The sequence below is a fragment of the Anopheles merus genome, chromosome X, assembly GCF_017562075.2.
Source record: "Anopheles merus strain MAF chromosome X, AmerM5.1, whole genome shotgun sequence".
Classification (NCBI taxonomy): domain Eukaryota; kingdom Metazoa; phylum Arthropoda; class Insecta; order Diptera; family Culicidae; genus Anopheles; species Anopheles merus.
Genome location: NC_054081.1, coordinates 20,907,562 through 20,979,650, shown reverse-complemented (window position 1 = coordinate 20,979,650; position 72,089 = coordinate 20,907,562). Strand labels below are relative to the sequence as shown.

General features: G+C 43.0%; 4 protein-coding genes across 4 annotated transcripts; 2 read left to right on the top strand and 2 right to left on the bottom strand.

The window, feature by feature from the left end:
* The first annotated feature begins 24,413 nt into the window (after positions 1–24,413).
* LOC121590657 lies at positions 24,414–28,625 on the top strand. Its single transcript, XM_041910514.1, has 3 exons — positions 24,414–26,813; positions 26,859–27,318; positions 28,216–28,625. Exons 1-3 carry the CDS (start codon positions 24,414–24,416, stop codon positions 28,623–28,625), a joined length of 3,270 nt encoding a protein of 1,089 aa, XP_041766448.1.
* A 20,710-nt stretch (positions 28,626–49,335) lies between these two features.
* On the top strand, positions 49,336–52,605 carry LOC121590641. The gene has a single exon (XM_041910481.1). The coding sequence runs from the start codon at positions 49,336–49,338 to the stop codon at positions 52,603–52,605; it is 3,270 nt and encodes a 1,089-aa protein (XP_041766415.1).
* Positions 52,606–66,084: 13,479 nt separating this feature from the next.
* On the bottom strand, positions 66,085–69,234 carry LOC121590634. Its single transcript, XM_041910470.1, has 3 exons — positions 68,883–69,234; positions 68,200–68,806; positions 66,085–66,093 (listed from the first exon to the last, which is right to left on the bottom strand). The coding sequence occupies exons 1-3, from the start codon at positions 68,921–68,923 to the stop codon at positions 66,085–66,087; spliced, it is 657 nt and encodes a 218-aa protein (XP_041766404.1). The 5' UTR covers positions 68,924–69,234.
* Positions 69,235–69,452: 218 nt separating this feature from the next.
* Positions 69,453–71,184, bottom strand: LOC121603743. Its single transcript, XM_041904555.1, has 2 exons — positions 70,833–71,184; positions 69,453–70,756 (listed from the first exon to the last, which is right to left on the bottom strand). Exons 1-2 carry the CDS (start codon positions 70,871–70,873, stop codon positions 69,835–69,837), a joined length of 963 nt encoding a protein of 320 aa, XP_041760489.1. The 5' UTR covers positions 70,874–71,184; the 3' UTR covers positions 69,453–69,834.
* Between the last annotated feature and the right edge of the window lie 905 nt (positions 71,185–72,089).

The following is a 72,089-nucleotide window of genomic DNA, read 5'->3' as shown; positions in this document are numbered from 1 at the left end:
CCCTCACAGGTGTTTCTTCAGTGCACGCCATTGAAAGGCCAGCGTGCATCTCTGCGTTGAAGCTGGTGTGCATAGGAAACTTTGTGCGTGCATTGAGCTGGCGCGCAGTTGTTCTTTGCAATGGGCGTTTTGTTTCATGAGCGCGGCAGTATTCTGTTCTCGATTTAAATGGGTTGATGCTCACTCGCTTACTCATAGATAGTTTTTATCCATACACTTTTTTCGCTGCTCTACAACGATGTAATTCATCACGTGTAGAATCAGAACGCAGGCTGAGCACGGGTTGAGCCGTGTCCAAGTTTTTAACCAGCGCGTTCTTGACGGTCCAAGCAAGCAATGTTAGTAACAATGGGTCGAGGTAAACATTGTACCGATTATCAGCACCATATGATAAAGCGACTGGCTGCTGCTGGCATTAAGCGCAAAACGATCGAGTTCATAATGGAACGATCGCGCACTTTTGTGGCAAACGCGCTTCGGACAACCGAAACGTGCTTGGACAAACGAAACGCACTTGGACAACCGAAACGCACGAGTCAACCGGACGTCCTCAGAAGACCACGGCGAAAGAAGACCGTTAAATTGTTAATATATCGAAGAAACACTGATCGCGAGGGCGATGGTCCTGCTTATTACAACAAAAACTTAACCCAAAACACAAAAAAATTACTAACAAATCTATCCGAAACGACATACTTGTGACACAAACACACACACCAATACACACTCAAACATAAATACACATAAACACACACACATGCGCGCGCGCGCTCACATACACACACACACACACACACACACACACACACCACACACACACACACACACACCACACACACACACCACCACACACACACACACACACACACGCACACATGCACACATACACATGCACACACACACACACAAACACATACAAACCACACATAAACCTGTCCAAACGGGTGCATGGTGCGTTGAAAAAACCAAGGCCCTATCATTATGTCCGATACTGTATCTACGAGTAGATCGAAGTGTTTTAAAAATCAGCACCGATAATATGCGAATCTACATCTGCTATTGTAAATGGCCATGTCAATGATTGGTTTAGACCGATGTCTAGGGTCAGGTTTTTTGTGCCGTACGTACCGATTGAGCTGCCGTTTGCAGCGAAGAGTTTTCTGGCTGGCATCGGATTCATTCTGTCCTTGGCGGATGGTGGTATGACGGAAATCTCGGCGCCGGTGTCGATCAGGAATCTGTCTGATGTTGGTGATGGTGGTGTTTAGCGTGGGGCTTGATTGTAGTGGTAAGCTGTTGCTGCTGCGCTGCTGCGGTGAGGATGCGTTGTAGCTGGTGCTCACGGTCTCGGCTGGGTTGATGAGAGTGTCTCGGCCAGGATGAGTGTAAGAGTGTAGAGAGAAACGCACTATTTTTTTCGGGAGTAAACTGGCAGATGCTCGTCGAAAAAAATACACTTAGTGTTTGTATCGTTAGAGTGCTCCTTCTCACACTTCTCTGCCTTGTTTCCATGGCGATAGTGGAACCAACAAATCCAGCGGCGCGCGTGATGGTGTGCGTGATCGCATGGCGCTAGAAGTTCGTTGCCCCCATGGCTGGCTAGACGGATGACGCTGTCTGGATCGAGAAATGCTATGTGAGTTGCTATCTGCATACGAATATCGATCAGCTGTTAGGACTTCATCTAGGCGGCGAGAGAGTGCATCGATGCGGGCTTCTATACTGCAGGCTGCGGCAGGAGTATAGATCTCATTCACGGTGCAAATGGCATTGCTAGGCGCTTCGAGGATTTTATCCGCTACGCTGGCTTGATCATCAAGCGATGCGGATGGCATTGCAGCAATAATGGAACGAACTGTAGTTGGCAAGGCGCGTAACCAAATGTTAGATAGGATGCTATCGGAACATCCTTCTCCTCCCATTCTGCGCATCTCGGAAAGCTGCATACTCGGTTTCCGGTCGCCTAGCGAAACGCCCGAGAGTAAGCTTGTAAGGCGTTGGTTTTCCGGCGGCAGAAAAAAATCGATGATCGATTTTTTTATGGTAGAATATCTATCAGCCAAGGTAGACTTGTTGCATTTTGCAATGGCGGCGTGAAAGAACTTTGCGCGGGTACCGAGTGCAACGTTCACTGCGTTAAACTTGTTTTTATCGGAAGCAACGTTGTTAACATAAAATGCCGCTTCTAAGCAAACAAACCATGTTTCCACATCTTCGGAGTCAAATTCGGGAAAGTGTATTTTGGCATATGAGCTCGCGATCTCTGCCTCTTCTAGTTTTGGCTGCCGGATAATAGGCACCACCCGTAGCTGTGCAGGCGAATGCTGGGCTGCCATCGCTGGGGCAACCATCACCGGTGCTGGTGCGGGGTCAGTCATTGTCCTTTACTCGCGATTATTCTATATCGAAACACTGAACTTGTTAACGCGACGCGCGGAATATTTTCGATCCGTATAAAATCAATAGCACTTCGCGGAAGTAGAGTACGCGGTCGAACACTCGCGGCGATAAATTACACGATTGTAATTTTTGCGATCGAAATTAAACTTTTTCGGTTTTGGCGTACGGGGTTACCAGTTATAGGGTTATGCGTGTTAACTACTAGCTACTTCGGATGTACGGATGTGCGGAATGATTTTTACTCACGTCTGGTTCGCTTAGCGGTCAAAATGAAAGAGAGCATTTTTATTCTGTTTCCGATGCACGGTAGTGCAATTATCCGGTTCGGTACGATTACCGAATTAAGCCGATTGCTTGCATGCGGTGTAACGCAAGTGTGGTGTAACGCAGGTGTGGTGTATTAGCGCAACTACACATCTATGGTGTGGTGCAGCTTGCGTGCGAGGTACGCCACAGCACGTTTCTTTCCAATTCAGTTAGCGGATGCAAGTGGAAACCACAGTATGAATTGAAATCATAAAAAAAAGGATTCTGGTTTAGTTTATTACGGTTAGCGTATGGTGCTGCACCTGTCCGTCCAGAATCTGGCGGCTTGTTGGCTTGGAGTCGTTATCATGACGCCGTGCGACCGGCAATGGCTTGGAATGGATTCGGCTCGGTAGGTTCATGTCCTTTGGTCGAGTGCATTCCGTGCATTTGTTGCGCCACGGCGATAGACCCGGCAGCAACAAAGTCAAGATAAACTCTTCCCCGGTACGGATGGCGCTTCAAAGTTCTATTTCTTATTATTATTCTTGTCATTACGGCCTACGCGATCATGTTGGCCTTTTCAGGACTTGACGTACACGTAGCCGGATAGTCATCTCTTGCTACGGCGGACGGTTCATACGCGGTTAGAACCCACGACGGGCATACAGATGTGCGGAATGATGGTAGTGCCGCGGGACTGCTCCTATCCAGCGGGCAACTTGCATACTGCCACACTATCTCCTGCCCGATGCATATGCTGCAAGCAGCGGGAAGTATGCACCTCCACTATAAAAAAAAATACCGTCCAGCAGTGAACCAGCAGTGGACCTAACGTTAGGCGAACTGGGCAGTCGCCGAAGATCTCTAGTCTGTAGTATGCCATATGTCTACAAGTGGACAGAGTATTAGCGACAAGGGCCCCGGAAAGATGGTCGTTGGGGCCCCGTGACTGGAGAACCATTTGCACCCTTCTCCCTCCCCTCCCCATGCCGGCAATAATTTAACGGCCTGTGACTGATGATCGTAGGGGTCCAATGGCCAACCCCCCTCCCCGCCCAATCTCCCAGTAGCTGTGTGCCAATAACCCCTCTTCCCTGTCATCTGTTACTATTTAGATGCGCCTCAACTGGTCTTTCCGCCTAGGGACCCCGATTCCCCTAATCCGCCACTGTGATGCACACCTTCCTTTCTTTGACCGATGGATCATAACATTCCAAAAGAAAACACATTAGGCGAAAGTGCTGCACACACACGCACACTTACACCCATGCGCAGACGGCTCAGCATATCTGCGTAATCTAATACATACGAAAGCAAATGCTTTGTATAACAAAGTTATGCTTAGTTATGCAAAGTTATCGCCGACAGGAACAATGTCGCCCGGCCTCGGCCGCGAAGGTGACTGGTCCTGGCGATGCCATCGGCTTCCGTGCGGCAAATATATGCCCGCTGCCTTACCGTGCTGTCGAAGCGGATGGACGAAGCGGACCCGCCGACCATGGTCTTGCACCAAGTGCCTCACTCCCGCAGCGTCTTCACCGACAGGGATTCGCGCCTCACGGCGCGGGTAGTTAAGGAGAGGACACGCCTTCTCGCCAAGTAGTGTCCAGTCAAGATTGCCTTGGGTAGGGTCTCGAAGGGAGTACAGGGCTTGTGTGGAACGGATCTAAATACTTTCGGAATAATCGGAAGTGATAATCGCTTGCACTAAATTTCTCCTTTTGCTACTAATTATTTAATTTTTCTTCCACTGCACAATGGGCAGTTTAGAACAAATTTCGGGATAAAATTATTTTTGCAGAAATTGTTAGTTTTTATCGTTTGTAGTAAAGAGTTATGATAGTAAATAACATTTTATATGTAGCTCGCATCCATACCACCAGGTGGCGCTACATAAAATAGTGTTTTAAGGGACCTTGCTTAATTTTATTAATTTTGTGTGTTTTTTTCTTGTATTTGTTGTTTCTAATAGTATAAACCATTTTAAAATATACTGTAATGTTCCATAATATATGAACAAAACATAATAATTTTGAATAAGATAATATTTTCTGCTTTGTATAGGACAATTGTAGCTAATTTTCATCACTTTTACTCACAGGTAGTACAAATATTAAAATTGTACATACACAACTTAGGTGGATGCTATTACAAGCTCCTGACGTCTAGTTCACATTTCTAAAGACATGAATAAAGGCATTTAAATAATTAGATAGAGCAGATACATTGAAATAAGGTACTTCCCAAATTCGTAATGAAAAGCAGCTCATATTGTTAGTCTTTGAATATTCATCCTAGACTTTTCCAAGTCCTGTACTGCCTTCAGAAGGGGTAATAAAACTAAACATTGTATGTTCTTGGTTTTACAACTATCCGAAAAAATCAGAGTTCAACGATAGCTACAAACAAAGCATTTACTTCATTTGTAAAGTTAAACTCTGTCTTTGTTTTAGTGCGTGTAGGTACTGATATTGAATTGGTTAACGAATCAGAGGAATACAGCTCATTATACAAAATGTCCTTCTGGATGCATTTTCTTTCTTGCAAAATATTCTTTGTAGCATACTCCCCTCTATCCTTATATTAAGTTTGTCATGACTTTTGGGAGTTTCTTCTCCCAAAACGCCAATAGATGCTGGTGCATTCATAACGTTTTCATGTTATGCGTATAATTTCAGAATTATTTTCCTTACATCCGTCTATAATCTGCAGTAGGACCAAAAGGTATTTGGTTCTGATTTGCTTCATTATATCTTCTATCTATACAGTCATTATCCGATATACGCTATCGTACGGGACCGAGCGCAATAGCGTATCTCGAGTTTTCGCGTATAGCGGATTCCTATGGAAAAATAGTTTACACTACCGGTTCGAGGGTTGAAAAATATCGCCACAGAGTTTTGCATTAAAGTTTTTTGTTATACAATAGGTATCTTTTGCACACATTTAATGCAAAATGCATTAAGAACATTAAAGAAATTCAAAAAGAGCACAACAAATTTAAAATATTAAAATATTTGCGAAAAACACATGGAGCTGTCAAATTTAGAGGAATCGCGTACTGCGAATTCGCGTATATCGAGTATCGCGTACTGCGGATAATTGCTGTATATATAAAAATCTCGTGTCACGGTGTTTGTTGCGAGCAACCTCCGAAACGGCTGAATCATTTTCAACGAAACTTTGCACACACCTTATGATGGTATGAGAATAGGTTTTAAGACTTAAAAATCGTTCAAATATTACACCAAAATTAATTTAATAATGATTTTCTAACTCCCATACCAAGAGCAGGATTGTTGTTGTGTTGTATACAGCACTTTGACACTTGGTGTAAGGTGGCTGGGGGTTTACTCGATGATCGGATCCTGAGGGAATACGGGCACGATACAAATATCCCGAGTAAAACAGCAATAATGGAATATTTTAAATTTTTCGGAATAACTCAGTTTATCGGGTCAGCTAGTTTAATAATAAAGTTAGGTTAGAATATAAATTTATATATTAGATAAGTACATGAGCTGAAACTAAGACACACAGCTTCGTAATGGAAATTAAAATCACGTAGAATATTCTTCTTCTTCTTTGGCTCGACAACCGATGCCGGTCAAGGCCTGCCAACCCACTTGTGGGGTTGGCTTTCAGTGACTTATTGATTTCCCCCCATAGTAGGATAGTCAGTCCTACGTATGGCGGCACGGTCTATTTGGGGCTTGAACCCATGACGGGCATGTTGTTAAGTCGTACGAGTTGACGACTGTACCATGAGACCGGCTAGTATAGTAGAAATAGTTTTGTAGAATACACTAAATACGCTACACTAGGCTCCTATGGAGCCGCCTAGTTGCGCATGTGTCTGTTTTTAGAAAAAGTTGACGTTCGCAAACTTTCGCAGAATATTTCTTCACAGATTGATAGTATATATATTACACTATTATGTGACATATATGGGACAACGCCACTCTACGCCACTTTCATAATGGCATCATGTCAAAAATTAAAATGATGAAATTTTTTAGTAAGTTTCTTCAGATATTATCGTTTATTTTTGCATAAAATTAACTTAACTCAAAATCTTTAATGTTTTTTTTAAAGCTGACTAAATATCCTTTTTGAAATGTCTAAAATTATCAAAATCTGTTAATATTTGAAAAAGTTACAAAGGTTCAAAGTTTTCCAAAAAAGTGAAAAATTTTCAGCGTTTTTTTAACAAATCTCGACTTTGAAAGGTCTTTTCTAGTGAACCAGAAAAGATAAAGAGCTCATATTTGGTATTTTTCTTAGTTTAATTCTTAGTATTAAAACCTATTATTTGGAATTGCGCTATTACAAAGTTAATTTTTGAATTTCATCCCGGCAAATGCCCATTGTGCACTGGAGTCGTTTACAAGCAACATGCTGCACTAGCGATTGCCTAGAGCATTTTCTGCGAAAATATAATTTTATTTAGTAGAGCCGTTTTTCCCGTATTTTAGTGTAATCCTGTTCTGGAACGTAACGACGAAAATAGTAATCGCTACGCGGAATCGAACCAGGGTTCCTGTGCGCAAGTTCGTCAACTTGCGCTTGTTGCCGCGCAGCACTGATGCATATGTTACGCAAAGAAACAGTTTTATCGGCTTAGTAGTAGTGGTACTACTAAGCTCCGCCTACGCTCACCGTAGCCTACGCATACGCTCACTGGTACTCACGTCGCGTGAGTGACAATGCTTAACACGTTCAGTTTTATGTCAGGCCCCAGGGACTGCCAGTGGACCTTCCAGTATGCCGGTTTTACAATCAACTTGCGTTCTAGATACCGGCGGAAAGGAATGTTGATGAAAATCAGCGCCGGGCTGAACGTGTTAATGCGAATTAGGGCTCTGCGCGTTGCATTGCAAACCCTCCAGCGTGAGCTAGCGATTCCTTGGTCATTGCAGCCTTTGAACTCATTGCGCTTTTTTGGTTTGATTTGTGAAAATGCAACTTCATCGCCACAATGTTTGTTCACGGTTTTTTTAAGCGTCACAACAGCTCATGGGCATTGAGCACATGCGAAGAAGAGATATCGCTATGGAGGGAAAAAGCACGAACGACGGCTGACAGCGATTTTTCCATTGATATATTTCAAAGGCATTTAATTACTATAGGTACACTTCACTTCAAACTCCTACCGAATACTACCCATTCGACAAACAAGTGCTCGAAATTGCATAGAACTCCCTAATTTTGTGTCACTTCCTAAACTTCCCTTTAACTGCGCCAGTTAAGGGAATTTAGAAAAAGGCCTTTAAAATGAACTGTGATGAGGCTTTTTCGTGTTTTTCTTCTAGATTCGCTCGGAAATGATGTTTTCTATAGTTATAGTTGGTCATGTAGCCATTTTATACTTAAATAATATCGATTTTTATAAAATAACGTCACACAAAATTTGCTTTTATTTTTTATAAAAAAAAATCAAAGCTATGAATGTAAAATGAGCTCGACGGCATCGTCCATCGATAGAAAAAAGTCTAATTTACGAACTCACCAAATCTTAGCGCTTTCAACACACTTGATCACACACAAATCCGCAATTTCAGGCGTATCGATTACTAATCCAGCAGATATGGAAAAAAACAATTTCGAGCAAATGTCACTTGGAACCCAACCTTGGGATATGAAAAATTGAGGACATTTTTGTTCGGACTGAGGGTAAAATTTGGGGATATGAGAACGGGCTTTTGCGAGTGTGTGAATGTACGCGCGCCGACCTTGATTTACATGTATTGGTGAGGTACGAGGGTATTTATGTATTTAGTTGTTATACCAATTTTCTTTCGGCGCCAAATGAAATGTCACGATTGAATTCAAAGAATTTAAGAGATTGTATTGTTCACTAGATTCTCTTCGTGTAGAGCTTCTCATTGTTTGACAAAAAAAGCTTAACTGGTTTATATAGATTTGCATACACAAGGTAAAGCAATACTCATACGATAAGTTTAAATACTCTATGAAACTCTATAAAACAAACTTTTTTAGATGGTGGACAAAAACAACAACGTGCCAGTACAAACTGATTTGGCAAAAAAATGTATGATTTTACGCCGAATGGTAGCTCAGCTAAAGGTCCAGAACGATCTGATGAACAACAAGCTAGATGTTCTGACCGGGATGATGCTACAACTGTTGGCGAATCAAAACAGCTGCTTGAGCCTCACGGATAAAACCCCTTCGCCAACCTTTTGCACAGTGGAGTCCATTGAGGAGATGGATGCCCTGGAGGAGAAGCTGAAAAAAAAAACAGTGATGAATTTGTGCAAGGGGTGAAACAAAATATTGCAGAGGGCGATTTTAAACAACGTGCTTGTGATGCTTTTCACTTACTCCTAGGGCCTAACATTTTACTGCAATGTTCGTGGACAGGAAGAGCAAAAGTAGGGATAAAATACCTTTGTGTAAATATAAAAATATAGCACTAGTTATTCAAGAATTGGATAGGAGGACTGGACTTGGACTTTGGACTAGGAGGAAATTGCTCGGATAAGACATTAAAAGATTGGTTGCAACTAAAATTAAATCATAGTGATAATTGAAAACCAAAACATACATAACCACATAAGTCTAGTTGCCATAAGCCGAGATCAAGTAGTGTGTAAATAGTAGAAGATAAGTAGAATATAGTTCTTAAAATTAGTGGGAGCTCTATTTTTATCTAAATGAACTATTTTATTAGAATTAGAATATCAAAAAAGAATTCAAATGAAATAATACTCAATTATTAGAGTTGTGTAAATGCATTATACAGAATTACGAAATAAATCCTTGCTATGAGCAATGTTCCAAAGAGCTGTAAAAAAGTGATAAGATTGCATTATTACTGAATATTTAGTAGTTGAAATAAATTGTAGAAATGAAACAATAAATGTTAACTTACTTTTTATCTAAAAAAACAATTGAAACTGTTGAGACTGGAAGAACTACCATAGTAAGCGCAGTTGTCACGTAAGGGGATAGCTTTTCCTCGATGTATCCTCATATGGGATGCGAAACACGTTGAGAAGTATTATAAAAAAAAAAAAAATAGATGTTGAAGATTAGTGTTTGTACGGAATGATCAAAAAATCAATACGATCAATCAACTATTCTAATATTTTAGCTATAACTGTCGTGGATCTTACACTACTTATGGATCACAGGTTGATTGGATAATTTGTTTTAAAGATTGGCATTGTCATTGAAATGTAGTAATAAGTCCAAATCACCAAAAATAATTGTGTTCACATAAAAAGTATCAATAACCATGAAATGAATCCCTTGGTTTTGTCACTAACTTTTACAATTATTATTAAATGCATGTACATGCGACAGTTCGTGCTGATCTGTTCAATAAAAAAAACTACAATGAAGCCGCCTGTAGATTAAACAAATTTCTTTCCCTTCTATCTCTGTAATGAAACCTATTTTATATTTTTATTATGATATACCCTCTTTCAACATGTTACGTAATACATCCTCAACCTAAACCCTCTACATAATACATTATATGATATATTATATATACTATGATTTACCATCCACCTACAAGTTTTGAAAAAAAACCCTTACCGTAAACCTTTGAAAACTCAATAACATTATAATTTACACTAAGACAAAACAAGTAACAAGCATGATTTTAATAAAAAAAAAATGGTTAGTTTGGAATAAAAGTGTGTAATAATGGGATAAAAAATAATACAGATGGAGGCATAGAATCTTGAAATTCATCAACATCAAAGTACACAAGAGAACGAGGGGGTAAATTGTGTTGAGTTAAGCCTAATTAAAAAAGAATAAATTCCAACAAACGCAGTGGTTCCGTTCAGGCTGATGGTCTAAGCTCAACTACACAGTTAATTTATTGTCTGATCAAGATATTTACATAGTACAGCAATTATCCGCAGTACGCGATACTCGATATACGCGAATTCGTAGTACGCAATTCCTTTAAATTTGACAGCTCCATGTGTTTTTTGCAAATATTTTAATTTTTGAAATATGTTATGCTCTTTTTGAATTTCTTTAATGTTCTTAATGCATTTTTCATTAAATTTGTGCAAAAGATACCTATTGTATAACAAAAACTTTAATGCAAAACTCTGTGGCGATATTTTTCAACCCTCGAACCGGTAGTGTAAACTATTTTTCCATAGGAATCCGCTATACGCGAAAACTCGAGATAGGGTAACTGTAGCAGTTTTCGGCAGTGTACCTATTTTCAGCAGGGTAGCTAAAAACGTGAAATTCTGCACAAATGTGGTAAAAAAATTTCACAAAACACAATTTTGTAGTGAAAGTGTATTATTTGATATTCACATACGAAGTTTCACACCATTTCATTACGTATTTTTTAAAATATCAAATAAATTGTGCTTTTTTTCGGCAGCTTTGCTGTCAGCCAATGGTTCGGCAGGTTTTTGTGATTAAGAGAATCAGAACAGTAAAACAATGAAAAAGTGGTGTATATTAAGATTTTATGCTTATTTAATTTATTCCAACTTGTTCGGAATTTTAAAATCACGATAAACAGGTTATTTTTCACTTTAAATGCTGCCGAAAATAGGTACACAGTAAATGTTCATTTTTGACAGCTCAATGTTGTGGGCTCCTGCCGAAACTCGGAACAATAACACACCTTGGATTTGGCTGAATATTTCTTTAAAAATTGATCAGAACACTACAATGCGTATATCGACACATAATATGACCTTTCTTGTACCAAATATCACCAATTTTACGACAAACGATGCACTAACTTAAGAGAAAGATAAATATTTGTAAGCCAATTCGCACCGTACGCTATAACCATCAAACTGTCAATGGCTGCTCTGTTTAAACGTCGCATCAAAATGGCTGTCAAAACGGGCCAAAATAAGCAACATAAAATTATTAATTAAAGTGCTTTTTAACATCAGTATTAGGAAAGTAAGAGTGTAAAATTGCTTTAAACATTTTTTTGTACATATTTACATAGAAAATAACATTTTCTGACCCGTATTCGCGCTGCCGAAAATAGGAACACAACCTGCCGAAAATAGGAACAAACTGCCGAAATAGGAGCAAAAGCAATGTTTGCATTTTTACGAATATTTATGAAAAAGGGCTTTGAACCGGCAAATAAAAAATAGTGTAACATATTATGATAGTTATCAACCAGAATAACATCACTTTCATTAAAAATAATAAAAAATGTTTATTTGTGAGCAGTTTTTGTGAAACTGCTGCACTAGCGTGCCGAAAACTGGTACAGTTACCCTACGCTATTGCGCTCGGTCCCGTACGATAGCGTATATCGGATAATGACTGTACAAGTCAAGGTAACAAAATAAGGAAAGGTGTGAACGCAAAGGTTAATATAAACTGTAAGGTGTTCACACTACTGTCAGATTAGGCGTCGGTGCCAACTCCAATAAATGACAGGGTTTGACACTTTATCTCAAGACCGCGGGACCCCTTCCCGAATCTGTCTTAGCCAAAGCCAAGACTGCGGTATGATGCTTGAAAACGTTGATGATACCTGAATTCATCGGATGCAATGCTGAATATGCGGCACATTTCTCGAAACACACTGGTCCGCGCCGAGGACATGCGGTCGAATATTTTTTTACACGGATAACCTTTGTGTACATCAGTGTACTGAAAACAGTCAATTATTTTTTCGTGTTTTTACCAAAAAAGATTATTTAAACAGTTCAAACTACTTTCTTAACACTTGTAAATATTGTAATTACACAAATATGCATTCACTCTGTTGGCACGAAAACAATCTAAGATAAACAAATAATAGGCTGTCACCGAGTGACAGCGAGAACTGAGCTAGATAGAGCGTGGTGTGAGCCAAGGAGGATTAAAAATATCAGGTGGTGGATAAGGGCCTTTGGGGGGTCGCCATAGTTGAGGGACTTTACGTCATTTTAAAACCGTTAACCATTGGTTTACGCACACAAATCTTGGGAAATAGAACAGATTTCATTATTGTTATGTGCATTTTTGTGTGTTTATTGATTTTATAGAAAAAATTAGATATATTAACAAAAGATTTGATGATTTATTTATACACAAAATTTAAAATCATGTGAGTAAGAGTTCTAATCTCGCGTAAATTGTCCATGCTCCTAGTAGATAATGAGGAATTAATCTGAAAATTGAAAAAATAATGATTTCTTAGTTTTTATCATCAAAAATGTCGAAAACACAATAAATTATAGAATAAATTCACCGAATAACACAAAACAACACACATTAATCGAAGTTTTAATGTTAAATGAGAACTCGCAAAGTCCGAAATATATGTTTAAAGCATATTTAATCAAAAACATTGGGATGGATAAATTATATGAACAAATTTAATAAATGTAAACAAAGTTTGAATCGTGGGGACCTTACGTCAAGTGACGAATTGTCAAAATGCACTAGAGTCCACCACCTGATATTTTTAAATCCACCTTGGTGTGAGCAGACAGCGCAGGTAGTTTAAATCCCCACCCGCAGAGGGCAGCACCTCGTGAAATCCCAACCGACAATTTCAAATATTTCCGACGTCGGGTGTACGTCGTGTGAACGTTCACCCGACGTCGGGTGCTCGTCGCATTTAAGTCAATATACGACGAAGCGAATTTTTTTAAGCCGAAAAACGCCACAATTATGGCGGATTTTCTGGAGTATTTCGATCGTGGTTTTTGTCTACGACTATGGCCATAAAAAAGTGGTTCAAAAAGTCGATACCCTCTCACCCCCTCACTCTTTCTCTGGGTGGGTACCGTACCGATCCATCTCGCTATTCTCACATGGTAGCGGGAGTGATATCGCATGTCTGCTGTCTTCTTTATCCGTTCGCCCGGATCATATTCGTTTTGAGTGACGTTGCTTCTCCCCACCTCCCTCATTCCCACCTTTCTCTCCCAGCAGTTATTGGCGAATGCTTGACCTTGCCTTGTGTGCTTGACTTGGTTATTGTTTTTTTTCCTTCCCGTTTATTTTGGCTGCTTGATGCATTGCGCGTTGGCTAGAGCCGTCGTTCGAATCTGGATTTGATCAGCGTGCATGTTGTCGTGTGGATGTATGAATAGATTTACCGTTGGAGCTATTTGCCAGATCGATCGGACGCATGCAGCGCACGGGTTTTATATTGTTTGTTATTGCAATTAGTTGCACTTGTGAAAAAAAATCAATCAATGGACGATTATCAATGCACTAGCACACACAACATATCATGTGAAGCCAACCAATGCTTAAAATTGTCAAATATTCCAATGAAGGATGATGTCTTTGAACACATTTTTCTTTTCATTTTTTTATTGTTTTTGTTCAACAATCCACAATTCCTGCAACTCCCCCCCCCTCTCCTTCCTTCCCACACAATAGGGAATGCAGGTAAGGATTAAAACACCATGTTGTACCGCCTTCTTCCTAATTAACGGGGGCTCCTCTCCGGAAGAAAGAAATGCACGTCTCCCCTGCCTCTCGCTCGATGCTGTGAGCGAGGAGGGTCCGCCTCGGCTTATCTGGCGCACGCATCGCTCGCTCGCGATGCCTAGCTTGTTCTTTCTCTCGCCTTTTTGAAGACGCATCATCGTTGCGGATGGTGCTGCGCGGCCATATCGCTATCTGGAGGGGGGCATAGAGAGTTGTGTTCTAGCCCGTCGCTGCACTCGCCATTGACGCAGCAAGCGTAAGGGACGTTTATGCTGCATGCATTGTCGAAGGCGCCGCGGCTGCGGTCGGGGATTGGCTGTGGCGACCGGCCCCCCGGGAGCCTCAAATGCCGATGGTGCAGCCGGAGCCACGCGCCAAGCTGCTCTACGCGTCCCCGCATTCTATGGATGGCTTGGCTGGTTTCGGCTGCCCCTCGTTGTCGTGCTCCCCGAACACAACACAACAACATACCTGTCGTGATCTGGCCAAGCAACCATCCTTTAAAGCAACCTTTCGGATTCAAGAAATTAAGGAACACACGGTGTCATGCTCTTCCGTTGATTAATCCAACACGACTGACGTTTATTCGCATTTCCTGTCATCTCGAATGATCTTTCACGCTCGTCCTATCTCTCTCTATCTATCACTTCCTTGTCTATCCTAAACCCTACAATCTACTTCTTCCGTACTCTCAACAGTGCAATAAATTCAAAAATGTATCTTAAGTAATAAAACAATTTAATAATAACTATCACTGCTTATATTTAATTGAGTTTGAAAAAAAATTAATATGTATAAGGAAAGAAATTGTGACACCTAATACATCTCCATGTCGTCCCACCAAGCAGGTTTACAACGATTTCTCTGTGGTCTTGATGAGGCAGCAGATGTACTTGTTGCGTTAGGGGCCTGAGTATCATTATCTGTCGCTTCATTGTGATTGTTTACATTACTGGGGTATAACTTGAAATCTTGTATATTCCTAGCAAATTGATTCCCGTTTTCACCACGAACAACAATCTTTGCTCCTTCTCTTGTTAAAACAGTAAAGGTCTCTTCAGAGAATAATCGATCAGTTTTAGTCCTTTGGGGTACAGCTACTACCACTTTATCTCCTACGTTTATACTGCTTTCCTTCGCGCCTCGTCTATCGTCAGCATATTTTTTGCTAATTAATTTAGCATGTGCATCGTCTTCTCTTATGTCCATTCTATCTACACCGGTTTTTCTCTCCCACAAACCAGGAAACGTCCCTCTATAACGCCATCCGACAAGAAGCTCAAATGGAGTCGCGTTTAACCTAGAGTGATGTTTACGCGTATTATGTATCTGTACGTATTCCTGAAGCGCTTCATTCCAATTCTTTTTTTCTACTTTCGCCGCTGAAACTGCCTTTATTATTCCCTGGTTCTGACGTTCGACGGCCCCGTTAGATTGTGCACTTAACGGAATCGACTTATGTATTTTAACTCCTTTTTGTTCCCAAAACTCTATGAATTCTTTGCTTTTGAATGGTGGCCCATTATCGCTTTGAATCACACTAGGTAATCCCCATTGCTTAAATATATTACAAAGCGCTATATTAGTTGACTTGGCATCAGTGGATTTCAAATGTACGACATGTAAGAATCTAGAGTAGGTATCTACACAGACCAAGAAATGTTCCGAACCACATCCTTGTAAAGATAAAAAATCGATTTGTAATTTCTCCCATGGCCCGTCTGGAAGCTCTCGACTGGATAAAGGAACAGGAGGATTTCTTCTGGAAATTGCTAGATAAGTAGCACAATTACTGACGAATTCTTGGGCCTCTTTAGACATATTGGGCCACCAGAAATGTTCGCGTAAAATTCTTTTAGTAGCTCCACATCCAACATGTCCTTCGTGAGATGTTTCGATTGCCCTTTTCCGGAGATATTTAGGTAATACAATCAAGTTGTTTTTGAAAACTAGAGCATCAAGACTTCTCAATTGTTTTTCAAGACATTCGTACCTTCTTAGATGACGAGGCCAATGACCTGTTTGAATTGCCAAACGCACTTCAGCTAACTCCTTGTCTTGTTCTGAAGCCAGTTGGATTTCTGACCATGTCATACTCATGTTAAATGCATCAACCGTGTATAATATGTGCTTATCATCGTTTTCATCGAAAGGTTCATCCGCTTGACAATTGCTAATCAATCGTGAAACAACGTCTGCAATATTCTGATCACCAGGAACACATCGGGTTTCAAAGTTAAATGGTTGTAACCGCAGAGCCTACGACTCGGCACGAGTAATAGATCTTTTCCGGATCGATATTGTCCGCCGAAGATAAACATATTCGCAACCGAGTCGGTCCAAACGGTAAAGTTAATGCTCGTTAAGTAGTATTTGAACCGTTCAACTGACCATACTATGGCTAACGCCTCTTTTTGAGTATGAGGGTATCGTTGTTCTGTTACCGTCAATGATTTGGAAATACATGCTATTACACGAGGTACACCTGCAGAATTGAATTGGGCAAGAACTGCTCCGAGACCGAATGGTGACGCATCCACGAATAATTCTGTTCTGTCCTTGTGATCAAAATAACCCAATTTGTCGATTGAATTAATAGCTGCGTTCTTTATATCAATGAACTCAAATTCTTCTAATTCAGTCCAATAAAATGATGATGTATTTGCAAGCGCTCTTAAATGTTTAGTTCTCTCTGCTCTATGAAGAGTGAATCTTTCGAGGAAATTAATGAGGCCTAAGAAGCTCTTTACTTCTGATAATGTTTCTGGCCGTCGAAACCCATCAATGGCTTTTCTCTTGTCTTCGTCGACTCGCCACCCATCGTGAGAAAGTAAGAAACCTAAGAATTTAACCGTTTGTTTACCGAAAACGCATTTACTGGAGTTTAATAACACATTGTGTTTCTGTAGACGTGAAAGTGTATAGCGAAGATTATCGTCGTGTTCTTCCTTCGTATTGCCGAATACAAGGATATCATCAAGATAGTTTACCGTTCCGGGGCAATCTGCAAGTACAACTGTCTGAAGTATTTCTTGAAAGATATCAGGAGCATTGCATAATCCAAAGGGTAATCGAATGAAGCGGTAAGTATTGTTACCTGAGAAAAAATTGGTTAAATGTCTGCATGATTCATCTAGCACAATATGGTAGAATGCATTAGTCAGATCTATAGTAGAGAACCAACTAGCTCCATTAAGTTTTGATAGGATTTCTTCCAACGTAGGCATTCTAAATGGGGTCCTCATAATACATTTGTTCGGGCCCCGTAAATCGACTACCAAACGAATGTCTTGTTTACCTTTCGGAACAACTAACAGCGATGAGCAAAAAGTTTTATCCATGCCGCTAGTCACCTTTTCAATTATATTAGATGATAGAAGGTTTTCAAGTCGATTTTCAACTTCGGTTATGAATGCGGGGGGAATATTTGTATATACCTTTCTAGATGGTGGCAAGCTTTTATCATAAAAAAGCATAACTGGAGGTACATTGAATTTTGAAAAATGTTTCAACACACCTACAGCATTTACATCTCCCGACTCTATTTTGTGTCCTGCCCTATGAGAGCCTACAATGGGAACGCTTAAGCCAAGCTGTTACACACTATATCTTGTCGCAGTCGAACGCCCTAAAAGTGGTTTTGCTCCTGGTATGACATAAATCTACCAAAAAGATTTGGCCCCAGAATCTATCAAAAACTTAACCTCAACACCCGCTACTATACATGTAATTGATCCTGCGCTTTCTATTCCCTTGAAATCCAAGGAACACATCACGTACGAATCTAACCCGCACATTGATACCTTTGTTGGGCTGACGAAAATATTTGGCTCCGATAGCTTACTTGAGCTAGTTGATATTGAATAATTGCTCGTACGCATGTTGATATTATAAACTGCTGTAATTAGTTGAAGAGTTGTCTAAAATGATACAAAATGCCGATTAATGTCTAATTCAAATCCATCAAGTGAAAAGTTTATTAATTTCTTCTGTGCATAACTACTATGTCATTAATTCATTTCTTTGATCAAAACTTACAGCTTCCTATTCTTGGTAGTTGGACGCAACTGCTGCAATTTTCCTAATTTTAGAAGCGGGTGAACCATCTTGATCTCTACCGGTTTCACGTTTAACACGAGATGACGTACATGCTCTTTGAATATGTCCTTTAGCTCGGCACAAATGGCAAAACTTCGCAATGGCAAAACAGTGATCCGGTTGATGACCTGTGCTCGTACAACGCCAGCACTGTTTAGATGAAGACAAAACGGGTCCACTCATGCGTGAATATCCTCCGCGGCTACGCGGAAAATATCCTCTGCCTCTGTAGCCGAATGTTGATGTTCGAATCTCTCCTCGGCTCGAACCCGGAACACCATACGACACCGCCAATACATTTGAAGCTTCTTCCGTAGGATACTTCTTGCTAAAATTTTCCTCTGCTTGTTGTTCAATCTCGACCGTACGCACACGGTCCAATAACTCTTGTAAAGAGTTCCCTTTACGAGCAGCTTTTCGGGCTACTTCGCGGACTTTACGGTTTCTGGCATGGTTCTGTAAAACATCTGCTACAGTCTCGACAAGTTGGTCATGAACATAACCGCAAAGTTTGGCAATAGTTGACACACGACGCACATATTTTAGGTCAGATTCGTCCTTATTCTGCGGCAACGATAGAAGTTTCTGCCGCTGGAATAGCAAATAATCCCTTGAACCAAAATACTCCTCAAGGCGATAAATTGCATTGGAATATGGCTGGGTAAGGGCATCAGGCCCGCCTTTATTAGATGTGTTGTCCAAGATGTCAAGCAATTTTGAGCCTGCTTTCATTTTAAAAATGTTTGCCTTCGTCGACTCTTCCTATATTCCTGCTAATGCCATACCCGATTCGAGGATCTCACGCCATCTATTGAAGGAAATTTTGTCAATTTCCTCCTCTCCGTCTAAGGCTTTGCATTCCCCAACTTGTAGCGAAGAAAATGAAAGCGAGGGAAATGCTGAAGCTTCCTCTATTCCTGGTTTGAACGAACACACACTATGCTCGTCGTCATCCTCCACCATCCACCCGGAATCCCGCAAGTTTCTTGGCATGATTGTAACTTTATAAATGTTATCTCCGTAGTTTAATTGACAAGCCGTAATTAAACAATATGCAAGTAGATTAACAACGCGACTTTTGTGTAATCAGGAACCTTTGTTCAGTTAACACGTTGATTCACGTTTCCGCCATTTCATCGCGTCGCTTGTCATTACTCACGCCAACAAGTGTGATCTCCCTTCAGAAACGGTGGAAACTGCTGAACCGGTTCGCTGATGATAAACTTAACCCTTACCACCGTGTGTAACATGAACGTGGGCTAACCCTACACATTGTAACGATCATCATTATTTGATTATTTATTATTATAATTATAAACTGAAGTATTACTTATTTTTGTTGTATATATACATACATATATATATATATTATTTTTTTTTTATTAATTCCTATTGAAATGTGTCTTAATATTTACGATTGCATCAATCCTATTGAAGGATATGCTTTAACACTTATAACACTGTTGCATCGATTTTCGTTGAAATGTGCATTAATGTGGTCTATTCCATCGATCCTCACGAAGGATTGCTTCGATACGTATACTGTCACACTTTTTTTTTTTTAATTTTTTTTTTAATTTGCATCGATTCTTGTTGGAATGTGCTTTAATGTGGTCTATTGCATCGATCCTCATGGAGGATGTGCCTTAACATTTAATTTCATTTTTTTTGTGCAACATCAATTCCTGGTGGAATGTGCTTTAATGTGGTCTATTGCATCGGTCCTCTTGAAGGATATGCCTTAACTCTTCATCTCCGTTTATTAATATTATTATTATTATTATTATTTTTATTATTATTATTATTATTATTATTATTATTACTATTATTATTTTTATTTTTTTTTTTACATCGATTCCTGGTGGAATGTGCTTTAATGTGGTCTATTACATCGATCCTCTTGGAGGATGTGCCTTAACATTTAATTTCTTTTTTTTTTGTGTAACATCAATTCCTGGTGGAATGTGCTTTAATGTGGTCTATTGCATCGATCCTCTTGGAGGGTGTGCCTTAACATTCAATTTCATTTTTTTGTTACATCGATTCCTGGTGGAATGTGCTTTAATATGGTCTATTGCATCAGTCCTTTTGAAGGATGTGCCTCAACATTTAATTTCCATTTTTTTTTGTTACATCGATTACTGGTGGATTGTGCTTTCATGTGGTCTATAGCATCAATTCATACAAGTATGAACGTTTTATAAGTAAGATTTTGCGTCAGCTCTATAAGGCACTGAGTAGGAAAATTGTTATGTAAATGCCTTTATTAATTTAATTTTTAAAATTATGCATGTTATAATTATTAATAATAAGTTAACTTATTGATTGATTTATTTATTTATAAATTTATTATTTAACTCATTTTATTTTATTTTGTTTTATTTTACATATCGTTTTATTTATTTTATTTCTTATAAACATTTTAAGAAATAATTTATTATTTTATTTATGAAGTATTATTTATTATTTTGTGTTTTATTTTGTTCATTGTTCCTAATTTATGTCTTGTTTTACTATGATAGTAAATACTACTTGTATTTAATGCTCATTAATCACTTACAACGTGTTCCTCAAGTATCTTTTTTTTTATTTTTTTTTATTTTTTTTTATTTTTTTGTTGTAACAGACCCCTTCAGGTACGTCTAAATCGTTTATATTGTTCAACACTTGCTAGTGTGCGTATCTTCTTCATTGATATAAACTATGTCACTGACACATACGCACCCGTTCATCCATATTCTCACTTGTTTTGGAAAATACGCAATACCCACAATAACCGACCAAATCCTTATATTTACCATGCGTAGATTCGTCCAACTGCGCCATTGTCGTGATCTGGCCAAGCAACCATCCTTTAAAGCAACCTTTCGGATTCAAGAAATTAAGGAACACACGGTGTCATGCTCTTCCGTTGATTAATCCAACACGACTGACGTTTATTCGCATTTCCTGTCATCTCGAATGATCTTTCACGCTCGTCCTATCTCTCTCTATCTATCACTTCCTTGTCTATCCTAAACCCTACAATACCCATCCTAGGTTCAAGCCCCGTATGGTCCTAGTGGCCCAGGACTGGCTATCCCGCTATCCTGGAAAACTAATTAGTAGCAGGTAACGTCAACTTGCACGAATTAACAACATGCTCGTCTTCGGTTCAATCCTCGTGCAAACCGTCTCTCGTAGCAAGGACTAACTATCCGAAATTTCTTTCCAAAGTGTGGCTGGAAGGAAGAACATCGACCTACAAAAAATGCATGTTGCTCCCTTCCTGTATGTCCTTCCCGTTCCTGTATGCTCCCTTCAGCTCGCTTCGCTCTCGTCCCCCATTGTTTAGAACTTATCGTCGCTCCGGAACAATTCGCGCTGCTGTACGCAACCCACGCCTTCATCTTTTCATCTCACCTCTTCGATAATCACCCTTCCCGCTCCTCTTTCCGCTCTTGTTTGCTCCCCTTTTCCTTACTCCCTTCCCCCTTCTTTCCTTTCTATTCGTGTTGCTTTTCAATATGGCTAGTATGCTTTAGGATGTAAATGTAAACTAAATGTAAAATTTAAACTGTATTTGCCGTGCTTCAGGCAAACAATAGTAAGGTGCGAGCAGGGGCGGTTCAACCAGTACGCAAACTAAGCGGCCGCGTGGGGCCCCGAGGAGAGGAACCCATCCCCCCACTCGGAAGTAAAAGTGCTTCGCAATCCTTCTCTGGTTTAGAATTCCTCATAAAACTTCTCGCTCGACACATCCGAATGGTCAACTTTCGTGTGTCCGCTTAGGGCCTCCAGTCGTGGTAATACGCCACTGAATGCGGGCCGACCTACCGGGTCGGAACCATCTGGATCATTTGGGAGGTGCGATTCCATTCGAATTCGCTGCTCTCACGAGTCGGAATGGTACCTTCCAAACTACCTGGCGCCCCGCTGACCACATATCAGCGCTCCTTGGAACCACGTAGTCGATTACAGCCCGTGGCCGATAAGCCCTCTAAGCTCCCTGCCATCTGCGTACCAAGCCAATTTCCTCCCGTATAAATTTTCTTCTTCTTCTTTGACGTAACGAACAGTGCTGTGGACCGAGCTGAAACGGCTTCTTAACCTTACTAAAATCATGCTATCGGATAGTCGGTTCTTGCTATCCGGGGTCCAGATGGGAATCGATCTTGTATGGCCTCGTAGGAACCGGTGTCGTTGTGATGATTGACCGCGTCAAATGAGTCGCTATGCATGTTGAATAGAGCAGCAGAGTGACGATTAAAAGCATTCTGCCGTTTGGTTTAAAGGGTATACAATATGCGGCATTTATTTGTTGCTCATCCGCATAAAAAGTTTACCACCATGTTTCCCAAATCTACACGCATCATGATACTGTGTTTGTGGTTGTTCTAATCACAAAACACTTTTCGTGTAGCGTGGCACATAAACGAGCACGAATTTGTGCAGAATTTGGTGTGCCACAGTCATTGCTTCTAACAATTTACCTTTAACTAACTAACGGATCATGAGAATACTGATCGTTCGCAGCCAATGCCACACACAGGAAAAACAAGAAGAAAGAAAACTACCTCACGTGCGAGAAAGAGCAGCAACAACCAAACCGTAGAGCCGATGGGATTGTAAGAATGCGACAGGAGATCGTCGTCTGTGAGCGAGAGTGAAATAGAAGTCAGAACCATAAACTTCCCATCCATAATTTGTGACCATAATTTGGGTGTGTGTCTTCGCTCCATACAAATCGTCAAAAAAAACATTTTCGCTTGGTCGGAAATCGCGGCGAAAACCGACTTTTGCGGATAGGGATTACCCGCGAACAGGGCTGTTGACCCAACACCCGAAAGCCCGAAGCGTGCGCCATCGCGAAACCGGGAATATGCTGGTCATGGTCAGTAGCATTCGACAGCGGGAATAGAGCGACCAAATTTTAAAGGGCTGCAATTTAAGCATATTTTTTCAAAGTGCAATAAAGTTCAATCCTGTAAAAAAGTACGAATATTCCACGCGATTTCCTTCGAGCTGCTAACAAAGCTTTAAAATTTGCGACAAAATTTAAATTTGCGAATTTTTTTACGCGAAACCGTTCTACTAATACGCGAAGCGAGATGTCCGCAGAAGACAAGAGGAAAGACTGTCTCGCGTGTGATGGTGAAAATGGTGAAGACGATATGGTGCAGTGCGGATCATGTGAAAAATGGTCCCATTTTAGTTGTGCGAGAGTGTCGTGGAGCATCCAGGATAAGGAGTGGGCCTGCAAAACTTGCCGGAAGGCCAAAACCGCGGAGCAAGCGAGCGTTCGCGATCCAATTAGTGAGGGGGCAGTGACGTGCAAGCCAAGCCAACGGCGCGAATTACGTTCGACGCGACAGCGAGAGTTACGCCCTGCGCAAAGATGCAACTTACTTTCGACGCAAGAGTCTGAGGCGACGCAACGGGACGGTGAGACGGGAGTGAATTTCGATGGCAAACCAGCAACTTCTCGAGCCCAGCAATCCGGCCCTAGCAAAGCAGGGTCTTCGAAACGCGCGCCATCGACCACAACATCGATGCGTTCAGCGTTAGAGCGCCTCGAGAGAGAGCAAGCTTTGCAGGTCAAAGTACTGATGGCCGAAAATGAAAAGATCATGGCCGAAGCCAATCTTAAATGTAAGGCCGCGGCATAAGAATTGCAGCAAGAAAGACAACGGAACAGTTTGGCAGCTTCCGAAAGGAATGTTTCGGAACGTTCGGCTGCAAGTGTGGCGATGGATACTGCAAAGTGGCTGCGAGAGCAGCAATTGCAAAAATTGCAAATTGATTCCAGCGAGAAGCCATTGCAGCAGAATCGGCAGCAATTGGCGTCATTACGCGAGGGAACAATGGCCGCGCCTGAGCGCAACCCAACAACCAACCACATCGCTGCAAGGCAAGTGTGGCCGAAAAAGTTACCAACGTTCACCGGGATACCGCGAGAGTGGCCAAAATTTTACAATTACTTTGTAGAATCCACGAAAGCGTGTGGATTATCGCCAACGGAGAACGCTGCGCGGTTGGATGAATGTTTAAAAGGGCCAGCACGAGAGGCAGTGGAGGGGTGGCTTGACACACCAACATCTGTCCCCCTTGTGATTAAGACGCTGCAAAGGCTATACGGACGACCGTCGCTTGTAGTTAAAGATCTTTTAGAGAAAATTCGTCGTATAGCACCCCCTAGGCCGGAGCATTTAGACGAGCTCATAACATTCGGGTTAGCAATCCAACATCTGTGCAACCACCTCTCGAACGCGGAAATGAAACACTACCTCGTGAATCCGGAGCTGCTAGAAGAGATGGTAGAAAAGTTACCTGCAACGAGAAAGCTGGAATGGGTAAGGTATAGTCGTGAATATCCCTGCTCCACCCTAGAGGAATTCGGTCGGTTCATGGAGGATTTGGTTGACGAAGCTTGCGAGGTGACTAAATACACTCCACCAAAAGCAAGTCAGCCCAAGAGGGTACATCACTCGAACGTACACTCGCAAGCCGAACCGACCCCAGCGAACCTCGAAGAGCCCGCTGCAGCTAAACCTACTTCAACCCAAGAAGGAGCAAACGCGGTAAGGCCATACCAACCACCACCGTGCCACAACTGTGGCGAGACGGACCACAAAGTACGGCAATGCGAGTCGTTCAAGCGCCTGCCCTTAAGCGACCGTTTAGCAGCAGTGACGCGCTGGAAGTTATGCCACAATTGCTTGACCAATCACGGAGCTAAGCCATGCCGGTCAAGATACACCTGTGGTATCGAGGGATGCAGAGAGCGGCATCATCGTTTGCTGCACCGACCAACGCAGTTGACAACGACACAACCGGCACAGTTCCAAATGCACCGAAATGAGTTGCAGACAACTTTGTTTCGTGTGGTGCCCGTCACACTCTACAACGGCGATAACCGGATCGACACACACGCCTTCATGGACGAGGGATCATCGCTGACGTTCGTGGAATCCAGCCTAGCTGAGAGCCTCGGTCTAGAGGGAGTTCCGGAGCCACTGGAACTGAGATGGACTGCGAGTGTGAAACGCAAGGAGACCACGTCAAGGAAGATCAGCCTAGAGATCTCCGGACGTGGTGACGAGCGGCGCTATTCTATAGCGGCCGCTCACACAGTAGACGAGCTAAGTTTACCCACAAATCACCTAAATTTCAAAACACTGATAAGTTCTTACCACTACTTGCAGGGTCTACCGGTAAAAGCTTATGAAGACGGAGTGCCCAGGATGCTGATAGGACTTGCCAATGTCGACCTCATGAAGCCGCTAGACATACGATCAGGCCAACCAGGAGAGCCAATCGCGGTTAAGACGGTGCTTGGGTGGGCGATCTACGGCCCTCACGAGGAGAACACAGATCAGCGACAAGCGGCCACGTGCAACGTGCACAACCTAGTGCGACAGCGTTGCGAAGAGGATGCCGCGCTGAACGAGACACTTCGTCGATATTTCACCCTGGAGGAGACCGGCGTGTCGACATACAGCGAGTTCCTGCCGAAACCCAAGGACGTCGTTCGAGCCAACGATCTTCTCGAACGCACCACTGAGAAGCATGATGGCCGCTTTACCACGGGGTTGCTGTGGAAGTCCGACGAGGTTGATTTCCCCGACAGCCTGACAATGGCGACAAAGCGTCTACATTCTTTAGAAAAGAAGCTCGATAAGGACCCTGCGATGAAACAGACAGTGCACGAACAGGTACACATGTACCTGGAGAAAGGTTATGCCCATAAAGCGACCGCACAGGAATTAGCTTCGGCAGATCCCAAACGAGTATGGTATCTGCCACTTAACATCGTTGGCCACCCGCGAAAACCGAACAAGAAGCGCCTCGTCTGGGATGCGGCGGTCAAGGTGAAAGGCGTGTCGCTCAATACGCAACTGCTGAAAGGGACGGATCTTCTGGTAGCGCTTCCTAGTGTGCTATGTAGATTCCGACAACGAAAAGTGGCATTTGGCGGGGACATCGAAAAGATGTTCCACCAAATCCAAATAAAAAAAGAAGACACCCACGCTCAGCGGTTTCTCTTCCGTTTCAACCCGCAAGAACACCCACAGACGTATCTGATGGACGTGGCCACATTCGGTGCAGCGTGTTCGCCGTGCTCCGCACAGTACATTATGCACCGCAACGCTGACGAACACGCGGGTCAATATCCTGAAGCTGCAGCAGCCATCAAGAAAAATACCTACATGGATGACTATTTTGACAGCTGCGATACGGTCAGCGAGGCACGGCAAAGGTTAATGCAGGTAAAACTCATCCACTCGAAAGCAGGGTTTAACTTGCGCAATTGGCTTAGCAACGAGGATGCAGTGCTAGAAAGCTTGTCAGAGGAACCGCGTGAACAACAGCGCGTCATTAACTTCGGGCAGGAGGAAAAATATCCCCGCGTACTCGGGTTGATCTGGGACCCTGTAACCGACGCGTTCAAATTCTCCATGAAGTGGCACGACGAGCTAAAGCCCTTTGCTACAGGAGAAAGACGACCAACCAAACGCATGGTTTTGCGCATTATAATGAGCCTTTTCGACCCGCTTGGCTTGCTAGCTCCAGTCTTGATATTGGGGAGAATCGTCATGCAAGACTTGTGGAGAAGTGGTATGGATTGGGATGCTGAAGTGCAAGAACAAGATTACCAAAAATTGCCGGATTGGGTAAACCTACTTCCGGGTATCCACGCCCTCAGTATCCCACGGTAGTACTGGGGTAGCAATGTCGAGAAACAACCCGAATCTGTCCAGCAGCATGTTTTCTCGGATGCGAGTGATCAAGCATACGGATGCGCAGCCTACTTCAGGTTCGACACGGGAAGCGAAATACACTGCTCCCTGGTGATGGCGCGCAGTAAGGTAGCACCTTTGAAGCACCAGTCGATACCTCGACTAGAACTGGAGGCGGCACTGTTGGGAGCAAGGCTGGCACGAACTGTTTGCGAAAGCCACGATTTCAAGGTATCGGAAAAGTTTCTCCACACCGACTCTGAAGTGGTGCTGAGCTGGATTCGATCTCCAACACGCGACTTTAAGCAGTTCGTGGCATGTCGCGTGGGCGAAATAATATCGTTAACTGAGCCAGAGAACTGGAGGCATGTACCTACGAAAGAAAACCCAGCCGACTGTCTTACCAAGCGCTGCCGTGACACCACCATCGAAACCCAAGGTAGATGGCTTAACGGGCCGAGGTTTCTTTACCTACCCAAAGAAAACTGGCCAGCGCAGAGCGCTGCAGTGAGTACCCTTGAGGAGCGACGGGAATACCATCTGACACATCACAACGTGTCATGCGATGAACCTGCAATAGATGTCACCCGCTTCTCCAGGTGGAAAAGACTATTGCGAGCTACAGCATATGTGCACCGATTCAGACAAAATTGTCAACGTAAGGCCAAAGGTTTGCCAATAATGTCCGAAAAAGCGACCAATTCTCAGGCATGCCGCATAAAAAGACATGTGCTATCTGATGAGCAGCCAATAAGCACGGAGGAATACCTTAAGGCCGAGCAAACGCTATGGTGCATGGCTCAAAAGGGCACCTTCGATAAAGAGAGGAAGGACGTGGACAACAAAGGAGAAGTGGATCGCTCAAGTCCACTATATGCAGCAACACCAATCCTAGACGAGCAGGGCGTTCTGAGAGTGGATGGTCGGACCGCCAAGGCAAATTTCGCATCGTACGATACACGATTTCCTGTAATCCTCCCGAATCAGCACCCGATTACGAATTTACTAATCCTCGACTACCACTCGAGATACGGACATGCGAACCGAGAGACAGTGGTAAACGAAATCAGACAGAGGTTCCACATTCCCCATCTGCGAGCAGCTGTTGATAGGTCCGCGAGAAATTGCCAGCGCTGCAAAAAAAAAAAGTGTCAGCCCAAAAATCCTCGCATGGCGCCTCTTCCGGCTGAAATACTTACCACACACGTCAGAGCATTCAGCAACACGGGAATTGACTACTTGGGACCATTAGACGTCGTTAACGGGAGGCGCAGAGAAAAGCGGTATGTTGCCGTTTTCACCTGCCTCGTGACCCGTGCCGTACATCTCGAAGTAGCACATAGCCTCTCCACCACGGCGTGCATTATGGCCATAAGACGATTTATTGGCAGGAGAGGGCCACCCGCAGAGATCTGGTCCGATAACGGCACCAACTTTATCGGCGCCAGCAACGAGCTAAAAAGACAGTTAGCGAACACTCACCATAGCTGCGCGGACACCTTCACCAACGCTAACACCAGGTGGAACTTTAACCCCCCATCCGCACCACACATGGGTGGCGTCTGGGAGCGCATAGTGCGCAGTGTCAAGGAAGGGATGAGCGCACTGGACGACGGACGCACCATAAACGACGAAACTCTACTAACAACTTTAGCCGAAGTCGAGTTCCTGATTAATACGCGACCACTCGTGTATCAGCCGCAAGTTTCCGATTCAGAAGCACTAACGCCAACCACTTTCTTCTAGGGCATTCGTCTTGTCTGAAGCAGCACATGCGATCATGTCCGGATCTTAGCGATGCATTGAAGAGCAGCTACCAAAAGATCCATGGTTCTTGCGGACGGCATATGGGAACGCTGGTTGATGGAGTACTTTCAAACTCTGAACCATCGGACGAAATGGCGAGCAGAGAATCCATCGTTGCGTGTCGGGGACCTCGTCTTCATCGCGGAAGGACACCGGAAAGATTGGGCACGCGCTCAAGTGGAAGAAGTGTTCACCGGTAGTGACGGCAGAGTAAGGCAGGCGATTGTGCGTACGGCGCAGTGCAAGCGCGTGAAACGGCCAGTAGCGAAGCTAGCTAAGTTGCCAGTAGAGGTTGAAAGCAGGAGTTGAAAGTAGGAGTTGAAGGAAGAAGGTTGACGAAATCGCACGTCCGACGTTATCTGTCAAATCCCATATAAATCTCGTCCAATAAAATCGCATCCGATGAGCGTTGCCACCGCCCTAAGACATATTCGTGAAGGGGTCCCGCGGTCTTGAGGTAAAGTGTGAAACCCTGTAACGACAAACTAAATGACATTTAATAGACTTAAGGTCAAGTGTCACCATAGTAGATGGTGAATAAGAATTTAGTTTATGTTCAGTTCACTTGACTGTATCTCTACAAAAGATACATTATCTTTAAATGTAGCCGTAAAATAATTTTCCTTATTATCATACTTGATTCCAACGATAACCAACGAATTCTGCGGAGAGATTTCTGCTCTCAAAAATTTCACTATACCGTTTGATTTTTTTAAAAACCATTGATCCCGAAAATTTGGTTTTAAAACAAAGCTTTCAGTTACATGCACTCCACAGCCATCTATAGTCAAACAGGGATATTTCTTTTCCTTGGGACCATGATGCACATTATTTGAGGCATATAACTTGCATCTGCCCGCTACTTGTTCCACAAATTTTGAACCTGTCCTAACATCTCGTTTGATAAATAATTAAAAGTTTTCATAATTATAAGACGACCAATCGTCCAGTGGACCAAGTTCTTCAACGTCTTCAAATACGTGGAGAAGATTGTATACATTACTGCTCATATGGGTGCGACCATAGTAAAATGGGAAATCTGTTAAAGTTAGCAACCTCTGCTTAACTATTGCTTATTCGGATGTCACTTTGACATTTAGACTTTGTTCATTGGGAACGCATTTCTCTCTTTTAGGTTGGCAGTCATGCCGTTAATCTTGATTCATTGAACTTCTTCTTTCCTGTACTTTTGTAGCGACAAGTCGCATATCGTTTTTGCTTAAATAAATACAATTTTAGGTTATGGGCCCAGCACGTTTTTGAACAAAGGGAAAGTGAATAATCGAAATTGTGTATTGTGATGGAGCAAGAAAAGAACGATCGTCATTTTCTCCCGCTGTTTGACGGCACAAATTATACCGCATGGAAGTATCGCATGACAATACTCTTGGAGGAGCATGAGTTGTTAGAGTGCATTAATACGAACGCGGATGGGCTAGAGGTGCTGAAGGACGAGTCGGAGATAGTGAGGCGATAGCTAGGGAAAAGGAGCGGAACCGTGAAGCGCGGGCCAAGTTAGATCGGCGATGCAAATCATTACTTGTATCGAGAATACACGACTCGCATTTGGAGTACATTCAGGACCAGAAAACTCCAAAGGACGTATGGGATGCTCTTCGGCGTGTGTTCGAGCGACGCAGCATTGCAAGTCGCATGCATTTGAAGCGACAAATGCTTACTCTTCGTTTCGAGGGCGGAACACTTCAGCAGCATTTTTTAAAGTTTGATAAACTAGTGCGGGAATATCGGGCTACTGGTGCTGTGCTGGAAGAGCTTGATGTGGTTTGCAATTTGTTAGTTACGCTCGGATCGTCATATTCGACCGTTGTAACAGCATTGGAAACAATGCCCGAGGAGAGTCTGTCCATCGAATTCGTTAAATGTAGGTTGCTTGACGAAGAAACAAAAAGAAAGAGTGTAGATCTTCGCGCACCGGAAAATGAAGCTGCATTCTCTGGCACGAGGCCAAATTGGCAGCAGAAAAGTAAGGTTAGGTGTTTTGGCTGCAAGGTTATCGGACATAAGTTATCTGAGTGTCCGAACAAAAGGCAAAGTGACACCAATACATAGAAGGCACACGTCGGTGAAGCAAGTGTTAGTTTTGTTGGTGTAAATGCGGGATGCTTTAACAAAATGGAGTGGTATATAGATTCGGGCTGTTCCGATCATCTGGTGAATAACAAAGAGTTTTTCGATGAAATGTGGCTATTGGAAAATCCGATTGAAATTGCGATTGCTAAGGATGATGTGACGATTCGTGCGGAATATTCTGGAAACGTGACGATCATCAGCAATGTGTTCGGAAAGCAAATTGAGTGCGTGGTGCGAAATGTTTTATATGTGCCTGATTTGCGTTGTAATCTTTTCTCAGTAATGCGTGTCGATGCTGCTGGTATGAAAGTGGTATATGCAAACGGAGCGGTACAGATTTATCGTGGTTTGGAAATTGTCGCGTGTGGTTCACGGGTTGGAAAATTATATCAACTAGATTTTAGTTATGTGAAGCGTGGTGAATATTCGATGATGACGACAGGTCGAGTGTCTAAAGAGCTGGAATTATGGCATAAGCGTCTTGGTCACTTAAACGTGCGCAGTATTGAGCAATTGATTCGGAATGAAATGGTTTCTGGGCTGAAAGTGAAATGTACCGACAAAAATGTTGTGGTGTGCGAGTCTTGTTTAACCGGGAAGCAAACACGGAATCCGTTTCCATCGCGTAATGAAAAACGATCGTCGCGAGTGTTAGAGCTCATTCATTCGGATGTTTGTGGTCCAGTTACTCCAGTTGGTAACGGTGGTGTGAAATACTTCGTGTCTTTCGTAGACGACTGGAGCCATTTTTGTATGGTTTTTCTGATTCAGTCAAAGGATGAGGTGTTCAAGCGTTTTTGTAAGTACGAGGCTATTGTTACCGCAAAGTTTGGTCAACGGATCAGCCGTTTACGTTGTGACAATGGCGGTGAATACCGAAGCAAGCAGTTTGAGCAATTCCTGAAGCAGAGTGGTATCGTTGTGGAGTGGACAGTTCCACATACACCTCAGCAAAACGGGGTTAGCGAGTGGATGAACCGTACCTTGGTTGACAAGGCCAGAACAATGCTGCAGGATTCCGGAATCGATAAGCAATTTTGGGGGCAAGCCATTCAAACGGCTGCATACCTTCTCAACCGCAGCCCCACGAATGCGATCGATGACAACAAGACTCCATACGAAAGATGGGAAGGTAAGAAACCTGATTTGACAAAGCTCAGAATTTTTGGATGTGATGAGTACGTTCACATTCCGAAAGAACAACGTGCTAAGCTGGATGCCAAGGCTTGGAAAGGAGTTTTAGTAGGATACTCTGTGAATGGGTATAGGGTTTGGAACCCGGAGCAGCATGAAATTGTGCACGTGCGTGATGTTGTATTTTTGGAAGGCTGTCATATTACTTCAGAAGCAATTGAAGATATGTCACACGACGATTTCTTTTTGACACCAATGAATAGAGAAGGTTCATCAGATGATGTTGAGTTAGACGATGAAGCAAGTAACAATGACCATGACATCGAATCTGCGGAAGGGTATGACACGGCTCCTAGCCTGAATTCTGATGTTGAAGTGGTTCCTGATGATGAAACTTCAAAACGACAACGGACGGTTCCTGTGTGGCACAAAGACTATGCGGTGGAATATGCAGCATACGCATTGAATGCCACAAATTATGTTGAGAATTTACCGACCTCACTAGCAGAAGCTCGTCAGCGCGAGGATTGGAACGAATGGAAAAAGGCTGTTGCTGAAGAGATGCAGTCCTTGGAAAGGAATAAGACATGGGAGTTAGTAAAGCTACCGGAGAATAGGACACCTATTTCATGCAAATGGGTGTTTGCAATGAAGCGGAGCATGGATAACCAACCTTGTCGTTATAAAGCTCGCTTAGTGGATAGAGGTTTTAGCCAGCGTTACGGTTTCGATTACAATGAAACATATTCTCCGGTTGCTAAATTGGATACTCTGCGCATGGTCTTGGCTTATGCTAATGAAGCAAAGATGATAGTGCATCAGATGGATGTTCGAACTGCCTTCTTGAACGGCACGTTAACGGAGGAGATTTTCATGACACAGCCCGAGGGTTTCCAGACTGACGGAGATCTTGTGTGCCGTTTACATAAATCTCTGTACGGTCTTAAGCAGGCGTCTAAAGCATGGAATGTTCGGTTTGACGATTTTGTTCATGGACGTTTGGGTTTTAGACGGAGTCTAAACGACCAGTGCCTTTACATAAGATCAACGAAAAACGGCATTGTTATCATCGTGTTGTACGTGGATGACCTCGTGATCGTGGGTTCAGCTCTAGAGGATGTGGTTTGTGTGAAAAGATGCCTATCAAACGAATTCGAGATGAAAGATATTGGTGAGGTGAAGTGCTTTCTTGTAATGAACATAAGCTACGATAGGGAACAAGGTGTGATGCAGATTCACCAGCGCCATTATCTTCAAGATGTCTTGCGACGGTTCAAGATGGAGACATGTAAACCTTGTTCGACACCTATCGAGTATCGTCTAAAGCTGATGAAAGGCGACGAGGATAAACGTACGTCGCAACCCTATCGTGAATTAGTAGGTTGTCTGATGTATGCAGCTCAGACGACAAGACCTGATCTGGCCGCTGCAGTGAACTTCTTCAGTCAGTATCAGAGTTGTCCAACGGACGAGCATTGGACACATCTCAAGAGAATCCTTCGCTACATACAAGGATCTCTAGATGTGGGGCTCGTGTATCGCAGAGGCAGAGGAAAAGCGCTGGAGGTGTATTCGGATGCAGATTGGGCCAATGACCCCAACGATAGACGATCAGTGAGCGGAAGCGTTTTCAAAATGTTCGGATCGACCGTGGCCTGGATCACCCGGAAACAACAAACCGTGGCGCTGTCTTCGACGGAAGCTGAATTGACGGCTCTATGTGTAGCTGTTCGTCATGGGGTGTGGATGTCGCGTCTGCTTCATGACCTTGGCTGCAAGGTGGATTTTCCAGTGACCTATTTCGAAGATAACCAGTCAGCGATGAGCATCGTGAAAGACCCCAAGGGACTGGGAAGGCTGAAACATGTTGATGTTAAGCTGTTCTTCTTGAAAGACTTGGTGAAGGATAGACAGATTGTCCTCAAGTATATCCCGACAGCGAACCAGCAGGCAGATATGCAGTTTCAGCGAAACTGTTTAGCCATAGGTTTGGCAAGGTGCATCGGTTGAGTGGGGGTGTTAAAGTTAGCAACCTCTGCTTAACTATTGCTTATTCGGATGTCACTTTGACATTTGGACTTTGTTCATTGGGAACGCATTTCTCTCTTTTAGGTTGGCAGTCATGCCGTTAATCTTGATTCATTGAACTTCTTCTTTCCTGTACTTTTGTAGCGACAAGTCGCATATCGTTTTTGCTTAAATAAATACAATTTTAAAATCAACAACAAATTGTTGAAGCATTCTTTTTGCATGTGGGTTTAAATGTTTATATACTGACGATGAGAAAATAGTTATGCCACAAAATTAGAGCAAATAATGGTTAAAGCCCTCACGGTGCATAAAATATTTATATATGACAAGGCTAATATAGTGTAGGAAAGCACTAAATTCAGTTGCTTTCCAATACTGAAGAGTGTCAAGAGATCGAAATGGTCGATGTATTTCTGAAGGCAGTTTCGTTTTCATCAAAAAGTGAGAGGCATTTTTCTTGTGCTCACTAGACCATATTACAAAACTTAGAAATTTATGATGAAAAAGGCCGTACAAAAACTTACGAGTGTTGCCGATATCGATAAGATGAAGTCGATCAGAAGTGGGAAAACTTTTGATCATATCTAATCCATTAATCTCTTCTAAAGGAGATCGATTTTCTTTATGATGTTCTATATCGTGTCTTTGTCGAAAACTTTCATCTGTACGTGGTGGAGCAAGCTGTGTTGAGCAAAATATTACTTTGCGCTCCGGTTTTACAAACTCTCCAAAGAGAGTACACTTCGTGCTAGTGATGGGTAACCGGAACCGCACCCACAGCTCGGAATCGCTTCCGAGCATTGCTACTCCAGGTCCGATTCCGAATAATTAAAACCGTCGATTCCGCCCGGAGCCGTCGGAGCCGTCCGGAGCCGTCCGGAGCCGTCGGAGCCGTTAGTCGGCAGCTGGAGCCGTCCGGAGCCGTCGGAGCCGCTAGTCGGCAGCTGGAGCCGTCCGGAGCCGACGGAGCCGTCGGAGCCGTCCGGAGCCGTCGAAGCCGTCCGAAGCTGTCCGGAGCCGTCGGAGCCGCTAATCGGCAGCTGGAGCCGTCGGAGCCGTCAGGGCCACCCGGAGCCGTCAGAGCCGTTGGAGCCGTTGGAGCCGTCGGAGCTGTCCGGAGCCGTTGGAGCCGTCGGAGCCATCCGGAGCCGTCAGAGCCGTCGGAGCCGTCCGGATCCGTCAGAGCCGTCGGAGCCGTCCGGAGCCGTTAGTCGGCAGCTGGAGCCAGTCGGAGCCGTTGTAGCAGTTGGAGCCGACGGAGCCGGTTGGAGCCGTTAGTCGGCAGCTGGAGCCGTCCGGAGCCGTCGGAGCCGCTAGTCGGCAGCTGGAGCCGTCCGGAGCCGACGGAGCCGTCGGAGCCGTCCGGAGTCGTCGGAGCCGTCCGGAGCCGTCGAAGCCGTCCGAAGCTGTCCGGAGCCGTCGGAGCCGCTAATCGGCAGCTGGAGCCGTCGGAGCCGTCAGGGCCACCCGGAGCCGTCAGAGCCGTTGGAGCCGTTGCAGCCGTCGGAGCTGTCCGGAGCCGTTGGAGCCGTCGGAGCCATCCGGAGCCGTCAGAGCCGTCGGAGCCGTCCGGATCCGTCAGAGCCGTCGGAGCCGTCCGGAGCCGTTAGTCGGCAGCTGGAGCCAGTCGGAGCCGTTGTAGCAGTTGGAGCCGACGGAGCCGGTTGGAGCCGTCCGGAGCCGGTTGGAGCCGGTCGGAGCCGTCGTAGTCGTTGGAGCCGACGGAGCTAGTTGGAGCCGTCGGAGTCGTTGCAATAGTCGGAAGTATTCTGAAGCGCTTTAATTTCCCGATATCAGCGATAATTTCATTTTAGAAAACAGCTCACGTGTAAAAAAAGAGTCTTCTTCATTGATTGCTCTGAAGTTTTTTTGTACAGGGTGGCATCGTAGAAGTGATACACCTATTCGAGTGTCCCGATATTGTGTTTTCTATCGCTGTGTGTCAAACTCATGGGCATATTTTGACTGCTTAATTTGAATACTACTTATCGTGAAAAACGTACACTTAGTGTTCTCTTCAGTTTTCTCATATATTATAATGGATTCAAGTCGCGAACAAATAATTTTTTTGCATTTGCATGGATTGACAAACATACAGATTAGGCAGAAATTGTCTCATCTAAATTTAAGTCGACTATTCGTCTACCGGACCATCAAACGATACGAGGAAACCGGCACGGTTGTTCCAAAGAAGAAACCTGGAAAAAACGGAGTGTCCGGATTCCAGCGGTGATCACAGCGGTAAAGGACCGTGTGCGGCGAAATCCAGCTCGTTCAGGAAGAAAAATGGCGCGTGAAATGAACAGGAGTCACTTTGCCATGCAAAGCATTCTGAAAAAGGACCTTGGTTACAGAGCGTTTAAAAAGCAAAAAAATCACAGCTTAACCAGTAAAAATATTACCGAAAGGGTGACCAGATCTCGCTTGTTGCTGAAGACGCACGCAGGCCACAACATCATCTTTTCGGATGAAAAACTATTCACTCTGGAGGAATCCTTGAATAATCAGAGTGATCGTATTTATGGAGCATGTATTCGGGATATAACAGCCGATAAAAGAACAGTCGAACGGTGTCAACATGCATCAGCTGTGATGGTTTGGGGAGCTATCTCGCCTAAAGGTAAGTTTTCGTTATTGTTTATTGACAAAGGCGTGAAGATCAACAAGGAGTACTATTTGAAACACGTTCTTCAAGGCCGCTTGAAACCATACGCTAAGAAGCTTTTTGGCAACGACAGCTTTTGCTTTTTTGCCAACAGGATTCAGCTCCAGCCTAAGGCTCCATAAGGCATTGATCGTTCAAGTGGTGCAAGGAGCATTTGCCATATTTTATCAGTGCATCGAAATGGCCTGCGTCGTCTCCAGATTTAAACCAGTTGGACTTCAGCATATGGGGATACATGCTAGAAAAGTAGTACGACGTCAAACATTTGCATTTGGACGGATTCAAGAAATGGTTGTTAAAGATATGGGACGAAATGCCGGATGAAGTTGTGCGTGCGGCCTGCAACGATTCCTAAAAGCGCCTACGGGCGGTTATCAAGTGTAAAGGTGAAAGATTTGAAATAAATTAAATGAAATGCAGGTTTATTACCAATAGAAGCTATTTAAATCGATTCCTAAGAGAAATCAAACCTGGTGTCAGTTTTATTACAAAGACAAAGTGTATCATTTCCACGATGCCACCCTGTATTTTTTTGTGGTTCTTTTGGAGCTGGAGCCATATCTACGAAGCTACTAGGCGGAGCACGGTTCAACTACAGGGAGCATGAGACAATGAACGAGTAGCCCTGACGTCGCAGATCATTGAGCAACACGATGAGGAGATGGCCATCTTAGAGATACAACCTGAAACTGTTCGGTGCGTACGCAACGAGCCACGCAAGGCTAACGAACGAGAGGCAACGATGCGTTGACGAGAGAAGCGTCGAGCCAGACTTCCTCCAACCCAGTGGCGGATTTAACGGTGCGCGGACTGAGCGGCCGCGGGGGGCCCCGTCAATGTAGGGGCCCCGTGTATGGTAATTCCAGCATATAGAACAATGTGTACAGTAGTATCAGCGAGAGCTTCTGTGCTAGATAGGGATGAATGGATGAAGGGACTCATAAACTATAGGGCCCCAGCACAGAGAATTCTGAGCACCCCCCCCCCCCCCCATCAGCAAACCATTAAAGTGTGTTTGATTCAAAACCTAATGCAACAATATGCACCCCCCCCCCCCCCACTCGACACCAACCGTGGGGCCTCCACTCCTTTTAACGCTTAGGGCCCCCAATACCCTAAATCCGCCACTGCTCCAACCCCACCAGCATCACTGCAGATTGCGGCTGGTCACGGCGCCCTTCAGCAGCAACAGGCACGGTTCAGGGAGATGATACAGAATCGTCAATAAACGATGAGAAGCAAACTGCAGTGGCCACTGATGTTGGTGGACCAGGTACCCGCAGCGGTCTAGTTTGAAGTACAGGCGGTCCGCGAGATACACGGTTAATGGGGACCGAAAACGGCAGCAAAATACCGCGTATCTCTAATTTCCAAAAATTATCTGATATGTTTCTACTGAATTAATCCTTTTTAAATAGTATTTTACATTCGTTCAATACGGAAATTATTTTGTATTTCACAATGGATGTGTCAATTCAATACAATTTGCTCAAAGAACTGTCAAATTTGGAAAACCGCGTATCTCTGAATCCGCGTATAAGAGGTACCGTGTATCTCGGGGACCGCCTGTAGACAGCAACGTAGCCTTCGGAAGTTGCTTTGCTGCAAGGAAAAAAGTCCTACTAATGTATCGTTAAAGAACAAAACATCATCATGTCGCCCAAAATGGATGTTTGGCTTATTCAAGTGCCTGTCTGTTTTTACTACAAACAATATAAAAATCAAAAAAACTAATTTTTTGGATTCACACTGCAATCCAGAAAACAACGATGTGATTTCCTAAGTAAAGTTAAACATTAAAAACGTCATGTTGCCACCCACCATTCGAAACGATGGCGGTGCAGAACCTAAAATTGCGATCGCAAAATGAATCAACGTAGCTGCTGATTAATACTTAATTTGGCAATATACTGGGCCTGATCGGGAACGAAAGTCGATAACGGAGTGGATAATTTAGTCGATCGGTTAGCAAAATTCCAATGTTAAGGCCTCGCTACACGAACCGAAAACTAAAAAATCTGAAATCTTTACGTCAAAAAGATTTCGGGTCGTGTAGACGCGTTTTGTGCACCACCGAAAACACAAAGCCGCTGTCATTTGAAGCAAGCGAAAACTTTCTGTCAGTACTGTCTGTCCAAATGTTTGTTTACAAGCAGAATCGTTTACGCGTTGTTATCGATTGTAAATAAATTTATCCGGATAAAAATCGATACTCTTTTAATGTGTGAAGAATGGTTGGTTTCGCTATCGTGGGCGGTAGAACTAAACGTGGAACAGTTAGGGCGTCGCAACCAGCGAATTGTGCGCAGCTGGTGGATGCAGCCAATGTTTTTTCAGCGACGTCAAGACGGCAACCGTTTGTTGGATGATATTGTCGCAGAACGGACCAACGAAACAATCAATACCTTTTTAGGGGCGCCACAATTTTCCACAAATCCGTGCAAAAAAATATTCGACCACATGTCCTCGGCGCGGACCAGTGTGTTCGCGAAATGTGCCGCAGATTCAGCATTGCATCCGATGAATTCAGGTATCATCAATGATTTCAGGTATCATCAACGTTTTCAAGCATCATGCCGCAGTCTTGGCATTGACTAAGACAGATTCGGCAAGGGGTCCCGTGGTCTTGAGATAAAGTGTGAAACCCTGTAAATACTACCTTAAAGCTACAATAGAAATTCAAAGTATGAACTAAAACAAAATTCTTCATAAACCCTATCCTATCCTAATTCTATACTATATGCTAAATATCCACAAGACTATCTACTATCTAACTAACTATTACCTAACCATATACAACTATTTACATAATACTCAGGGCTGATCCCCATCGCGACGGTTGGCCCGGTTGGCCAACACAAACTCCTCGGCATCTACAGTGGCCGGCAAAATAAAGTGCCCACTACATACATTATTACATTTTTTAAATTTTTTCCGTGAAAAATGAAGTTATTGTACTGCTTTATTTTTTGAAACATTGTTCGTGATATGCTTAAGAATGCGCAGTACCATAGCATGACAAAAATGAGAAGATTGCTTCTAGAAAAAAAATTATTTTCAAAATGGATCAAAATCGCTGTTCCAAAATAAAGTGCCCGTTTTATTCATTCTACAGAAAATATTTTTTTGAACAAATATAATATCAAAATTATAATTTATATGCGGTCCACTGGCATTCTTTACATGTTCGAGGATCTTTGGCGTGTTTTTTTTAATGTTTAAAGATTTATCTAGTTCTGCATCTGGTTTTTGCATCTGGTTCTGTGTTTGAATGTGAATGTGAAATGTTTTTGTATTGATTGTGTGTTGAGCTACAGGCTAATGTAGGAACATGTTTTTAGTTTTCAAAACCCATTTTTTAAAAACAAATATCCCAAAGTATTGATGAAGGATGTTAAAATAGGCATCAGCCATAGTTGTACTTTCGATTCACACCAGTTTTCCCGCTAATTCTAAAGATAAATACCCCCTTGCTATCACATTGGCATTTTCTTAATTTACTGTCCGTTAGATGTGGCGTCCTTCATGCTCCTCGCCCGATCTACAGCAAGACTCATAAAGCCAATTGGCTTTGATATGATCAAGAACATGCAAATATATCGTTAGATTGTTGAAAAACAGGTATTTGCACAGATGAGTCCTAATTAGAACTGATGTTCAAAAATAACTAGACGCGATTCAACAAACCAATATGTATGAAGAGTGCAATGTGATGACCAGGGTGGGATTTTATATACGAGAAGTGGGGAGTGTGATATTCCATAGAAAACACCGGAGCTACAGTAACACACGTCTGCTCTTTATTCCGTCCAACCTCATACTGCCCGCACAGCCACACTGCTACACTCACATACCACATCCTCCCCTTGAGGAATAAGGCTACAAATTCTTTAATATTCGATTAATCGTTTTGGTTTTTTAATCAGCCTAGCCTGTCGTTCTTTCACTAGCCCTGCTACTTCCTCCGAACTACTACTACCACTTGTCAACCCTTCTTCCGCTTTTCGCATGAAAAATTTTTTATGTGCTTTACATTACGATCGTAAATTTTTCCTGATTTTTTTTCCTTCACCGTTACCCTGCCAGCACCACAAATTTTAAGTATCTCATGCAATTCTTTTTTGTACGATGAGTCTGTCTTATCTGCTTTTTGATTTCTAACTAAAACCGTATCCTCAGGTTTAATGCTAAGAGGTCTAGCTCCACGCCTTGTATCCTCTCTTTGATTGCGCTGAAATTTCGCCATTTTATCCCTGTCTCGTAATTCATGATCGTTCGCTTGTCTAGTATCCGTTTTTGGGTTTGATAACGTATGCCTGATAGCTCTACCAAACATTAGTTCGGCTGGTGCTTTTTTAGTTTCATGGTGCGGCCATGAGTTATAATCCGCTACATATTCCGCAAGGGCCTGTTTCCAGCATTTTTTTTCTAACGTGCAATGGCTGCAATCTTGTTTATACCTTGCATTCCACGCTCAACCAACCCATTTTCGGTAGGATTTAGCGGCGTGCTATCTTAAGGTTTTCCTCTGATTGCAATACTTTTGCCAATGTAAACTTACTAGTAGACATCGAAAAAGCTTTATTGGTGTATTATGTACCATCTTACGAGAAACTACGGTTCCTGGATTGATTTTGATAACATTTTGAAAAAAAATAAAAAGTGTGTTTTTTGTTGCGTCACGACTGCAGTGCGGGTAAGTTCGACACCATGATGGGGTAAAATCGACACCTTGGGGGTGATTTCGACACTTTGGTTTTAGCTTTTAAAATAACAAACTCTGATGGCGTGTAGTTTTCATTGAAGTTCAACAAAGTATTTAGTACCAATTTTATGAAAAATTAACACAAAGCATTATTGAAATATACGAAAAAAAATTAAGTTACAAGCAAGAACAAAAATTTCATTACAAATAGCATCGGACCAGACTCCATATAGTAGAAGCTGCGGCGATAGCATCTGGTTTACGGAATGATTGGTAAAGATCCCTTTAAAAATCAACCTGGCAGCTATCTTCCAGTAATCTGTTTTCTTTTTTTACAAAATCTAAAAGTGTTCAATTTTATTTTTCTCTGCCAACTCGAAAGCCAAAAGTCGAACATCGGCCAATGTGATTCCAAACCAGCGACTATTTTTTTCTTCAGTTAAGACTACCCGGCCTAAAGTCAGCCTAAAATACGGTCAAAGCCATAACAATATTAATTTTCATAAGCCAAACATATACAAAGTACATGTTTTGAGTCCGAGCAAACGTTCTGTGAGAGAATAATAGCTAAATTCCATAATTATAACTTCCTAGGTTTGTTGACATCTTGAATTTTAAAGCTTCTACGGCATTTTTAATTGCGTGTTTGTTCAGCTTGATTATTACGTTTGTCGTACATCGTTAAGGGAAATCTGTATAAAATACAGGCACTTTCAAATTACGATATAAAAAAGTTAACATGCTACAAATAAGCATTACACTATTACCAAGTGGGGTGTCGAATTTACCCCCATTGGCCGTACAAGTTTTAGTGACATTTTACATTATATAGTTTGATATAAAAATTACGCCCTGTGATACAGAACTAATCAATAGTATTCATAAAACAATACTATTAACACGCATGTAGGGATCGAGAGCAGCAAGGAAAATAAATATATACCATAGATTCGAATAAGGCAAGTAACAATCATTTAATGATGATCAGATAATCAGATAAGAACATACAAATATAAGTTTATTAAGTACAAACATGAAAACAGTTAAGATATAATAGCGATTAACGAAAAGTATCGGCGCATTCAAAATAAAAATCAGGCTAATCGCGGAGAGAGTGAGATAGCGAGAGGCGATACATCCGTTCGTATGGAAGTGTCAAAATAGGAGGCTTTTCGAGGAGAGGAGGAGAATCGTCAGTCTTGTGATTGATCTTAGCAAGGATGGACGCGACTATTCGATTGGACGGAATAAAAAGTTGTTATTAATAAAAAATATTTCGGAAATCACCACAACGGAAACTATAATTTTGTTGAAATAACGCCACAATTCCACAAGTCCCAGAAGTAAAAACTTACATCGGCTGTCAATCAGAACCACCATGTGTTTATTTTGTTGTTTTTTGACAATTGACAGGTTTCTGATCAGTGAAATGTGATTCAAATATTCGAAACAGTTTACATAAATAATATTTATAAGTTTTTTGTCTTCAAAAAGTTCTATAAATACAAAAACGGCGAGGTGTCGAACTTACCCGCAGTGTCGAACCAACCCCGACTTCCCCTACATCTGCTAACCATCTTTTGAAATCTACCGCTGTTATGGAGGCGTTTTAGGGCGAAATGCGATAAGTGAGCCAACCTGCGCAAACAGTTCGGCTCCGACTGGCTGGTCACTCAGCGAGCCGAGAGGCCACTCAGCACGATCGAAAGGACAATCGTGCTCTCTTGGAATAAGGCGGCCGAGCGGGACGGTCACACACAAAAAGGACTTAGGATTAATAAATTATATTATTGTATTGTTTTAAATAAGTACAACATCGTTTTAGCCAAGCCCCACAAATATCACAAAAACCGCATTAAACGGGGGTTCATTATTTGCTTTTAATTTCTTAGGTACATAGTATGTTAAAAATATCCTGTTCAATGCTTTTTGTATACTATTCGCATCCGTTCGCTCTAGAGGGACGGCTATCAGAAATCGCGAGTAATTATCTGTAAGCACCAATGTTTTAACATTATCTATGGTAGATGAAATATCCATCGACACATAATCCCATGGATTCTCCGGTAGCTCCGTTAATTCTATAGGTACCGCCGTACTTGTCTTTTTCACTAGCTGACATTCTGGGCAGCTTCTAGCAAAAGCTTCAATCTCTTTGTCCATACCGGGCCACCAAAGTCCCGTTCTCAGAACATTTTTCATCGTGGACATGCCAGGGTGGCTTCTATGAGCAAATGTTAATGCTCGGTTCCTAAGTATATGCGGGAGGACCATCTTTTCTTGTTTCAATAGGAAACCGTTTTCCACATACAGCTCCCTCTGAAACGCTTCATACCTTGCAATTTCTTGTGGCCATTCACTCTCTTTATCTAACCAAGCAATAACCTTGTTTAATATAACATCTTTTTCTAATTCCTTTCCTGCTTCTTCCGTGGTTAACGCCAATAGTGTTTCTTTAACCTGGTTTACGCACGCAATAACCAAACATAGTTCGTGAGGCTCCTTAGCAACCCCAAATTGGGAGTCCTCTTTAGATCTGCACAGCCTAGACGCAGTATCGGCTATGTTCTCGTTTCCCGGAACGTGTTCGAAATCAAAATCATAATGGTCCAGTCTGATGAACCATCCTTCTGCCCTGGACATAATCCTCTTTCCTATATCCTTTTGTTTAGCCGGTTTAATCATAAATTTCAACGCTTCACTATCTGATCGCAACAAAAATTTCCTTCCTAATAGATAGTAAGCAAATCGTTCCATAGCCCAAACTATGGCCAAAGCCTCCCTATGCAGTTGCGGATAGCGGCTTTCCGTCTCCGTCAATCCTTTGGATGCACATGCGATGATACGCCTTTCGGACGTGCTCAATTTTTCTTGAGCTAAAATTGCTCCCATGCCCCAAGGTGATGCATCAGTATATAGTATGATCCTATCCTTTTCATTGAAATAACCCCTTTTGATAAGGTCTTCCATAGCAACCTTTTTCAATTCTTCAAACGTATTTTGATGCATCTTTTCCCATTTAAATTTATCTCTTTTTATCAAATCCCTCAACGGCTTAGTTTTATGAGAAAAGTCTCTAATAAATGGGCCACTAAAAGTCAACATTCCTAAAAAACTTCCAAGTTCACCTGCATCCTTAGGTCTGTCAAAATTTTGAATGACTGTCATTTTTTCCTTCATCGGTAATATTCCTTCTCCATCTAGTGTTAATCCTAAGAAATTCACTTTTTCCTGTCCATAACACGATTTTTCTTCGTTAATGGTAAGTCCATTTTTTGAATAACTTCCCTAACCATATTTTCTATTTTCTTTAGTTCTTTCAACGATTTAGCGTACATCAAAATATCATCTAGGTATATAAGAACATTTTTGCAATTCCTGAAAACTTTCTCCATCTCTTTTTGAAAAATCTCCGGTGCACAAGATAGCCCGAAAGGTAATCTCTTGAACCACATTAATCCATTCATCGTCATAAACGCAGTCAAATGGCACACCTCACTATGTAATTCTATGTGAAAGTATGCGTCTTTCAAATCTATCTTAGAAAACAAAATCTTTCCATCGTTGTTGGGGATATCAGTCCAAATTCTTTCTAATGATGGCATGGGGTACGGATCTCGTATGATAGCCTTATTCGCTTCTCTATAATCAATAACAATTCTAAAGTCCTTATTTCCTTTCGGCATTAGCACCATAGGTGGCACAAAAGATATTTCCGCATCCTCGCTGTCTACATACTCAATGATACCGTTAAGCTCCATTTCCTCTAGTCTCTCATTCACGGCTCTCTCAAATGCTTTAGGTATATTATAACGTATTATTTGTTTGGGTGTGACTGTTTTGTCTATTCTAAATTTTACCGCACCAATATTCAATTTTGGAAATGTATCCTTTACCGTCGTCTCTTCTGTTTTATTACGCAACATATAATGCTTTCCAGGTCCTATGCATACTAGACCTAAGCTGACTGCTGTGTTAAACTTAACAGGGATATTTCAGCTCCCTTTACCACAAAAAATTTTGCCATAGTTCTATTAGTTCCACCTGCACATATTATTGCTTTAAATGAGCATTCTACGTCCAAAACTGCACTATTCGCATAACTCCGCAGCGTTGTTTCAGGGTGTTGGCATGGCATGCCATAAGCGGCCAAGAACCGGCCAGAAAATCCCCCTTGTAATCTATTTCCTTGCTCTCACTACGCACTTCCACGGCAAACTCCAAATTGTTCTCAACTGTCCAACCTGCCATCTTTCTAAACCACTTCCGTGCTTGTTCTGTGACGATGCTGTCCGCTTGCTACACCAAAAGCAACTGATCCTGATAGCTCAGGTTGCCACCAGCCCACCCGTTGCAGTGTTATGTGTGCGATCGTCACTTATACGATCACACTTGTTTACCATGGCATTGAATTCCATGGAATTGTTTTTGCCAAATCTTGGACGGCACGCCATCACGCCGGACAACAGCCGAGTTCGGTTGAATCCATCTAAGCAAACCAGTGACCGACCATCCATTGTATTCCATAGAATTGTTATTGTTGAATATCGGGCAGCTGTACCAGACCGGTCAGCCGGGTTCTGCTGGCTGAAATAAATAAGAAAAAGAAGAAGAAAAACACGAAACAAAAAACGATATAACGCTTTATGTTTTTTTTTCAGCCGAGCTAAACTCGGCTACCACCTGCGTATACATTTTCTTCGAGGGGCCATGAGCTAAACTCGGCTACCACTCTGGCTTACACTTTCTTCGAGGGGCCATGAGCTAAACTCGGCTACCACTCTGGCTTACACTTTCTTCTAGGGGTCATGAGCTGAACTCGGCTACCACCCGCGTATACATTTTCTTCGAGGGGCCATGAGCTAAACTCGGCTACCACTCTGGCTTACACATTCTTCGAGGGGCCATGAGCTAAACTCGGCTACCACTCTGGCTTACACTTTCTTCGAGGGGTCATGAGCTGAACTCGGCTACCACCCGCGTATACATTTTCTTCGAGGGGCCATGAGCTAAACTCGGCTACCACTCTGGCTTACACATTCTTCGAGGGGCCATGAGCTGAACTCGGCTACCACTCGGGCTTACACTTTTTTGGAGGGGCCATGAGATGAACTCGGCTACCACTTATTTCCTTTGTTTTTATTTTTCTTTTTTTTAACACTCCTTATTTTCTTCAACCTAGGAGCGCTTTTATTCATCATGGCAGGATCGCCAATGTGATATTCCATAGAAACCACCGGAGCTACGGTAACACACGCCTGCTCTTTATTCCGTCCAACCTCATACTGCCCGCACACCCTCACTGCTACTCTCACATACCACAGGGAGCATGGTATGAATCGATGGCATGATGAGAGCAGATACATATATAAGCATCCTGTGTGAATTAATCTGTTTTCCGTGAAAAATACGGAGTTAGTAAATAAATTAATGTTCCATTAGGAAGACGTATTAAGCTATACATGAATATTATTTAATTTTTTTTCAAGCGAATCGAATAAAACTTCTTTAATAGCTCCCACTTAGTCTCAATTTTAATCCTATGGAGATTTCGTTTGCAAATGTTGATGCAAATGTGGTGAGATTGACATGATTAGTAAAAACAAAATATGTTAAAGATCTGAAAAACTCATAGGAAGAACCAATGCCAAATATGTGCAAATAGATATAAAATAAATTATATCTGTTCGAGCAGCTACGCGAATCGTGCAGATTTGAACTGCGGATCGGATCACATCCGTGCCCGTTCATGTATACATCTCTATCGATCTTCAATTAATAAATAGAGGGCGAAAAGGCTTTTTCCCTCTCTTCATCACCAGCAATTTCTTACAACGGCTTCGGTAATTATTAGCAGCAAAAACCAAAGAAAGAAAAGGAAACTTTATCCGAAAACTATTCGCGACGAAACATTGGTGCCGTGACCAGGATTGTGCCGATATCCTGAATATTCGCAATTTTTTTCGATAAAGTGCTAAACACCTTTGCCTTTCACTGCCCGACCGTTACACTGCACTTTACACTACACTCGCGCACACGATAATCGCAGTTTTAGTTAGATGCCAGCTCAACCGCTTATTTTGTCGTCGAGACGAACGATTTTGATTGCCATTTTAGCCCGTTACGAAGAGTTTCTTCAAAACTACCAGCCCGATAGGGATTCTTTGTGGTGGAAACTCGTATGGCCAAATTTGACCAAATATGCAAGGATTTGGAGAGCCTCCAACAGCAGCTGGAGGACAGTGCAACCACTACTGAAGAGATGACACACAATGCCGCCCTTAGGGAGGATTTTGAACGGCGCTTGATTCGCGTTCAATCAGCATTGAAAGCGAAATATAGAGAAATTCCGCGCAGCGAAGTGTCGCAGCAAGGAGCCGGTAGGAACCCGCTACAAGGCATAAAACTGCCCACCATCGCTCTGCCGGAGTTTGACGGCGATTATATGCAATGGCCGACCTTTAGGGATACCTTTGAGTGTTTGATTCACGATAATGTTGATTTGCCGCCAATACAAAAATTCCATTATCTACGCGCAGCCCTAAAAGGTGAAGCAGCGCAAGTGATCGAGGCCATTACAATAAGCGCCTCCAGCTATGAATTAGCTTGGAATGCTTGGAAACACTCGCTGAGCGATATTCGAATGAATATTTACTGAAAAAACGCCACTTACAAGCGATGTTCGGCATCACACCAGCGAAGAGGGAAAGTGCGACAACCCTGCACCAGTTAGTGGACGAGTTCGAGCGTCACAAAAAAACCCTAAATCACTTGGGAGAGAAAACTGACGGCTGGAGTAGCATATTAGAGCATTTACTTTGCACAAAATTGCCCTCTAACACATTACGCGATTGGGAAGAATTTGCTTCGACCAATGACAATCCGAGCTACGATTCGTTGATTGCCTTTTTGCACCGCCGTATGCGCGTACTCGAGACGCTATTAGTAAACAAACCCGAACTATCACCTATAGAAGCACCGATACCACCAAGACGCACCATTTTTCCGCGCACTGCTAGTTTTGCTACCACTGACCGCGATGTTAATAAATGCCCGTTGTGCAATATGCCGCACACCATAACAAAATGCCAGCGATTTAATGCCATGAATCCTGCCCAGCGGTACCCTAAGGTACTTGATGCCCGCTTGTGTTTGAATTGTCTGCGAGACAATCACCGTGCCCGCGATTGCTCGTCACAGTACAAGTGTCGTCATTGCAACTTGGCGCATCACACAATGATTCACACTGAAAGCACTCCCAGCACATCTTCCACTACATTTCCAATGCTAGATGCGCAAGATGAACCTTCACACACAACACACGCCACTGATGATCACACGGCTAGCATACAACGCAGCCACGCAGCTGCAATAAAAAAATCACCTTCACAAATATTATTACAAACTGCACTTCCAAATGTAACCGATGCACACGGCATCCTGCATCCTGTGCGTGCACTCTTAGACAGCGCATCACAGCCCAATTTAATGAGCAATCGCCTTGCTCAGAGGTTGGCTTTGAAAGGTAGCACGGTTAACATAACCCTCAAAGGAGCAGGACTATCCACCAGAACGATGAGGAGGTCGGTTCGAGCTCAAATTGCTTCACGTGTTGAACACTTTGACTTGGATGTCGATTTTCTGATAGTAGACAAGGTGATCGCTGATCTGCCGGCGCATGATGTTTCCACTCGCGGCTGGAACATTCCTTCGGAACTTGTTTTGGCTGACCCGCAGTTCGATAAATCAGCCCCGATTGATCTCATCCTTGGTGCCCGTCATTACGCTTCCTTCTTTACGAACGTAAAATCGCACGAACTTGCTCCGAACCTTCCAACTATGCTGAACAGCGTGTTTGGGTGGGTCATGATTGGTCCCACCTCTCCTCAGAATCCTGCATCTCCGACCGATTGCACCGCCGCGTCCACAATCTTCTGCATGGCATCCCTGGAGGAGTCTCTCGAACGCTTTAGGAAGCTGGAAGAGTTAAGCGTCAATGATTCGTACTCACCTGATGAGCGGCGATGCGAAACATTTATAAAGAAACCACTCAGCGCGACGAGTCAGGTCGCTATATTGTACGATTGCCCAAACAGACCGACTTCACGGAAAAGCTTGGCCTGTCTAAAACTACCGCTTTGAGACGCTTCGAGCTGCTGGAGAGGAGGCTAGAACGCAATTCACAGCTCAAGGAAGACTATCATGCCTTCATGAAGGAGTATTTAGAGCTGGGGCACATGTCGCTCATGAACAAAGATAGTGGGGATGAACGGGCGTACTACCTACCGCACCATCCCGTATTTAAAGCCTCCAGCACCACCACGAAAGTAAGGGTCGTGTTCGACGGATCTGCAAAAACAAGCACCGGTTACTCCTTGAATGACATTCTATGTGTTGGTCCAATCGTGCAGGACGAGCTGCTTGATATCGTGTTGCGATTCCGCACCTACCAAATAGCACTTGTGGGAGATATAGCTAAAATGTACCGACAAATATTGCTGCATTCCGATGATCGTCGATTGGTACGCATATTCTTTCGATTTTCGCCGCAAGCTCCGATCCAAGTATATGAGCTCAACACCGTTACATACGGACTAGCACCTTCCTCGTTTCTGGCTACACGCACACTTATCCAACTAGCAGATGATGAAGGGACTGAGTATGCGCTTGCACCTGCAGCCCTGAAACGAAACTTTTACGTCGACGACTTCATTGGTGGTGCCAATAACGTTCGCGAAGCTGTTCAGCTGCGTAAGGAGTTATCAGCGCTACTTGCCAATGGTGGATTTGAGTTGCGCAAGTGGACATCAAACAATCTGAGCGTGCTCTCCGGCTTAAGCACCGAGTATATCGGCACACACTCATCGCTGCATTTTATACCCAACGAGACGGTCAAAGCACTCGGCATCTCGTGGAAGCCTGAATCGGATGAGCTGTGTTTTGAATCCAACACTGAGGCTGATGAAGCCACGTCGACTAAGCGATCTATTTTGTCGAGCATTGCCAAAATGTACGATCCGCTCGGATTGATAGCACCGGTGATCGTGCGTGGTAAGATGCTGATGCAGGAGCTATGGCTACTGAAATCCGGCTGGGATGAACCTGTTCCTAATCACATCTGTAAAAAATGGAAGGCGATTCAGAGCGACTGGAAAACGTTATTCGAGTACAGGACTAACCGTTACGCTCTCTTACCAGATGCAACAGTAGAATTTCACACATTTACCGATGCTTCGGAGGCCGCCTACGGAGCATGTGTATACGCTCGTTGTGAAAACGTGGCGGGAGAAGTCCGCATCAGCCTATTAGCTTCAAAATCTCGAGTGGCACCACTGAAGCGCGTCACGTTGCCGAGACTTGAACTAAGCGCAGCTGTCCTGGGCGCCCATCTGCATCATCGCGTCAAGGAGGCAATGCAGATCGTGTGCGCCGAATCGTTTTTCTGGTCCGACTCAACAGTGACGCTAAAATGGATTGCGTCACCTCCCAACTCCTGGAAGACGTTCGTGGCAAATCGAGTAGCTGAGGTGCAACACTACTCTCATCCAAGGCAATGGAGGCACGTTCCTGGCACATCCAATCCTGCTGACTTGGTTTCCCGAGGCATGTCGGCAGCACACTTCACGCAGAATCAGCTTTGGAATAACGGTCCAGATTGGCTTGTGCAACCTTCGTCCCATTGGCCCAGCTCAGATCCAGAACCAAGCGATGAGGCGGACCTAGAAACACGCCAGGTGAGTGCCGCTTTAGTTTGTACACAAACTCATCCATGGTTTGGCATTTCTTCATCCTTCGCCAGAATGGTACGCATCATTGCATACTGCATACGGTTTGTGCGCAACACCAAGCAGAAGGCGCGATCACAGCGACCGATACCGCACACCAATGCATCCAAGACGATCACGCCCAAGTACGTGGATGCTGCAAAAACTGTGCTTTGCAGACTAGCCCAGCAAGATGCATTTTCCGCGGAAATCAAGCAGCTAAAAAAGGGAGAAGCATTGATGAAACAATCACCTTTACGAAAACTTACCCCATTCCTGGATACAGAAGTAGTAATACGGGTGGGAGGACGATTGAACTTGTCGCAACTACCGTATCAGTCCAAGCATCCAGCTGTTCTACCGAAGAACCACAAATTCACTCGTCTACTTGCGGCAGATTATCATGAAGAGATGAAACATGCTAGTGGAAGGCTATTGCTATCCCGCATTAGAGAGCTGTATTGGCCACTGGACGGACGTCGCTTGGTAAAAAGCATTGCAAGGAACTGCTTCCGCTGTATTCGGCACGATCCCGCACTCGCCCGGCAGCCGGTTGGCCAGCTTCCACCATCCCGCATCACCCCGAGCCGACCTTTTTCTGTAACCGGAGTGGACTACGCCGGTCCATTCTACTTGAAGCCAGCGCACCGGAAGGCAGCAGCTACTAAGAGCTATTTGTGCGTTTTCGTGTGTTTCGCTACGAAAGCTGTGCACTTGGAACTCGTAGGAGACCTCACAACGGCGGGATTCTTGGCAGCGCTACGCCGATTCACATCACGACGCGGATTGCCAGCCCACATCCATTCTGATAATGGGAAAAACTTCGAAGGCGCAGAACGTGAACTGAAGGAGCTTTTTGAGCTGTTCAACGACGAACAACACCGCAACACCGTGGCTACCAGATGCGCTGACCGGGGAATCACTTGGCATTTCTACCCACCAAAGGCTCCACACTTCGGCGGATTATGGGAAGCAGCAGTAAAAACGGCGAAGCGACACCTCTATCGTCACCTGGGCAATACGCGGCTGTCGTACGAAGGCTACTGCACTGTGCTCCACCAAATCGAAGCAGCGATGAATTCCCGTCCGCTGTTGCCTTTGTCCGACGATCCCAACGAGCTAGCTGCACTCACACCGGCACACTTCCTTATTGGCACATCGATGTTCGCCGTGCCTGAATCGGACTACACCCAGCTGAAATCCTGCACGCTGGATGATCTTCAGAAGTGGCAGCTTTTGGTTCAGCGTTTTTGGAAGCATTGGGCCACTGAGTATCTACAAGAAATGCAAAAAAGTTATGCAAGTGGTGGCAGCAACAACAGCAACATACTTCCCGGCAGGTTAGTGTTCCTCATGGACGAATCGTTACCCACCACTCGTTGGCCTCTCGCGCGTATCGTTGAAATCCATCCCGGTGAAGACAAGATAGTACGCGTCGTTACGCTCAAGACAGCTAAGGGAATAATTACGCGACCGATCACGAAAATATGCGTTTTACCGCTCAGAACTGATAGCGAAAACCACGTGTAGTCTAGAAAGCAACTTTTTGTTGACATTCGTCAAGGTGGGGAGGATGTTCGAGCAGCTACGCGAATCGTGCAGATTTGAACTGCGGATCGGATCACATCCGTGCCCGTTCATGCACACATCTCTATCGATCTTCAATTAATAAATAGAGGGCGAAAAGGCTTTTTCCCTCTCTTCATCACCAGCAATTTCTTACAACGGCTTCGGTAATTATTAGCAGCAAAAACCAAAGAAAGAAAAGGAAACTTTATCCGAAAACTATTCGCGACGAAACAATGTCAAAGGTCCTCGAACATGTAAAGAATGACAGAGGGTTGCATATAAATTATAATTTTTATGTTATATTTGTTCAGAAAAATATTTTATGTGGAATGAATAAAACGGGCACTTTATTTTGGCACAGTGATTTTGATCAATTTTGGAAACAATATTTTTTCTTGAACCAAACTTCTCATTTTTGTCATGTTATGATACTGTGCATTCTAAAGCATATCACGAACAATGTTTGAAAAAATAAAGCAGTACAATAACTTCATTTTTCACGGAAAAAATATAAAAAATGTAAAATTGTATGTAGTGGCCACTTTATTTTGCTGGCCACTGTAGCATGGTTCGCTGAATCCTTGAGGTCACAACACGCTGTTCCTCTGACGTGAACCTCGTCAGGAATTCAGCGACCCAGCGGCCAAACACATTCTCCGAGGAGTTTGCATTGGCCATCGTGGCTTCCGCCACGCGTGTGAGGGCCTCGCTCATACGAAGCCCCTCGTCGCTAGGGGTTCGTCGACGACGCCGTCCTTGCCGAGGATGGGACAGGTTTTGGATGGGAGAGGCTTGGGAAGGACGGGAGACTTGATGAGGAAAGGATACCTGAGAAGAGGAGGGAAGGGGAGAATTTCGGGAGGGTGTAGGATGACGGCTTGGTTGATGGAGGTTGGAGGTTGGCTGGGACTGAAGAGGTTCGCTGGGACTGAAGGATTGGGTGGAAAAAGTGTTTGTAGGGTCGGGACTAAGGGAACAAGGTGGATCATACTCAGTGTATGAGTGATCGGAGCCGTGTATGAGCTGAACCCGTTGTGACGAGGGAGTTCAGAGCGAGGCCTTCATCTTCCTCGTCAAGCTGAAATGAAAAATGGGTACAAAATTAATAGAAATTATAATGGAAAAAAAAATCTTGTTTGCAATATAGAAAATGTATGCTTATATTAATAATCCTTTCATCTACCTAATAATACTTTATACACAGTGAAAATTATGGGATAATCTCGCGTCTTTTTTAAAATTTAACATTTATTATTACTAATAAATAGTCTAAGGTTCATTATGTTTACTTTACAAAGGCTTTCGTCTTAATTTAAATGCACGCTAATTCAATGTTCCTTTTTATTTTCAGCTACCGTCCACTAAACAACAATGGCTGGAGGTATCACAAAGGTTTGAGCAGCGTTGGAACTTCCCCCATGCCATTGGTGCGATGGACGGAAAGCATGTCAAAATCCGCGCTCCTGAACACAGTGGATCCGATTACTACAATTACAAAAACTTTTTTAGTATTGTGCTTCTAGTAATAGTGGACGCTGACTACAATTTTCTGCTCGCGGATGCGGGAGGAAAAGGAGGCATTTCGGATGGAGGAATACTTCGAAACAGTCGATTGTTTCAAAAACTGGAAAACAAGTTGTTGAATATACCTGATCCAGAGCCTTTGCGAATACCATATAGAGTTCCAGTACCGTACTTCTTGCTAGGAGACAAGGCTTTCGCCTATACCGATTACTGCATCCGTCCATTCGGTGGAATCCATTCACCTGGAAGTTACCAGCGCATTTTCAACTATAGACATTCCCGAGCTCGAATGCCCGTTGAAAATGCGCTGGGAATTGTGACAAACATATTCGAAGTATTAAGTGGGTCAATACGTCTTCCACCGGATGTAGCAAAACACGTTGTTTTAACGCCATTATATTTACACAATTTCTTGCGTAAAAGTGCTTCAAGGCATATCTACTCGCCACTATCTTCATTCGACAGAGTCGTTAACGGAAGTGAGGAGCCAATGAAGGGTTAGCAGGTCTGCAAGGTGTTTCGTCAAGGGCACCTGATCGATTGTTGAATATTCGAACGCATATGGCACTAGACTTTAAACATAATTATAACCATTATGGTTGAACTGGTCGTTCAACCATTATTATGGTCAGGTCGTTGCACAACATGTCAAATAAGAATAAGCCATTGAAATACAACGAATTTGTTTGAATTGATTTATCAACGACATCGTCCTTAACCTTCACTAATAACATGTTATGATATTGATGTGATATTGTGTATATATTTAACATTAACCATACAAATTGACCAACTCGCTGAAACAGCTATTTTTACGATGAAACTCATTGTGATTGTTGGACTCTCAAAACATGAAAACTAACATCAATAAAATCAATAGAAATATGAAATAAAATGAAATATAACTACATTAATCGATTATAAACGGTTTATTGGCAACAGTTGATTTACAGATCAATGAAAACAGATAATTATATTCCTTAACTAGTAAAAAGGTGTATAATATTTTAATATTGATGAAATATATTGGTAATATAATATTGAGAGGCTTTACTCTGGTAAACTTAGGGTTCAGAGGTGAAAATAAAGTATTTAATAAAAACAACATTTGTAGAGTTGGAATGCTGGTACAAATCTCGATATGATGCCGGGCGATATGAAACCATGGTCTTGGCCAAAGTGGGCAAGTTGCACGTTAAAAGGTATTAGTATGTTATAAATATACCATTTGTGACAACGCTGCTTCCGAAAACTTTTTGAAGTGATATCATGTAACAAGATAACACGAAAAAACATAGAGCTTTCAAAGATATATCATATAAGAAAAACAACAATGCATATAACGACGCATGAATTGTAACAAACTCAGTTGATTTTGAAACGCATGCAAAATGCTAACTGTGGTGATTTCCGAAATATTTTTTTATTAATAACAACTTTTTATTCCGTCCAATCGAATAGTCGCGTCCATCCTTGCTAAGATCAATCACAAGACTGACGATTCTCCTCCTCTCCTCGAAAAGCCTCCTATTTTGACACTTCCATACGAACGGATGTATCGCCTCTCGCTATCTCACTCTCTCCGCGATTAGCCTGATTTTTATTTTGAATGCGCCGATACTTTTCGTTAATCGCTATTCTACTTAACTGTTTTCATGTTTCTACTTAATAAACTTATATTTGTATGTTCTTATCTGATTATCTGATCATCATTGAATGATTGTTACTTGCCTTATTCGAATCTATGATATATATTTATTTTGCTTGCTGCTCTCGATCCCTACACTAACTTTTTTAATATAACACATAGGGCAAAAGTTATTGAAGTAACAGAAATGGTACACGTTGGTACAGTAGCACGTTGAAAGTATGTAATTCTAGGGATAATTTCAACGGTAAATAATTTTGTGAACATATTATCCTGTATCACATGGTTATTAAATCAATGGATGAACTTATTGCACCCCTGTTTGCATTGTAGTTCTTATTTTGTATGGTGACCTTGAAACCATAAGCAGGGTCATTCACCAATTGTTGCACACGACCAAATTATTGCTCATTATTGCACCACAGCAAAAACTATGCCGGTTTGATAATATTTAATGGAAATGGTATCAAGCTACCGACTAATTTCCTTCGATTTCGAAATATGAAACTATAGAATTTCAAGGCTGTGACGGTTTTGCTATTAGGCGCACTACGTGGTAGTTAGGAATATAATTTATAATTTACAATATTTTTTCAATATTGATTATTAGGCGTACTACGTGATAGTTAGGAATATAATTTATAATTTACAATATTTAGCCAATGGCTAAATGTTTTTTTAAATTATTATCGATAATGTAACATAATAAAACCACTTTTCAAAAAAAGAAAGAGCTAATACATTTCATATCTTAAAGTGTGCAACTAATACATTTAATAACAAAGTGTGCGGTAGATCGATTAACAGCAACAAAACAACAGATTATTCTTACCGTGTCTGCATGTTCAGCGTCCTCCGACGCATCGTTCATAAACGACAAAGCCTCCCAGGCTGGCCATCGCGGGCGATAAACTTCGGCGTAGGCTAAAATAGTCAACAGGTTAGTTGTAGCCTTTTAGCTTGAATAAAAAAAAAACAATTTACCTGACCCGGTCTGCATGCTCTGGCGCACTTTGGATCGGTATGACCGATATTTGGCCAGCATGTTTTTTTGGCCTTTGCCATGGTCAGCCCGACCTCTTCTGCAACACACATCCATGCATCATTTTGACGGTCTCGGTTTTTGTAATGTGGAGATTTTTTATTGTAGATGATGTTCTGTTTTTCTACCGCATTAGCCATCCGCAAGCAGAGCTCCACGTCCTGGAATAGTAGTTAAAAAAATTAATAAGACGCATGGTGTTTTAATTGTAAAACATAATAAGGATAGTAACTAAAGAAAACCGGCATAGAAAATGAGATGGTTGGATTTTTGGAGGAACACGATCCAATAGACACAGGTGCAGGAACAAAGGAAAAAAAAACCGGTTTAGTAATGAGTTTACGAGAGGCAAGTTGGCAAGAGGCAAGAGGCAAGATAAGTGTGGCGATACCCTGGGGTAAATTCTTAAACCATGTAAGCACCACTACTACGAGCTACGGCAGTTGCAGCGATCTAGTTTTAACCTCATCCAACATAGTCACTCAGCCGTTGTTAATTAAGTACACCCATACTCACCTCTCGCATATATTTACGCGGTTCCCGTCCTGATCCCGAAGCCAGTCTTGCTCCCGATGCCAGGCCTGATCCCGAAGCCCGTGCTGCTCCCGATGCCCGTCCTGAAATCTGTGCCAGTCCTGCTCCCGAAGCCAGTCCTAATCCCGATGCCAGGCCTGATCCCAATGCCAGCCCTATTCCCGAAACCCGTCCTGATACCGGTACCTGTCCTGATGCCAGTGCCCGTCCTGATACCGGTGCCAGTACAGATACCGGTACCTGTCCTGATATCGTTGCTAGTCCAGGTGCCGATTGCTGTACCGATTTCGTTCGCTGTCCTGACGCCGTTCCCGGTCCTGATCCGTTCTGATTTACATTCATTTTTTTAGATGTTTTGTTTGGTTCTGCTAAAATAAAATACACATGAATGTTTATTTAATATTAACTCGGAAAATAAGTGAAAAATAATACCGTACTTTTACAATGCCGGCTTTATGCTTGTTTTGTTTTATTTTGTTTAGTTGTGATAATGCTCTTCCTTTTCCTGTTGACACCTACAATGCTCATTTTGAGTTTTCGGGTTGATGTCAAAAAGATTTCGGATGAGATTTCAGCTCTCGGAGCTGAAATCTTTTTGACGTAAAGTTTTCGCCTGGCCCCCCCTTTTGACCGAAAACTTTTTGACATTTCGATTCATGTAGCGAGGCCTTTATCAAACCTAATAATAAGAAGAAGAAAATCCCATATAAAAATTTGACAGGCTGTCCGATAAAATCGCATGCGAAAAAGCGTTGCCACCGCCCTAACCGATCGGTGAGGCAGTAGAGTGGAATGGTGTTTGCCGCCATAGCAACGTGGTTAAAAAGTCGAGCAGTGGGATATGCAGTTGAAAACTTCATAGAAAAAAAAAACGATTTTAGTCGGATAGCCATATCTACTGCTCCACCCCAGTTGATATAACTAAATAATATGAAAAACCATGTTTAACAGCTAGCAAAAAGGATGTTTTACCGCTGTTTCAGCTATTTAAGATGTTATATCATTAATTTAACTGTAATTTTGTGAACATACGTATCCTTAAAAAAATATTCATCATTCATAAGTACAGCGGCACTAATCTTGGTGTTGGGATATTGAACAGTAAACTTGAAATGCCGTCGGGGGCCCCTTCGATCATCAGTCACAGGTGCTAAAATTTTAGCTGACGTCGGGGTGGGGGGGAGGGGGGGGGGTTCAAATGATTCGCCTGCCTCGGGGGCCCTTGGCGCTAGTACTCTGTCCATACGGTATACTATAGAATGGCGATCTACGGGGCGACCGCCTAGTCCGCCTACCGTTAGGTCCGCCACTGCATTGGAGTGTTCACTTTCTCCGTCTTTCTGGATTAAATATGGTGTGATGAATAATTAAATAATAAATGCCTTTTTTTAAAGCTTTTTATTTTTAAAGTTGGTAAATATTTAGAGACTTAACAACATGTCCCCCATGGGTGCAAACCCCAAATGGACCTAGCCCCCATACGTAGGACTGAATAACCTGCTATGCGTAATAAATAAGTAACTGAAAGCCAAGCCCACTAGCGGTACCAATAGGGCTTCACTGACAGCGGTTTTTGTGCCAAAAGAAGAAAAAGAAGAAGAAATATTTAGAGAGTATAGTATAGTAAAGCGGCTGGCAACCTTTGCTACCGAAAGTTCCAAATTCAAGTTATTTAAAAAATATGAACGGTTATGAACCGCTAGCGAAAGAGCCTTATTGGCCTCGTAATTCGTAGCCGATCTTTGCTGGTATAGTATCGTACAACATAGCGACACACATGATAAAACCACCGGTCCGGTGGTTGGCAGACGATTCGCTGACCTAGTGGAGAATTTCTTCTATTTGGTGTAAACGTTCTACACGGATATGTAGCCTGTACAGGCTTTTAGTACTTCTTCTCTGCTTATTCTTGTTACGGAGGGACGGTCCATTCTAGACTTGAACCCTCGCAGGGCATGTTGACATCTATACCACGGGACCACCCTGGTGCTAAAATAGAATTTTACACTTAAATGGCGAAAATATGAGTAAATAGAAGCAAGAACAACGGAGCAGCCACTATAATGAAATGGTTGTATGGGCTATATGGCCCACCGCCGAGCAGCGTATTTAATTCTTTAGGCTCCGCTGGGCTGGCCATTTTATACACATGCAACAGGACGAAGCATCCAGTTAAGTTCTTATAAGTCGTCCAAAAGGATGGAAAAATTGTTCTTTATGCTAAAAAACTTTTATATTAAATTTAAAATGTTTCTCTAAGGAAAGATCTTGGTCCAATTTAAACAGCCTGGGAATCCGTCACAGATACACAAAGGGATTGTACTAGAATCTGTCGTAACTGACAACCGACAAAATCAAACGCCGAACACTGTATAGAGGTGCTCTATAAAGCTTGACATGTTGTTCAAGAGCCCCTCCATAGAGTGCCAATCGTTTAATTTTGTTGGTTATCAGATAAGACAGATTCCAAATTAGTCCTGAATAGGTATTAATGGAAATAATCCAAACACCCATTGCTGATTCTTCAAGTACATTAAGTTTTCAAGTACATTCATTTGAGACACGTAGAGCTTATAGGTTGGTCCTAGTGAAATAAATAGAAATTGCTGTTTTTACAAAATGGAAAAGCCTACAGAGTTCAAGGAGTAAGTATATAATTTTAATTATCATTTAAATGAATATATAGTTAAACGCATTATTCCTTTTTTTTACTGTTGCTCACGTAACAGAAAATCTCGAGCTTCGAAAATTCAGCTTGAAATCCTTGTTGAAATAATGGAAAAAAAATCTTGGCATAGCTAATAGCTTTGGCACTAACCAGGATTCTGCATGGAATGATTTTGCTGCTGAACTGAATGCGCTGGGACCTCCCAGAAAAGAAGTAACCGCATGGAAACGAGTAGGTTTGCTTTATTGAATGCAGTAACGATTTATTATTTTACGTTAGTATATTTAATCCACTTATTTTTTACAGACCTGGATTGAAAAAAAGTTGTTTGCCAAGAAAAAACTATCACAAAATAATAAGGAAATAAACAAAACTGGTGGTGGAATACCAAAATCGTGGAATTTAACAGAGATGGAAAAAAAAATTGTTCAAATAACAAACATGAGAGGAAGGGCTGCCAAAATCGAAGAGAGCAACTGTATAGGCAATCAAGAATCCATAAAAAAAACGTAGAAGTTACGGAACCGTCAAAATCTATCATCAATGAACTTCCCGAAAATCCACAAGATACACACCGGCTAATATCTGCCGATTCGAATCACATCGACCAAACTAATGACCGCAAGTATAACTCTGATGAAAGTATCAGAAATCAAAGTTTCAAAGACACACAGGAGCCAGCTGCAAAAAAAAAAAACAAAGAAAATTCAGAGCTGACACAACAAGAGTTTCAAAAACTTATCTTAAAACAAAATGTTGAGACAAGCAGGCTTTTATCAAATATTTCAAACAATTTTGAAACATTTGTTTCTGCAACATTAGCCCACTATAATGAAATATTCAAGTCAAATAAAAATAAACCAAACTAAACCATAATCAAAATCATGTTTTCCTTAAATAAGATAAGATATTTTATTATAATGGTCTCTATGGGTTCAATAGACCTATTAGCATAAATAAGTTATACAGTCATACTTTATATAGGGAAACCATCTCATTGGGAATTGAACCGATCTGGCAATTTAAAACATGTTGAAATCAAGTAAAATCCATACCAAAGCACTGAAGTGCATTAAAATTTAATTTACAAAACATATATTAAAATTAAACCAAACACAAATCAATAAAACCGAAAGGCGTTAAAAAGCGTTTATCCTTCGAGGCTGTTCGACATTGTTTATCAAATCCCCCCTCCGAACCCAAAAAATATTAAGCCGACATAAACAAGAAAGATATGCACAATATAAACGATAAAAAAAACTTAATCTATAATGTAACTTCACAACACGCCTTCATCCATGCTCCGTACAATAAACTAGTCTATAAAATCGTTTTGGTATGATGGTTTAATGTACTTAGGATAATTGAATAGCAGATTGGACTATTGGTGTTTAGTCTGAATGAATCGAGTTATTCATCCAATGGTATTCCGTTCATAATCAAGAGATTGTGCAGCATACAGCAAACGTTGACAATTTTAATACATTTTTTGGGTGTATAATGAAGCTGTCGTTCGGCATGAATGCAACGAAATCTGTTTTTTAGCGCTCCGATTGTTCTTTCAATAATACTCCGTGCGTTGACGTGCTGTGTGTTAAACAACGCTTCTGAGCTAACGGATGCAGAATTTCTATTTGGTTTTATCAGCCAAGGTTTTGCTGGATATGCCGAATCTCCTGAAACCAGTTTGACAGAAAATTATGCTGTTCATGAACAGTAAATATATTCTATTCAAAGAAACGTACCTGAGATCTTTATACGTTCTCCAGAGTTCCACTTATTGTCTAAGTACGAAGAAATAGGGCTTGAGTGGAATATATAGGAATCGTGATCAGAGCCAAAGAATCTTGCGTCCACAAAACGTATTAATGATCTGTGGTCACATATCTGAAAAATAACATACAAATAACAACTAATTAATACTGTAGAACAAAATCATGCCACACGTGATACTTACCATTAATGCATTTAGACTATAAAATCCTTTACGATTGTAATAGTCAGTAGGATTTTCGTGAGGTGCAATTATCCTTATATGTGTTCCATGAACACACATAGCAACATTTTCAACCGGTAGTTTTTCGTAAAAGTAACTATTGGCCAGCGGCCAATAGTTACAATAAGCGCGTAAGGCTTAGTGTGTGCCGAGCGCCGAGCAGAGTGTGCACGAAGGCCGATCGAGCAGGAGATCTCTGCAGGGGCGCTCGGTGCGACTGGCGCGCGGCCTACGTTTTAAAGTGTTGTACGTTTCATCAGTATTTATTATTGTTGTCAAAACAGCCTTGACAGCCAGACAACCATCACAAGCCGCCCGACAAGACGGATGGAACCAAGCGCTAGATGGCCGCCTGCGACGGACCACAGAACCGAACGCTAGAGGGCCGCCACGACACGAATCAAAAGAGACGAAGGCAGTAGCGACAAAATAAGCGAAAGAGAGAGACACGGATTTTTGTAATCGCACGACCAGTACCATTTAATTAAATAAAGAAAAAACTAAGCCGGATTAAGGCAAATAAAGCGAGATCAACGCAGTTTTCCTGTTCATTTAATTTTGAGTACTTCCATTAAAGAAGCCGAGTCGAAGCATTTTAAGCCGTTTTCTTTGCATATTTAAGTCGATTAAGTCGCTTTTTCCACAAATTAAAAAAAATCCGTCTTTTTCGTTTGAGAGCAAGGACGATCTACGTTCTAAAAGTGCGCGAAGGCGAACGCAAGAGAGAGTCTGAGCGCGAGTGAGGTGAAATGCGGCACGTGCGGGCCGCAGAAGGAGGACAACGTCGTAGCATGTGACCTCTGTGATATGTGGCACCACTACACGTGCGTAAGTGTATCTAACGCCGTGGAAGAAAAGAGCTGGATTTGCCGCCCGTGTAAGGAGCGGAATGGTGGGGAGGAGGCAGGACTCCCCGCGGCTTCAAGCCCTACATCGGCAACCCCAATGGCGGCAGTGGCGGGACCGTCCTCAACGCCGCAACACCCACCGGTCTACCCCGTCGCTCCTAGTTCTAGATCTGGTAGCAGAGTGAATAAGACGCGTTTGGATCTGCTGTTGGAGCAGATGGCGGAGGAGGAGGAGATCGAGAGACGAGAATTCGAATCTAAGAGGAGGTTTACGAGGCGCCGGTACGAGATTCTTCTTGCCAAATCGGAAGACACGGCATCGCTCCTGGATGAGCTTGCTATCGACGGTGACGATCGATTGCAGCATGGGTCAGTGGAGATGCAGCCAAGAGTATGCAGTGTAAAACGATCGAGCCATCGGCGCATGCCCTGAGCAAGAAGCCCGTAGCGTCGTCCCAACCTGCTGCACCAGGTGAGTGCACAATTATGGAGAAACCCAACCACGCGTCCACTCCAACCCAAGGAAGAGAGAGCACTCAGAAGGAAAACTCAGGGAGACACCCTAAGCCACTCACGGGTACTCAAGCAGGTAAGTCCAATGCGAGAGAGCAAGGCGAGTTCCTAGCTAAAATGAAACACGCAAGTACCATCCTAGCTCAGTGAGGTTTTCAAATGAGAATAGCCAGCAGAACACGTACAACGAGAGAACAGCCTCCTTTATGAGAAAGTACCTTCCACCATCCATGAGATACGCTTCTAGCTCCCAACGCACGCTGCCCACACAGCAACAAATACTTTCGCGACAAATAATCCCAGCTGCTCTAACCATGTTCGATGGATCCGCAGAAGAGTGGCCGGACTTCCTTGCTGCATTCGAAGATTCAACCGAAATGTGTGGGCTGACAAACAGGGAAAACATCCAACGTCTTAAAGCCTCCCTTAAGGGACCAGCATATCAGGCGGTCTACGGTCTTCTCCTTCACCCCTGCAACGTGGACGAGGTAATCGAAACGCTTAGAATGCGATTCGAAATGCCAAGGAGAATAATTGATCAGTGTGCACAACGCATAAGAGATCTGACCACCCCCTGCCTAGACCGACCATCAACTGTGGTTGACTTCGGGCTGGCTATAAAAAACATTTTATCTACGGTGCAAGCTTGTAGTGACCGACATGGGACCTTTTTTTATGATTCCTCCCTCCTGAACGCGTTGGTGAACAAACTACCATCGACTATGAAGTACGACTGGGGAGGATACTGCGAAAACTTACCTGCAATTTCATTGTACGATTTCTCGTCCTGGATTAAAGGTATAGTGGGGAAGGCTAGTATGCTGATGCGAGATGACGACGCAGTATCATCGCAAAAAAACGTGTGTAATCAGACAAGGGCAAATCAGCCAAAGGTGCTCCCACCCAAGTGTGTAATATGCTACGGAACGTGCCCGACGATCATACGATGCGAGCGTTTTTTGGGCTTCAACAGCGATCCCCGATGGGACGCCGCTCGATCTACTAATTTATGTTTCTTATGCTTGAAGAAACATGCAGGGACGTGCAACTACAGAAGGAACTGTGGAGTGGACGGATGCAACCAAAGACATCACCCACTACTCCACCCCGCGCAAAGAAATGAGGCCGCCCATACGAACGCTACATACCAATGCAATATACATCAGCTAAGCACCTCTACACTACTTAGCTACCTCGCTACCAGTGGTTCTCTACGGGCGCGCAGGAAGTGTACAGACGTACGCTATGTTCGACGACGGTTCCGAACTGACGCTTATAGAAAAGTCCCTAGCGGACGAGCTGGAATTTCATTTCATTTCATTTCATTTCATTTCATTTATTTAATACAATATCTGCCATCAAGGCTAAATATAATGGACTTAAAACTAATTAAATACTAACAAAAAAACAAAATGATTCATGAAAAACTAAGCCTAACTAACCTAGTCTTGACCTAGCAAAAAAGAAAAGAAAAAAACAAGGGTAGAGCGTAGAGACTATCATAAACTTAACAAAAAAAAAAGAGAGTAATAGAAAACTAAGGAGAATAATTAAAGGGAATTAGAAGAAAAAATACGGTTACGGAATGAGTTAAGAGAGGAGTCGAAATCAAAGAGATAGTAAAAGTGGTTAAACAACCTGAAACAGGACAGAAGAGGGTCATTGAAAGTATAAAGAGTATGACGTGTTTCAATTGACAGAGGATCACGTGGACGAAGAGAACGAGAGGGAACATACAGCGAGATGGACGAGAGTAAATCAGGAGCATCAGTAGCAGAAAGTAATAAGCCACCAATAAAACAAGCCTGAAACACTTGGCGGCGGAAGCTTAAAGAGTGAAGATTGAATAACTGCAATCGCGTTTCATAGGGAGGTAGTGAGGCAGCACCGAACAAACGACGAAAAGCAATCCTGGTAAAGAGGCGCTGAATGCTTTCAATTCTCGAACAGCCATCAATAGTGGGAGGATTCCAGATGATACTAGCATATTCAAGAATAGGCCTTACCAAAGCACAATAAAGGATTCTTAGGATGCTTTGATCTCTAAAAATAGAGGTAAAACGTAAGATAAACCCAAGGGTTCGGTTTGCTTTTAGTAGCACCTCATCAAGCTGCAGTTTAAAGTTAAGACGACAGTCAAGTATAATACCAAGGTCACGGATGGACATAACACGAGAGAGGGAAGCGCTAGAGAGAGTATAGTTAAATAAAACAGGAGAAAGAGAGTGAGAGAAAGAAATAACAGAACATTTTTCGGGACACAGGCGAAGTAAATTGGATGAACACCAATGAACAAATGCATTGAGGTAATGCTGAAGTCTCAGACAATCAGAAGAAGAAGACACAGGTAAAAAGATTTTGATATCATCCGCATAAAGAAGATGACCATCAGGAGGTAAAACATTACAAACATCATTGATGAACAAAGAAAACAGAAGTGGACTAAGCACACAACCCTGAGGGACACCTGACGTACAAAAAAACTCCTCAGATAAGTACGACCCGGTTTTAACCCTGCATGATCGATTACTTAAATATGAGGACAGCCAGCTAATAATGCCATCACCAAAACCAAGTTTAGACAATTTAGCTAATAATAAAGAGTGAGGTAAACTATCAAAAGCAGCATGAAAGTTGGTGTATATTGCATCAAGTTGGGTACCGGCCTCAAAAGATCTAAAAATATTGGAAACAAAAGACATGAGATTAGTTGAAGTAGACCTACCAGGCATAAACCCATGCTGTTTAGGGCTAATAGCTGAACTACAACTATGAAGTATGGTTGGAAGGATACATAGCTCAAAAGTTTTTGCTGTGGCGCATGTTTGGGTTATCCCACGATAATTAGAAACAATGCTACGGCAGCCCTTTTTGTGTACCGGAAAAAGCCAACAGGATTTCCAAAGAGCAGGAAAAACCCCAAGAGAAAGTGAAAGGTTGAAAATTTTAGCAAGGTGTGGAGCAAGCACGTCCTTACAGTTTATTAAAACAGAGGCAGGAATGCCATCTGGACCAGGAGTAAAAGAACGTTTCAACCCAAATAACACCTGTACAATTGTTTCAGAACTAACCGAAATATCGGAGAGATTAATTAAGTTCTCTGGCGTGTAGAGAAGCCCACCCTCAATAAGGTTAGGGTCACTAACCGGTGGCTCAAACATTTGGGAAAAATGTGCAGAGAATAGCTCACAGATCTCAACAGGCGTAGAGGCAGTTCGAGAATCAAGTACCATTTCATTAGGTAACGTATTGCACCCTCTTCGTATTCTAACAAATTGCCAGAAGGATGCTGGATCAGAACGGAAACGCGATTGCAGTCTACTCGAATAGGCCTCAAAACGAGCCCTGTTGTATAGTCGATGCGCAGAGGCAGCGTACTTAAATAAACGAAAGTTGAATGCAGATCGGTTCAGACGATACCTGCTAAGATATTTCATTCTATCCTTTTTCAGGTTGCGAAGAGTACGATTGGACCAGGGAGGATTAGGAGGGGAACGAAAAATAGGTGTACATGAAAGGAGTGCAGAGGTTAACAAAGCATTAAACGATTGGACAGCCTCGTCGACCGATGTACATTGATAAAAAAAAGACCAGTCGGAACGAGATAGAATTGAATTAAGTTTACGATAGTCTGTGAGCCGAAAATTATAACGAACACTCAATGAATTAGGAGCAGAAGGTAATACATTCCTAACCCTACTAGCCCTAAATAAAGAAGACGGTAACGCAATTTCTAGGGCAGGATGATGGGCATCCTGGGGCAGGAGCAGTGACGAAGCAGGATACACAGAACAACAAGCTGCTGCAGCAGAGTTGGAGAGCACCAGGTCCAAATAATGATTTAAATGGTTATGCACCCCGTTCAGCTGATAGAGTTCATGCAAGTTTAACATATCCAAAAAGCAGGAACTGGATGTATTCGAAGAAATATGTGGCACATAATGTCTTATAGCTGAAGATGAATCTGGCCTTACTACGGTAGAAAGCGACCACTCTAACGCAGGTTGGTTGAAGTCGCCCAGAAGGATAAGATGATCATTCGGTTTCATTTGCATGTATGCATCACTGATGAAAGCAGAAAGGGATTCCAAATAGTTGCGGTCGCTGCTCAAATACGGTGGCACATAAACAATCCCCACATAAAGACGAAACTTAGAAAAAGAAACACGTATACATAAAGCTTCAAGCGTGGGTTGATTAATGTTAAGTGCCACAGAAGGATATCGAACGGAACATGCAAGTAGCACACCACCCCCACGCGAACGTTCATTGTTTAACCTGCTTCGATCGCAGCGGTATATGTTGTAGGCATCACTATCAAGGACCATGTTGGATGGAATCGATTCATTTAACCAGGTTTCAGTAAGGGCAAGCATTTCAAACCCTGATTCATTCGCAGAAAGGCGCAATTCATTGTATTTGGTGCGAAGGCCTCGAACATTTTGGTAATATATCACGAATGGGTCTATTAATTGTGAGCTGTTCTGTTGCTGAGATTGAATTGTGATTGAAGCCCCACCCCCGTGATAACTGATGCGGTGTGGGAGGAAACTCCAGTTGAATAGCCTCTAGGATCTCGGTCAACTGGGATGGTGATAGAATCCCGCGCTGTGGGGGTGGCGATCGATGTTCCAAAAAATGATCCGGATGAGCGGTAGTTTTTGGCACAGCTGAAGAGCAATTTTCACTATTTGTACGATGCGAAATAAGCTCAGAAGGGTCAAATCGAGCCCTTTCATGTACACGTTGCTTTGGTAGGCCACGAGCAACAAACTCCCGAACAGTAAGTGAAACTGGCCAAATAGTAGACTGCAGCGCAAGCTCCTTAAAAGATTTAGGAACACTCACTTTGAACGATATGAAGGACATCGAGTCCAGGTTCACACCCTTTTTCGTGAGACGGTAAACATTAATATCGTCCGTTGGTAGCACAGCTTTAAGCCACACACGCATATCATCAGCGGAGACATGCGATTTGATGTTCGTGAAGTATAACCATACTTTCTCGGCTATGCCCGTGTTGGTGGTGTTTTGGTTCAAAACAGGATCAGAAGATGCTTGTGTATTTGTTCGGTAGTTTCCAGCACTAACATCACTAGTCGGCTTAGTACGATGATTGTAGTGGTTACAGTTGTCAGAATCTTCTACAGTGTTGGTATCGTTCGCAGCTTGGATATCAGCAGTGAGCTCCGTTGAGTTAGTAAATGTACGGCGAGCGGAAGCTGTTTTAGTCGTTCTGGATGTATTTGTGGCATTGAGCGACGATACATTAGTGGATGTGTGCGTAAGCGATGCGTTGCTAACAGACGGCTTAGCTAATATGGGTGCTAGCGCTCGCTTATCAACGAGAGCGAGGATCTCAGGAAGCAAATCGCTCTTGATAGCCGATCTAAGAGAAGAGAGAGATGAGTCAATTGTGGTGAGAATATCTGCTTTCACCAATTCGAGTAGGGCTGCTATCTCACTTGTGAGAAGTGAATTTGTGCCATTGCGAAACTCGTGACATGTTTTGCACAACCACAATAACTGATTATTACGCCCAAGCTCACGAGTAGAATCACGAGACAACCCCGTGCAATGGGTGTGATGCTTGGAACCACAAACACCGGCACAGGACACCGAATTAGCACTATCGGTGGGTGCATTGCAGGTTGAGCACTGCATAACGATGACTCAGCACAAACTGATGAGTGACAGGAGCAGAAACGAAGCCAAACACTTTCTCGGCAAAAATGTTGAATTAACAGAAAAACTCCAGTGCAACTTTATATTAATCGAAGGCACGCACTAGCCAGCACGAACAACTCAGCAGCACCACTGTTGTAAATGTTGAAATTCCAGAAAATAGCACGGCAAAACAGCATAAAAAATCAGGAGCACGAGGAAGGCACATCCACTCAGTTTGACAGTCAATCTCTCTCTCTGAGCCTTAGATTAGATGGGCCAACGAGTCCTATCTGCCTGCAATGGACTGCAGGAATATCTAACAGAGAGGACGACTCAAAACGTATAATGTGATGAAAGCAGAAAGGGATTCCAAATAGTTGCGGTCGCTGCTCAAATACGGTGGCACATAAACAATCCCCACATAAAGACGAAACTTAGAAAAAGAAACACGTATACATAAAGCTTCAAGCGTGGGTTGATTAATGTTAAGTGCCACAGAAGGATATCGAACGGAACATGCAAGTAGCACACCACCCCCACGCGAACGTTCATTGTTTAACCTGCTTCGATCGCAGCGGTATATGTTGTAGGCATCACTATCAAGGACCATGTTGGATGGAATCGATTCATTTAACCAGGTTTCAGTAAGGGCAAGCATTTCAAACCCTGATTCATTCGCAGAAAGGCACAATTCATTGTATTTGGTGCGAAGGCCTCGAACATTTTGGTAATATATCACGAATGGGTCTATTAATTGTGAGCTGTTCTGTTGCTGAGATTGAATTGTGATTGAAGCCCCACCCCCGGTGATAACTGAGGCGGTGTGGGAGGAAACTCCAGTTGAATAGCCTCTAGGATCTCGGTCAACTGGGATGGTGATAGAATCCCGCGCTGTGGGGGTGGCGATCGATGTTCCAAAAAATGATCCGGATGAGCGGTAGTTTTTGGCACAGCTGAAGAGCAATTTTCACAATTTGTACGATGCGAAATAAGCTCAGAAGGGTCAAATCGAGCCCTTTCATGTACACGTTGCTTTGGTAGGCCACGAGCAACAAACTCCCGAACAGTAAGTGAAACTGGCCAAATAGTAGACTGCAGCGCAAGCTCCTTAAGAGATTTAGGAACACTCACTTTGAACGATATGAAGGACATCGAGTCCAGGTTCACACCCTTTTTCGTGAGACGGTAAACATTAATATCGTCCGTTGGTAGCACAGCTTTAAGCCACACACGCATATCATCAGCGGAGACATGCGATTTGATGTTCGTGAAGTATAACCATACTTTCTCGGCTATGCCCGTGTTGGTGGTGTTTTGGTTCAAAACAGGATCAGAAGATGCTTGTGTATTTGTTCGGTAGTTTCCAGCACTAACATCACTAGTCGGCTTAGTACGATGATTGTAGTGGTTACAGTTGTCAGAATCTTCTACAGTGTTGGTATCGTTCGCAGCTTGGATATCAGCAGTGAGCTCCGTTGAGTTAGTAAATGTACGGCGAGCGGAAGCTGTTTTAGTCGTTCTGGATGTATTTGTGGCATTGAGCGACGATACATTAGTGGATGTGTGCGTAAGCGATGCGTTGCTAACAGACGGCTTAGCTAATATGGGTGCTAGCGCTCGCTTATCAACGAGAGCGAGGATCTCAGGAAGCAAATCGCTCTTGATAGCCGATCTAAGAGAAGAGAGAGATGAGTCAATTGTGGTGAGAATATCTGCTTTCACCAATTCGAGTAGGGCTGCTATCTCACTTGTGAGAAGTGAATTTGTGCCATTGCGAAACTCGTGACATGTTTTGCACAACCACAATAACTGATTATTACGCCCAAGCTCACGAGTAGAATCACGAGACAACCCCGTGCAATGGGTGTGATGCTTGGAACCACAAACACCGGCACAGGACACCGAATTAGCACTATCGGTGGGTGCATTGCAGGTTGAGCACTGCATAACGATGACTCAGCACAAACTGATGAGTGACAGGAGCAGAAACGAAGCCAAACACTTTCTCGGCAAAAATGTTGAATTAACAGAAAAACTCCAGTGCAACTTTATATTAATCGAAGGCACGCACTAGCCAGCACGAACAACTCAGCAGCACCACTGTTGTAAATGTTGAAATTCCAGAAAATAGCACGGCAAAACAGCATAAAAAATCAGGAGCACGAGGAAGGCACATCCACTCAGTTTGACAGTCAATCTCTCTCTGAGCCTTAGATTAGATGGGCCAACGAGTCCTATCTGCCTGCAATGGACTGCAGGAATATCTAACAGAGAGGACGACTCAAAACGTGTCAGTTTCGAGGCGTCTGGCCCCAAACAACCCAACCGTTTCACCATAAGTGACGCCCGTATTGTCTCCAACCTATCCATCCGTTCCCAAACGTTGAACCTGATCGAATTAGGAAAAAGGTACCCACACCTAAATGGAGTAGACATGGAGTCATTAGCCCATGCACACCCTCGACTGCTAATTGGTCTGGATAACGCGAGCCTAAGTTTTGCAACGAAAAGCCTAGAAGGGGGATATAACGAGCCGGTGGCAGTCAACACAAAACTAGGATGGCTGATCTTCGGAAGCTGTAAGGAATCGCAAAAGGCAGACATTGCAGCGGACTGCTATCAGGTGAGCCGATGCAAATGCGAAAACACGCTGCAAGAAGTACACAACGCCGTAAAACAATACTTCTCAATTGACAGCCTTGGCATCTTTAGAGGAAGTCTCATACAACCGGAGGAAGAGCAAAGAGCAGCTGCAGGACTGACATCCATCACCCGGAAGGATGGAGGGCGATACGAAGGGCTGCTGTGGAAGTACGATGGAGTCACGCTACCCGATAGCGAAGGTATGGCCAGAAAACGCTGGAACTGTCTCAAACTGAAACTGGCGCGCGACCCTGAACTTCACAACGCTGTTAAAAAGAAGCTTAAAGAATACACGGAAAAAGGCTACATTAGAAAACTTAGCAAAAGTGAGTTGATGTCTTCTTACTCTCGTATATGGTACC

Bases quoted from the DNA above. Each gene is read 5' to 3' on its own strand.
- LOC121603743 (XM_041904555.1), bottom strand. From the start codon at position 70,873: ATGTCACGAGTTTCGCAATGGCACAAATTCACTTCTCACAA. The intron at 70,757-70,832 runs GTGAGATAGCAG...CTCTTCTCTTAG, and splicing joins CACAAATTCACTTCTCACAA to ATCGGCTATCAAGAGCGATT.
- LOC121590657 (XM_041910514.1), top strand. From the start codon at position 24,414: ATGAAACACTACCTCGTGAATCCGGAGCTGCTAGAAGAGATGGTAGAA. The intron at 26,814-26,858 runs GTAAACCTACTT...ATCCCACGGTAG, and splicing joins ACCAAAAATTGCCGGATTGG to TACTGGGGTAGCAATGTCGA. The intron at 27,319-28,215 runs GTAGATGGCTTA...ATCTCGAAGTAG, and splicing joins CACCACCATCGAAACCCAAG to CACATAGCCTCTCCACCACG.
- LOC121590641 (XM_041910481.1), top strand. From the start codon at position 49,336: ATGCGAAACATTTATAAAGAAACCACTCAGCGCGACGAGTCAGGTCGC.
- LOC121590634 (XM_041910470.1), bottom strand. From the start codon at position 68,923: ATGTCACGAGTTTCGCAATGGCACAAATTCACTTCTCACAA. The intron at 68,807-68,882 runs GTGAGATAGCAG...CTCTTCTCTTAG, and splicing joins CACAAATTCACTTCTCACAA to ATCGGCTATCAAGAGCGATT.